The 69,210-nt window shown below is 44.1% G+C and overlaps 2 protein-coding genes across 6 annotated transcripts in view; both read right to left on the bottom strand.

Annotated features, from left to right (window-relative positions):
- Positions 1–802: 802 nt before the first annotated feature.
- LGALS8 (galectin 8) lies at positions 803–28,100 on the bottom strand. 5 transcript variants are annotated; one of them, XM_019549825.1, is made up of 10 exons: positions 27,848–28,097; positions 20,599–20,751; positions 18,723–18,811; positions 13,417–13,627; positions 12,032–12,151; positions 9,204–9,260; positions 9,091–9,117; positions 7,444–7,532; positions 2,077–2,239; positions 803–1,608 (listed from the first exon to the last, which is right to left on the bottom strand). In XM_019549825.1, exons 2-10 carry the CDS (start codon positions 20,638–20,640, stop codon positions 1,459–1,461), a joined length of 948 nt encoding a protein of 315 aa, XP_019405370.1. In that variant the 5' UTR covers positions 20,641–20,751; positions 27,848–28,097; the 3' UTR covers positions 803–1,458. The 5 variants fall into 5 exon arrangements, with proteins under 5 accessions (XP_019405370.1, XP_019405371.1, XP_019405368.1 ...); XM_019549826.1 differs by lacking the exon at positions 27,848–28,097 and adding an exon at positions 22,828–22,989 and having other exon boundaries at positions 20,611–20,751; XM_019549823.1 differs by lacking the exon at positions 27,848–28,097 and adding an exon at positions 22,828–22,989.
- A 17,535-nt stretch (positions 28,101–45,635) lies between these two features.
- The window catches only part of EDARADD (EDAR associated death domain), a 31,113-nt gene continuing 7,538 nt past the window's right edge, over positions 45,636–69,210 (bottom strand). Inside the window, exons 2-6 of the mRNA XM_019549829.1 lie at positions 67,510–67,568; positions 65,231–65,270; positions 61,261–61,349; positions 53,790–53,835; positions 45,636–48,480 (exon numbers count right to left, since the gene is read on the bottom strand). Coding sequence (XP_019405374.1) covers positions 48,104–48,480; positions 53,790–53,835; positions 61,261–61,349; positions 65,231–65,270; positions 67,510–67,568 — 611 coding nt within the window. The 3' untranslated portion in view covers positions 45,636–48,103. The remainder of the gene's footprint in view (positions 48,481–53,789; positions 53,836–61,260; positions 61,350–65,230; positions 65,271–67,509; positions 67,569–69,210) is intronic.

The raw sequence follows: 69,210 nt of genomic DNA on the forward strand, positions 1-69,210 counted from the left end.
AGATAGAAATGCTTCCCTTTTTTAGCTTTAAGGCTAATACGTTTCTAGGGAAATAAAACTGCCAATCAACAGCAACTTTCATTGTAAAAAGTTGTAAATACAGTAGACTTCCTCAGGGACAGTGGTTCCCAACTTTTTTCCCCCACCATGGTCTGACTGGAGCAGGAGGAGGGTGCACAGAGCCAGCTGCCTCCCTCTTGGGGCTCCCCTGCCGCCTGACTTTAATCCCAGAAGCTCAGCTGTGACACCCCAGAAGCTGCTTGCCCACGCAGACAGATGGGGCTCTAGGGGGCTCATGCCCTGTGGTTGGGAACCTCTACTCGGGGAAATACTAATAAAATTGCCCTCAAGCACTCAGCAAAGAAGATGGAGTAGAATATATACTAGCTGCTTGTTTCAGACAGTGCAAGGTAGTAGAGTACTCTCATGTTGAACCAGTGGCCAGGCTTTGCATATAATGTTCACAGGTGCATCCCTCTTAAAAACAGAAACCAGAAAGCATCCCTGAACAGTCTGATTCAGATAAGAACTCTTTGGGGCTCTACACAGTCCAAAAATTGACAAGATTTAGTAAAATCACTCTTCTACTGCCAACTGAACTAAGTGCGTCACTATCATGCAACCAGTCCAACTTCAATTACAGATCTGGCCCATAACACCTACTGCTTCCTCAACGGGTTTATCTTTAACTACCCTAGTAGAAGAAGTGGATATGATTAGTCAGGAAGTGGCTTTGCACCGCAGGACAGAACCAACAGTGGAAAAAGTCTCTCATTAGGCCAAGTGCTGCACGATGGCTTAGGACGTGCTTTTAGACTTCAGGCTGAAAAACACTATTATTGTTTAAACATATTATGGACCTGATTCATCAGTATATTAGTCTGTTTTTATATACAGTAACTCCAGTCATCTCATTATTGTTCGCTTAACATAAAAAACATAAAGCCAAGAGGTTCCACACGTTCCTGCTGAGCAGCAATACTCCCTTCTTTTTACAATTCCCTTATGACTTGATCCCTGGAGAAGCTGACACTCCATTTTTAGATTCGTGAATCATATTTCAGTCCAGCTGTAATCAAGACAATACTGATAATGAAGTTGAGACTATTCTATTAAGGAATGCTCTCTTTATTCTAGACTCTTGCTATGCAAGCTGTATTTCTTACATATGCTGTAAGGCAACTTCTTTATATTGCTAGGGTTTGGTAGTTAAATTCTTCATACAGCAGGAGCATTATGCCTACTGAAGCAGATAACATCAGTTTAATTTGTCAGTATACTGAAGACTAGGGAAGATCTAATTTAATAGGGCTCAGCACTCAGCCATTATGATAGGCATTATTACAAAACCCTGGAAAAAAAGAAGACAGCCTGGAAATTCAGCACCACGTCTGGACTAAAAAGAAAAAAAATCTTTGTTAAAATAGCATTATAAGGATTCTTCAACCTAATGGAAAACTACCAGCTCCTCACATCCAGTAACTTAATGTCTCCAGTGATCTCCAATAGGTTGATCATGTCCAGCTGTTTAAATCGATGCTTGTACTTTAAGACGTGCACCCCATTGATAGCAACCTTGAACTCATGAGTGTCACAGAAAATGATGAGCTGAAAGCAAGAACAGCAACAGTCAGGTTTGGAGTGAAATTTACAGGAATCTAATTTGAAATCAGATAAGCCTGCCTTTTGCTCTATGAAATACTACGTTTCATGAAAGGAACATTTAAAAACCAGGACTTCAAAAGGACTTAGTTTCAATTTTAAAAAAAATGCAGGGGGCAGCTCTCAGCAAACTGGATTGCATGAGACAACAGACACGCCTTTCCCTCTTTCCCTTTGCATGCTGGAAAGAGGATTATTAAAGTGTTTGATCGCAGCAGTAAATTACATCATTTGGATTTACTTTGAATCCTAAAAAGCAGCTATTACTTTTAGAAGTCAAAGAAAAGAAAGACTTAAAGAAAAATCACCTGTTCTGATGCTAGCTACCCAAGGTTAAAAGCCTACTAGCCAACTCTTTTTGTTAGTTATAATAGGCACGTTTGGTTTTTTCTACTCCCTCAAAAGTAGCCTTACCTCAAAATACATTCCTGGGCTGAAGGGGAAATGAGCCACCTCCTTTTCTTCTTCTCCCCAGCTATCATGAAGGTAAGAATTTCTCACAAAAACTTTGTTTTTCATGCGGGGATTCAGGTGCAGGGCAATATCAGAGTTGCTTGATTTTAGATTAATAGTAAAGCTGCAAAATATTTTAAAAGTTTAGTCACACCAACTAACTTGTCATGTTGATTGACTACTGCATTTTCAAGTAAATGTGCTATACTAGTGTCTGATAATCATTTTGGAGGCAGTGGTTAAAAGATGGAAACATTGACCTTGCCACATTTGTTTGGTATCACACATTACTTAATAGCTCTTTATTTTCACCTTCCAACTTCCTCAACTATTCTTTTTGATCGAAGGATCCAAAAGTGAACGTTCTTGTGAAGTCTGAGCAAGATGCAGTTAGGCATCTTTGTCTTATTATAAGTGACTTGTAAAGCATTTTTGCAATAACATACAAGTCATAGTTTCCCAGGTGTTCAGCTCTTACCAAGAACTTGCAGAAAAATGTGAGAAGGATTTATAAACTAGAACCCTGATTCTGCAAAGACCAGTCCCCATGCTTACAGTAGACACTAAGCTTAATTCCATCGAAGTCAATGCCACAACTAAGTATGCACATGAGTATTGGGATAATTGTGGCTTAAATGTAAGGTGACTTAAAAGAATCAGTTTTGCAGGCATGCAACTTCCACTATGTTTAGAAAGATTGTTATGGATGTGGCTTTCCACAACCTGGCATTCAAATCAGCAGACACAATGATTAGCTGGGTATGTGGCAAAACGACTGTTTGGCAATGTCTGCCAGATGTAAGGGTCAGCTCCCTAGGCCCATGCCTAAAGCATAAGACCTGCATTTCACTACACCCTGATAACAGGGTGAAAGGAGAAGATGTGTTTTGTAAGATAGGTTTAAATTACAAGCATGGCTTTCTCCAAATGGTTCTTGAGTTCTGTGGAGGGTCAGTGCAAGCCAAGTAGCAATACATGAAGGAGACTCTGGTCTAAAAAGGTGAATTTTTAAACTTGACATTGGGAAATGTTCGAAGGAAGAGAAGTCACCCAGGAGAAACCCGAACCTTATTTCCAGGATACAATTCCCCCTATCGGAGTCAGCACAGATTACATCTCTAGTCAGGATCATCCCTATGGCAAATACAGCACATGCTTATAAAATAACCAATAGCTAAAACATAGAAAATATTTGCTTATCTTCTAATGAAGTGCATCAGGTAGGAGAGAAGGAGAGTCAGCACATGAAGAACAGGTATAAACACTCCAGCCACAGACTGGGAGCTTAAAAGATAGCAAATACCGTATACTTTGCTGAAGTGAATAGCCTTACAACAGAAAAAAGCTATGCACTTACCCAATCAGTCAGTGCTCCCTAAGTGTCCAGCACTGTCAGTCCTAGTATTAGCCCCCAACATTTTCAAGGTTTTGAATAGCAGCTCTTTCATGGTTTGTTACTTTTCACTCTTTCTGGGTACAGTTATAGGGTATTAGTTCCAGACAGACAGCTATGATGGGTATGCAGTTAACCTGAATACAACTAGTTACAAAGTAGACAATGAGACTGAAATATGCTCTCCACTTAAGCAGTTTATGCATTAAGGTATCATATTGGGTCACATATAACCCCAAATTCCCCACCACCACCCCAAAACCAGCTGGGGAAAAAAACTGGGTGTACATTATATGCTAGTAAAAGGGCTCCCTGTGGGTCCAGAAATATGAAGAGTTGGACAAGAGGGTGTGTGGAGCTGTAGCAGCATTAATTGTGGCTCTGGGAGTCATAGCAATTAATGTCACCACCGTTCCCTCCTTGCCCCCACTACCACATTTCAGGACTTACGGGAAGCTCCCCTCCTGCCCAAACACACACTGGATTAAGGCCTCATGCAGGATTGGTCCATAGCCAAAGTGATGGGTGTGAGCTTGCACAAAGCCCAGGACCCAACATACTGGGTCTAACTCCATATGCTGATTTTTCTGGAGCCACATGCCAGATCGTACATGGTATCTGGTTCCAGAGCCAATGTGAGGCCCAAGACTCACTGCCTGGCCTCTGTGTTGGTGCACCAGATCTGGCCCTGCTACACAGCCCCAGCACACCAGATCAGGCCTTGACATGCACCCAGTGCGTAGCCCCCAGCCCTTAGTTACTTGCCTGTACTCCAAGGTAAATTGTGGGTTTATTTTCTTTCCTGGAGCCTCCCAAAAATAGGGATTGTGTTGTTATATGCGAGAAAATATGGTATACAGAAATAGGCAACAAATCTAGACTGGCATTTTGTTATGCAGGTAATATAATTATGCCCTTTTCTTGCATGCCTGTACACGGACTACACCGTAGTGAAGATTGTTATGTGGACTGGCACCAGTCAAGGTAAGCAGGATCAGGGAGTAAATGGTCAAGAGAGCACTGGTAAAAGGAATCAAAGAAAAGGAGAAACATGCAAGAGTAGGATAAGTGAGGAAGGCTGGCCTAGATGCTAGTGATGCAGACACCAGAACAGGAACAGGATGAATGTCAGAATACCAAAGATCTTATTTTGGCTTTCAGGAGAACAAACCACCCAACTCAAACCCAAACAGTAAAAACTATAAAAGGCAGTTAACAGAAGGAAAAAAAAAATACACAAAATAAACCAAAACCCTGAAAGACTCACAAAGGTTGGAGAATCTCAAGAACAAGTCAGAGAAAATCCCCGTGCAGGATGGTTTAACTATACCTGACCCTCGTGCGGGTTGGACCATAGTCATGATTTTGTGAGCTCCTTTTCAGCATTACATTTCTAGGAATTATCCCTCTTACTGAGGCAGGGGGTTAAAATAAAGGAGATGCAGAAAACCTAGCTAGTTGCACTACCCTTTCCCCCTCAAAAATGTTGTGGAGGGGAAAGGGTTGTTTTGGTTTAAGTCCTACAGACCAATGCCTGGCTATCTTCACTTTACATAAGCAGACAGTTATTTAGCCACGTTAGTCTGAAATCAGGAAGAAGGCAGGATAGTTTTGGACAAAAGTTTATGCATCTCTAATTTAGTTAGCCTGTAAGGTGCAAATTTACCCTGCCATCTGTCTACCTTCATTTTAAACATCTTGGGTTAGCTCCACTGAAAAGCAAAAGGAGGAAAGAGGCTACCACACAGGCAGTCCTCGACTTACAACATTTCTAAATTGACACCCTATTTCAACTTTGACATTAGTTTCGACTTTACAACGCTTGATCCAATGCGACACTATGCCAGTGAACAAGTTCACTGCATTGCTCATCTCCCTGGACAACATCTGTCCAAACTTCCTTGGACACTTTCTTGAAGAAAGCAGACAAGACTCCAGAAAAACCTGTAACCAAGACTCTTGAGAAGAATCCAGCCAAGATCCCTTCAAAAAGTCCAACCAAGAGCCTTTCAAAAAGTCCAGCGAAGTCACCTCAAATAAGTCCTCCCAAATCAGTGACTGCTATTTACAATATAAATACATTAATGTAGCTACATTACTCATCTATAATTGATCGAGTACAATATTCTGGGGTATTTTTAGTGAAAATAGGGTATTGGGCTTTGGTTCAGGAACCAATCCCCCATTTATAACAGTTTCTTATGAGAAAATTGGTTCCGAGTTACGTTTTGACTTACGACACAATTGGTTCCTGGAAACCGCATCTTAAGTCCAAGGACTGCATGCGTACAAAGATTGTATGCAAATGACCATCCTGACTAAGGGCAACCTATGGCTTCCACTCTGTCTGAGGTATTGGGAGAAGAGAGATGTTCTGATTAAGGGCAAAAGTTCACACAATTGTCTAAAGAACCTCAAGTATGCTCTGAGTCCCCAAGAAATTGAAGTTTGAAAATATTCCAAAGACAAGCAATTTAAAGTGTTCTGCTAATCTCCACCCAGCCTAACTAGTGTAGATCAGGAACTAGTGAAACAGCTCCCTATCTGCTAGGCTGATTAATGTTTCGTGACCAAAAGAAAAAAGATGCTACTTGTCTATTTATGCCTCTATCAAGTTAGTGTTTTATGTGGACTTGATATTAGATAAGAGTAAAATGTTTTAGTGTTGGTACTCATCAGGGATTTGAAACACTGCTATGTTTTCGGGTTGGCATTCTTGAAATGTTATTTTGCTGGATAGCTGTGATGAATGTTCTGACAGGAAGCATGGTACACACATTAAGAGTGGGTCTGAATGAAAACTGCACTTTCCACAATTTGTGTGATCAGTTGGTCATAACAGAGCTGTTTCTGCTGTGCTAAACACATACCTTACAGAGAATGTTGTGGCAAAGAGTTTTCCTACCTCATAAACTCTGACCATGTCATCCACTCTCGGCATCCCTACACTTGCTCCCCTTTCTTTAGGATCAAACTGCTTGCCTTCATGTTCAAGGCTCTCTACGACCCATCTTCACCTCATTTGCTGTCAAGTTGCTTACTCCCATGTCTGATCAAACCAGGATGCTATCCTCCATCACCCACATGTTAAATTTTTCAAACACACACCTTCAAGCTTTTTCTTACACTGCTCCTCATGCTGGGGAAGAGCTCTCTATAAACATCTGCAAAGCTGCCTCCTTCCTCCTCCTCCAAATCCCACCTTAAAATTCCACTTTGCTGCAATACTTATAAAACGTCCTCGCTGATGGTGTCACAGGTGTAACTGCTTTTCCTGCTAACCACACTGTCCACCTCATTGATTACTTTTGCTTCATACTGGGCACATCTACGTGAGATGCTACGTCACCACAGTGGTGAGCTATGGCGATGTAGTTCATCGCTACAGCAACATAGCGTCAGCTGACATGAGCTGTGATGCTCACTGCCACTGCACAGTAGGGTTGGAAATGACCCGTGCAATGCCAGGACTGCACAGTACTGGCTGTTGCTGCACAGCTGCGCACGCACAGGGGTGCCCCTTGTGTCTCATCATCTACTTGGACCATTCACAATGTGGGGTAAGGACAGTCTGCGCCATGTGCTACCTAGCACCATGGAGTCTGGGGTCCATGGCCAGGGCTCCAAGACGCTCCTTATTACAAATAATGAAGTATACAGATAATGCATAGGAGTTAGCAGATCTATGTTGTAAGCCTGAAAGATTTTATAGTCACTTTTCAGAGTAAAACTGTACTATAAAGGTGACTCAGAAGTAGCACTCCTTATAGCACCCCCTGATTATGACTGAAGATGTATCCCTTTTTTAAAAATACAATAGATAAGGAAGAATCAAACTATGAAAGAGCAGCTTGGACAACAATAGCAGCAGTGAGACAACATGGTTATAAGTAACTGTGTAATCTGCCTTCTTATAGGTGATGGCATTTACTAACCTGTTTGGATTTTTATTCACTTCTCCTTTGATGGTAACTGTGCATCCAGGACCAAGTGCAGAATTAAGCCTTGCAAGGTAAGGAACTGCCTGCAAAAACAACCGCTAGGGATTATGGACTGTGGTTTTAACTAATGCATTACAATTAAGTATAGTGTTGGCACTTGCGCTGATGTTGCTGTTGCTGCTGGAAATGGAAAAATACATCTAAAGAAGTCTTTTGAACTTAGCCACATTTAATAGATTATATTTTATCAGTAACCATTAGGATGCTATATTTATAGCTTAGGCATGCTCATTCCAGTATCCTGTTTATAGCTGAATAATTTGACTCAAAATCCAGAAAGTTGTTCTGGTAGTATACATATGGGGAGCAAATTTAAAAAAAAAACCTATTTGGGGCCCGGGGAGAGTGGAATTGGGGAATGATTTGTTCCTTAATCTTGTTTAGATCCTTTCACTCTGGTAACTCCAAACTTCTCATGCAAAGCTGGATTCAGCTTGACCCACTGTTCACAACGTACTATTTGATCCATTTACGAGAGACCAACATAGGACATTGCAGATATCAAATTCTTTGGGCTGACTTAGGTGTTCACCAAGCATGGTTATTCAGATACATGTGCATAAACCTATATGTATATGGCTATCCACAAAAGAGCTTCAGTTTCAGTCATACTTCAGAATAAATATTATCTAAATGTCTTATCCCACATTTTTTAAAAACAATTGCATAAAAATATACAGAATAACTTAATAGGTTCTCTTTCCTCCTGGCACCAGTATAAAATAGTATATTTATCTAGTAAGGAGAGATAATATTAGCAGGGTGCATCCACATTCAAAATGAAATTATAAGAGGTTTTGGCTTTCTGTAGAAGCAATTGTCACCAGGCACAGAAAGAACCACCAGTCTTTGGTATGCATTAGTCAAATGAAAAAGAATCTGCACTGTCTTGTTTTGGAGGGGAAGGAATGAATAGATGAGATTTTATTAACTGATTAGATGCTGAGAAATTGTTACACACTGAAACCAGAGCACCAAGAATACCCAAGGTGAAGAAGAATTAGACTACAGTGAAGAGTTAGCTATTAACTCTCTAGAAAGTTTGCTGCAAATTGTGCTTCTTTCCTCTTCCTCCTTAAAACGGCCTGGTTCATTCTCTGCACTTTTACAGGAAATTTCTAGGACTAGGCTATAGACTTAAATGCAAAAAGTTTCTAGAGTGTTATAGCTGAGTTTGACAGATATCATTAAAGAATCAAGATTATGGTCCTCAGCAAATCTGCCCATCTTGTACAGATGCAGTATTTTGCATTTCAGATTACAGGGTCTCTAATTCATGTTCAACAGATTAAATTTTATACATGCTAAAGTATTTTATCAGCTGAAGTACATAATGTTAGTTGGACATGAAATATGAACACGCTGACAATTCAGCGAGCTCTGCAAATTACCTAGAATCCAAATTTCCCTCCCATTAAGTGCTCTGTAAGGAATACACCTACTTAAACAGGGAAATGAAAGCTGACTACTATTTATGAGCAAAGATGAGCATGATCCAGATCTGTCATCTCATCTTTTTTTAATGATCCAGGTGTTTTCATTCTGACTTTTTATGTTTGCTCTGTACATAGAGATACTTACAAATTGTGAACCATCTGGCACTGCCCCCTACAAAAAAACCAAACACAACAAAATTAACTTAAAACAAATCAAAAAAGGTGAAGAGCACAGAACCACAAGATAACCATACGTACATTTTCTGTGTTTATCTTTGTTATTCCTAGAGACGATGGCTGAGAGCCTTGTAAAGACTGCAGAAAAAAGATATTTATAAATCACTGTTCACATATTAGTACTTTCACTCTAAAGTGAGTTTGCCAGAACTGTATTAGGCTCTGTGTACAAAGGATTGGAGTTCTAAATCCCGACATCAAAACTCCATAAAAAATCCATCAGAAGGCCAGCTAACTGAACCCCTATTGTGCTGTCTAATACACTTCCACTCTAGTTTAGACCCCTACATAGACCAGTCTTTCTGCATTGCTTTTGAGCAGCTTCTCATGCAGATCTTCACTGCACTATTGATGGGACTTGGAGGGCATCTTTTATGGATCAAGGATGACAATGATACAAGGCCCAGGCAGGCATAATCCTAACAAGCCTTTTGCAGTAGATCAGTGATTCTGAACCACAGTGCTGCAGCATCCTGGGGTGCCTGAGATCCTTTTAGGGGTGAACAAGGTACCGTGCAAGATTAGCACTGTTAGGTGTTCCAATGCCATCACGTGATTCACAAGATAAACCCAGAGATTTCAAATAGGAATCCAGTATCAAAAACATTTGACCTGTTTTGGTCTTCCTGAGCACTTTGCAATAGAACTGCTCAATTATTTTTCCTTAGTCAAAAAAAAAAAAAAAAGTGAAACCTAAGAGCTGACATTTTCCGACAGGTGCCTTGAGTCAAAAAAAGGTTAATAACCATGGCACTAGGTAATTTGCATGGTATGTAACTTGAACCCTGAATCAGGGTTTGGTCACATTGGCCTTGCCACTTCTAGCACCCTCTGGGTCATGGCAGGTCATATCTTCCACAAAGTACACCCCTGTTCTTTCCTCCTCAAAACAGAAGTGAAGGGAAATGGGTAGTGCAGAAAGTGAAACTAATTAGCAGCTAGCATTAAAACAGAGGTGAAAACTGATACTAGAGCAGAAAATCTGTATTTACACAATCCTTTCCCTCCATGATTAACCCACCTCCTTACGCATTTTTGCCTTAAGAAACAGAAACTAACATGTTAATCACTGAAGCCTACTTGCAGCATCAGTTTTCCAAACGTGAAACCTATTCTGCTTCAAGTCAACTTACAATCCTGACATACGGTGTCAGAGCCATATGAATACTAGGATATGTATCTACAAATATGCTGTACAAATAAGAGTTTGGTGGACACCTCTTTAGAATTCGGTCTCTACTGCGCCCAGGCCTGTGTCTACACTCTTCAACAGTCCTCACGACCTGATTATAGACCTGATTTGGCAGAAAACAAGGAATATTTAGGTTTTGGTTATTAGGCATAAAGCCAGGATGTTCTCACATGAAAACCAGCTAGGTAGTCCAAGGATTTTACTGGACAGACAGACAAAGGGGCATGCCAAGCAAGAAAGAAAGAAGAGACTAATTATATGCACAATAGCAACCCCTCTGGTTGTTCCTCCTCCCTGGTGGTGTTGCACTGACCGCCGCTGTCTGCAGAGGAGTAAAGGTTACGTTCCTTGCCACTGTGGCAAGCCTGATTCCCTCAGGCTGAGGCAGAAAAGGGAGAGGGAGGATGTTGCAGGGGTTCTGGCAAGCTGCTTCAGAGTGGGCTCATTTGACTTACCCCAGAAGAGAAGCTCGCCACTTTGAGCTGCACTTATGGTAAGGGGGGTGAAGAGAAGGCTGTCCCTGCCCCCCTTGTACCTGGAGAGTCTGTGGATTTTTCCTGTCTCTTCTATGAGATGAGAAGATCTTATCTCTGTACAGGAAAGAGATGAGCAGTTCCCTCCCGCTAGCTCACTTTCTTCAGCAGATCTAGCTGCTGACAGAAATGCAAGCTGTGCATCTAGCCTCTGAACATCACAGCCAAACCAAATGGCTGTTCAGAGCACCCAGAAAGCTGATTTTCACCACCTGGTTAGGGTCATGTAGAAAAAGCTTGGCACAAAGGGAACTCAAAGGCTGCCTTGGAGCATGTCCACCCTGCATAATGCATTGTTGCATTCAGTAATTCCAGGAACCAAATCATTGCAAACGCTTGTATTGTCCCATGTAGATATACCCTTTGCACACATGTTTGAAAGTAGAATGTTCTGGGAATGATTTTCCATGAACTTCAAAATGATCCAAACTGTAGAGAAAAGTTCCATTCTGTCCTCAAGGGATAAGTTACATTTGCTGTAGTCTACATCATGAAAGCTGTTTGCATTTCTCCCGTAAGTTTTGTGTGCTCCAACACAAAAGGATTCAAACACTGATATCAATCCACATGTGAACAACAGGCTGAAACACAACGCAGGTTTGCACTGTACAACCCTATTTCCCCAAGTTTTTCAGAACCACCAAAAAAAAAAAAAAAAATCCCTGCATGAATATTTTTTCTTCTATGTGACTAGAAAATGAAGTCATTGTTGTAGAAGTGTCAGGTGATGTTGCAGGGGTGTACTTGGTACCCGTGCTGGTCTGAGACAAAAAGATGTACAAAAAACTAGAACTCATGGTTCCAAAATGATACCTTTTATTAGACCAGCTGGAAAATGGCAAGAAAATTGTCCTTTTCTGCAAGCTTTCAAAACCAAAGTCCCTTTGTCAGGCTCTGGGAAAGGTGTAGATGGTACAAGATGGTAAAAAGTCCCCATAGGTAGGAAATAGATTTCATTTTTATGAAGTTTATTTTTATGAGTGTAGGATATGTTGCTATACTCTGGTACTAGAGCTTATATTATCATTTATGACTTCATTTTCATTATTAATGTCTTCTTCTACTTTACAAAATGCTATACTGAAGTAAAAGACAACAATAAACTAAGCAATTTAACAGCTTACCTTGTTGGAAACAAACTCTATAATTTCAATCTGCACTTTGCCATATATTCCAAGTGTGTCTATTTTCTCAAGGTCGATTCTGTGTTTGTACAGAAGCAAGTGTTTTCCATTTACAGCCACCTGAAAAGGCATCAAGACAGTTTTCTAATTTTTTTAATAATACACTTACACACACAGCCTCCCACCACATTCTCGACATACCACATGCCGCAAATGAAGGATACTTAAACCTACTTAGATCTACATACATTTAATTTCAGTCTGACAGAGCTAGACCAACACACATTTTCCTATTTGGCATCTTTCTTAAACAGAAGGAGAACACTGTCCAGCGCTCCTGTATGCAGGAAGTTTGGTGCAAGAGTACCCTTTCTTACAAACAGAGATGAATAAAGCAGCAGCTAGTATGGGCAGGAAGATATATGTATGTATGAAGAAGTATGTGTACTTACTCTCATAGATAAGGGACAAGTAACAAAAACTTAGGCCTTGGACCATGTACAGCATGATGAAGTGCCTCAACACTTTGTAGCACTACAGAAATTAAAATGCTTTAGGGCAGGGGTGGCCAACCTGCAGCTCTGGACTTCAAACTTCCGAGTTCAAACTGAGTAATGTGCTCGTTGAGAGCAGTTGCATCACGCAACATAACAGCTATGAAAGCTGGTCACCATGTGCTTGTGCAAAGATTCAAGGAGCTGCATATTAACTTCTGAAGAGCCGCAAGTGGCTCCGGAGCCACAGGTTGGCCACCCCTGATCTAGGGAGTGTATCCACATTCAGAGCCCCCTGCTTGGAGCACAACAAAGTCACCACAAACAGGTGCTCTCTAGCCAATAAGAGACTGCTCCTTTGCTCTCCCCACTCCCACACCCAATCACTATCACCCTATCAGCCTCCCATGGAGGGCAACATGTGGTCCCAATGGCACCAGGACATCCCTAGGAAAGCCATTGTTGCCCCAGTCCCCCAACTGAAGCAGCAGCCGGTTTCTCTGCCACTGCTGCTGAGGCTCCAGCTGTCCGTGAGGTCCCACCAGCAGCAGTGGCAGGATTCTTTGCTCCTGTTGCCACTGGGCCCCAACCTGTTGCTGCTGCCCCAACAGGAGCAGCATCCCTCTCTGCCATTACCAGAAGCAGCAGTAATCCTGTTGTGGTGTCAGAAAGGAGAGAGAGGGGGAGAGAAGATTGACTATGGATGCAGAGGGACTAGGAGACTTGCCTGTAATGCCACATTATGGGCAAAAATTATTTAGTGCCCATTCCGTGAGCCCGTTCTATGGTCTGTCTTTGTAAGTACAGCATAAGTAAGCATAGTCAGTACTCCCACACACTGTCATGCCCCCAAAAACAACCATGCTGCCAATGAATCTACCTGGAACTCACCTGGAATTTATCCTTCAAAACCATAAAGACAATCTTGAATGGCTTGCCTTTTTGAAAAGGCATTTCATAAGTGATCTCTTCTGAACCCCATTTTTCCCTCTGCAATGTATTACAGACAATACAGCCAGATCTTTTGAAACGGGGATTAAAGTGAAAGGCCACATCAGCACGAGGTTTTATACTACTGCCACATTGGAGGTCCACCTGGAACCTGGTTATAAGACAAAACACAATTGATTCAGTTCTTCCAGAACACGACCTCAGAGTTTCAAACATCTAAGTAAATTCTGACCTTAGTTTAAAGAGAGAGTTTTGCATTAAACCCTGATACACAGGGTGGGGGTATAACAAGAAACAGAAGTAAAAAGATTCGAATGTTTATGTACACAGAGGGCACCATATTTACTCGAATACAAGACAAGGTTTTTTTCTCTTAAGTAGCATGGGGAATCAAGCCCCTCATCTCATATTTGCATACAAGGATACCTCATTAAATACATTACTTATCATTAAAGTGTTACCAACAGTATCGTGTGCTCAGTAACAGATACCAACTATGAAGCTGATTAAATGCAGTCAAGACAGCATGACTATGAACACACGGCCCATATTGGCTAAACATGCTGATGTTTTTTAAGGGCCAAAAAAACCAAAAAACCAGAAGGGCAAGTATCCCCTCCACAGGGAACTGGCACCAGAGCTGAAGGTACTGCAATATGAGGCTGGCACCAGGAGGACCAGAGCCACTCCTGATACCCTCCCTTTGGTGCCAGAAATGCTGCATTTGATATGCTGATGGGAACTTCTACCACAAGGACAGTTTAGTCCAGTCCATCTGAATAAGATGCGTGGTAGTGCCCCTTGCGTGCAGTTTCCCTCAGCGCTGACTTTTTCCAAGTCACGTGAGCCACTACACTGCATACATTTCAACTTCCTCTTTACTCCTACAGCTGAGCTGTGCCTTTTTATCCCATTTCCAACAATTCCTGTTTCTTCATGAGCCTTAAATGCCTACCAAACATCACCAAATGAGGCCCCAAACAGTTCACCCAGAATCCCTCTGTCACCCCCTCTCTCAGCCTTGCACATATGATTAACGTGTTCCTGCCCTCCAAGTGGTGGAGCCAGACCAGACTGTCCCATATCAGCCAGCTCACGTAGGTTCCTCGCCAGAATGCAGGACCTCCATCTAACCCAGGAGGACCTGGTGCTGGCCACGGGTGATGACCTGGTGAGGGGGCTCGACCACCTGGGCGACAGCGATCATCGCCTGCTGGAATTCACCATCCAGTGCAAGGTGGCAAAGGCCTACAGTGAGGCAGCAGCCCTAGACTTCAGGAGGCCGGACTTCAATGAGCTAAGGAGAATAGTCTAGGAGGCTCTGAGGTCTCGGAGGGGAGGGGAGCCCGGTGTCCAAGAAGTGTGGTTGCTCCTTAAGGAGACGATCCTCCAAGTCCAAAAGGAGGTAACCCCAACACATATCAAAGGGGGCAGGAGGGCGCAATAGCCCCCATTGCTCACCAAAAGCATCCACGAATGTCTCCTGGCTAAAAGGGAGGCATACACCCAATGGAAGAGAGGGGCCATCACCAGAGAGGACTATACTGCAGTTGCTTGAGGATGCAGGGGGGCAGTCAGGAAGGCCAAGGCGGAGATGGAACTGGGACTAGCTTCCCAGATCAAGGACAACAAGAAATCCTTTTTTAAATACATAGGGGGCAAAAAGAAGGTTCGGGTAACGTGGGGCCCCTGCAAGGCACGCTAGGAAATTTGGTGGTCACACCAGATGACAAAGCTAAACTATTTAACGACTTCTTTGCCTCCATTTTCCTGAGCAGGGACGGGATCAGCTCCCCCCCCGGCCCCCCTCAGGCCCCACGGGAGGCGCACCTAGGCCAAGGGTCAGGGAGGAACTAGTTAGGGAACTTCTGGAGGGGCTGGGTGTATTTAAATCAGCTGGTCCGGATGATCTCCACCCTAGAGTACTGAGGGAAATCGGCTGAGGTCATTGCAGGACCCCTGGCACAGTTTTATGAGCGCTCGTGGTGCTCTGGTGTGGTGCCAGAGGACTGGAAGAGGGCCAGTGTGGTTCCCATCTTCAAAAAGGGGAGGAAGGAGGACCCGGGGAGGCCAGTTTGTCTTACCTCGATCCTGGGTAAGCTTTTTGAGAGAATTATTCTGGCACATGTCCACGAGGGGCCAGCAGGGGATATTATGCTTAGGGTCAACCAACATGGGTTCATTAGAGGCAGGTCCTGTATGACAAAGTCACCAAATCCTGAGATGCAGGGGTGGCACTGGACATAGTCTTTCTGGACTTTAGGAAGGCCTTTGACACTGTCTCTCCCCCGTTCTCATTAAGAAACTGGGGTACTGTGGTGTCGACACCTACACAGTCAAATGGGTTGCCAACTGGCTGGAGGGCCGTACCCAGAGAGTGATGGTGGATGGGTCCTATTCGACCTGAAGGGATGTGGGCAGTGGGGTTCCGCAGGGCTCGGTCCTTGGGCCCGCACTGTTCAACATCTTCATCAGCGACTTGGACAAGGGGGTAAAAAGCACCCTGTTCAAATTTGCTGACAACACTAAGATGTGGGGGGATGAGGGCATGCTAGAAGGGAGGAATAGGCTGCAATCGGACTTAGACAGGTTACAGGGGTGGGCGGACGAGAATAGGATGGGATTCAACACTGACAAGTGCAAGGCAATTCACCTGGGGAGGAAAAACCAGCAGCATACTTACAGGCTGGGGAACTCCCTTCTCATCAGTGCAGAGGCAGAAAAGGATCTTGGAGTCATCATTGACTCCAAGATGAACATGGGCCAGCAGTGTGGGGAGGCAGTCAGGAAGGCCAACCGCATCTTGTCCTGCATCCACAGATTCAACTCAAGCAGGTCCAAGGAGGTGATCCTCCCCCTCTATGTGACACTGGTCAGGCTGCAGCTGGAGTACTGCGTCCAGTTCTGGGGGCTGCACTTCAGGAGGGATGTGGACAGCATGGAGAGGGTCCAGAGGAGGGCCCTCATATGATCAGGGGGCAGCAGGGCAGGCCCTATGAGGAGAGGCTACAGGACCTGAACCTCTTCAGCCTCCACAAGAGAAGGCTGAGGGGGGATCTAGTGGCCTGTTACAAACTAGTCAGAGGGGACCAGCAGGCACTGGGGAAGTCACTGTTCCCCCGAGCACCGCCAGGAGTGACCAGGAATAACAGTCACAAGCTGGCAGAGGGTAGGTTTAGGTTAGATATCAGGAGGCGCTACTTCACGGTCAGGGCGGCTAGGGTCTGGAACCAACTTCCAAGCTGGCTGCTACCCTGGGGGTCTTTAAGAGGAGGCTGGATGAATACCTTGCCAGGGTTGTTTGACCCCAGTATTCTTTCCTGCCATGGCAGGCAGTCGGACTTGATGATCTGCTCAGGTCCCTTCCAACCCTGCCAACTCTGAAACTATGAAATTATATTTCATCTGCATATACATTTTTGGAGAATCCCAGGACCCATGACAAACACACCCAGTTCATCATGGCTGAAAGGCTAATTAGCACATGGATCCCTTGTGGGGGGAAAGGAAGCGAGGGAGCAGTATCTGGTGTACCCACACATATGGGCAGTGCTGAGCTATGGGGTCATCATGGCTTGAAATTCTGTTGACTCTGCTGGGGCCCAACCCAATGAGCTACATGATAAATCATAAGTTTTTTTTTTACTTGGCACTAATACCATGCATAGTTTGTAAGCTATAAAATCAGCTACAAAAGCACTGCTTGAAAGTGTGCAACTGGGCTAAAACTTGCAGCATTTTCAAACAGGTAAAACACATCAATTCTGGATGAACTAAGTCTATGAGTACCATATGCAAATTACAACCGGTATGTTTATTTCAAGGTCATTGTTTTCAAATTTGCCCCTCACTTCCCTTTTCCTGGCAGAGCAGGGTCTGAGAATAAGGAGAGAGATGGGGAAGAAGCTGCAGGGGGGCAGAGGGTAAGGAGGCTAACCTGATCCCCCAGGTTTATTTTCCCTGCCATAACAGTGAGAATGGGACAAATTTAACCTCCAATAATTAGATTCTATACCTGGAAAATTATAACCACATAAAATTATGGACAATTATAACTAATTTATAACTTTTTTTAGGATCTACCTATTAGAGGGGTCATCTTACATTCAGGAATGTCTTGTAGTTGAGTAAATATAGTACTAAGATACAGCTGGGTTTTTGGTTGTAGCCGTGTTGGTCTAAGGCAGGCAAGGATTTTTGGGTAGATGTGATATCTTTTATTAGACCAAGAAGTTGGAAAGAAGTTCTTTGCAAACTTTTGCACGCAGTCACCCTTCATCGGGCATAGGGAGTCTCTGCTTTGCTGTACTAAGATACAAAAAGTCAAAGTTTGTTTTGAGGGCAGAAGGAAGGAAAAGGGGGAAAACAATTGTGTCTTTGAAAGTCTCCCCCTTAATGAATTTATGAGCATCAGAAAAATGGTTAAAATCACCAGAGAATCTGAGCACCTCATATACACTTCAACCATCTTAACTACTGTCCTTCCTCCCCTCATCATAGGGGCTCTGGCTCATCTACCATTCCCCTCCATCTCTCAGACACATCCCTTTGTTGTATAGAAAATAGAATCCCAGGTCTTCTGCTTCCCAGCATTATACTAGATCAGACTTCCTCCTCATATTTGAGAACAGTTTCTTCAAGTAACACTTATTCAATATTATAATTTTACCATTAATGAGAAGGTTCTTGGATAGAAGCTACACATATCAAATGGGAAACAGATATGAAGAGCAAGAGGACAGAGCAAAGACTGGCTCATTCTATTTAAATCTCACTCAGAAACTTCAACTTACCCCTTAGCTTCCCATTAACTCTCTAGGCAACACCCCATGCTGCTAGTCTACAATGATCAAAAGGCACAAAAGTCAGTCTTTCTGCCTGCAATATTCTAATTTTTAAATTCAAATTAAAAAGGCACAGTGATGTTCTCCCTTTGAAAGATGATACAGGCTAAATGTTTCAAGACTGAAGGAACTTTGTTACTAAAACCTCGTTTCCAAAGATTTCAACCATTTTCAGTCAATCACACAAGTTGGGAGGTCTGTGCCCACTTAAAATAATGAGCCTCTCCATTGATTATAATAGATCATAAGCTCACAAAGCCCTGACTTTACCATAGAAAAATGAAGACACTTCCAAAGACTGTATGTTCCACAAGCGATGAAAAGCCATTTAAGGTTTGTTTAAAACCCCTCCTTCAAAGCTGATATTATGACTTCTTGAACAAAAAATAGCTTTGTCACTACCTGTCAGCATCATCAGGAATGCTTCCATGTATCACAATGAGCTCTCCAGGAAGAAGACTGCTAAGGATACTCCCAACATATGGAATGACCTATGAGAAGGTGGGCAAGATCAAAATGTTCAAAAATAAGGTTTTGGGACATTGAGGCTAAAGACAATAAAAACAAAATGAATGGAGCAAAGAATCCAGTTCTCACTCATGAGTACAGCAATAGTCAGCAGTTGAAGCAGTTCTAGGTCTCAGAATAGAAAATATGAACTTGAAAAGTTTTCATCGAAGCTGAAAAAACAGTTTTTATTGTAAGTTCTCAACTTTGCAAACCTCATTCTTGGAACAAGGGAGTTTAGGTAAATCCTTAAAAACTTCCTCAGTACAGGAGAAAAGGGAAAAAAAACATTTCTCCTTCGGATTATGAGAGGATAAAAGTTTCAAGGGAATATTTCCAGTGGTCAAGTAGTTAATCGACGTTGCAAGAAAGGGAAGGCAATAGATCACACCCTTTGCATAAGACATGTGCCAATAAATCACAATAGTGGCAGAAAGAAAGACAAACTGCCACCCATAAAAGACTGGAATTTGCAACTAAACTCTAGAATATCACCGAATGCGTATTAGCACAGCAGACTAGGGCTGCCATTGCAGGAGGCTTGCTCCATTATAAACTGCAGCATGCTCAGTAAAGTCTTTAGGGATTTCAGCTGCTGAAAGCTACCAGAAACCACAATCTTCAACAGGCTTAAACTAGGCCAGATTCTGTGTCCCCTCCTCCCCCTCAAAGGACAAAAATACATACACCTGACACACAGTCCACTTCTTGCCAGGTCTGATTCCCTGCTCTGGAACATGGGGGATGCCAAAACATTTCCAGTAAGAGGTTGCCAGACTTCACTTTGACAAAACTTCTTTTTCCCTTTACTGAATTCTCTGAAACGGCTGAACTACATAAGCTGAAGTTAAAACGGAAAGGACCTAAAGCAAACGTTCAGTTTTTAAAAACTTTTCCAAATTCTTATTTTTTCAATGTGAAATTGTAAGCAACTTAAAACAGAGCCTTGATAAAAGGTGTCTGATGCTCCTAATTTTAATAGGTGCTACCACCCACCCTAGTATACAACATAGACTCCCCACTGTGCCCTCTAAAGTTAAGGCCAACACTAGCTTCCCATTATATGCCCTCTTTTCAACTTCCTCCTAAGTTAAATAATTAACCAAGACAATCAAGTAAAACTAATTAATCAATATATCCAGTAAGACAGACAAGAGATATACAGCCATTCTACACGCCAAAAGGTACATCTCTAACCCCCAAACACAGCACTTGGCTAAGCACTCAACTTGCTTAAGGTTCACATTAGTACTGAAATGGGGCAATACAGCTACTCCTTGCTTAACATCGTAGTTATGTTCTTGAAAAATGGGATTTTAAGCAAATCCAGTTACATCACAGTAGTTACCTACTAGCAGGCAGCAGCCAACCAACATTATAACCGAACATAGCGCGACCTTAAACGAGTATGTTCTCTAATAGACCAGCAACATAATAACGAAACAATGTTAACTGGGATGAAGTTAAGTGAGGAGTACCTGTACCATCACAACCCAGCAAGGCATACCATACTGCAGATTTGAGAGTGCTTTTCCCTCTTTCTGAATGTGCTGGGAGAACACTGATCTCATTGACTCTCCATAACTCAGGAACTATTCTGTAAGCAGCAGAGGTTTTTCATCAGAGACATGAGCAATTTGGAGATTTCTCAATCTTCTCATTGCGTGAAGAACGCACCAAAAGGCTTTCCTGACATGACACTACAGTGTTTCTTGATGGACACCACTATCCATCTACTAAAGGAGAAGCTATTGAACCAATAGGGAGTTACCGGGTTATGGACTACATTCTCCAGCTTGTCCAAGGACGTCATCTTCCTTCCTCTAGTTCAGATCTGCTGAAGTCTGTCAGCTCCAAGACCAGCGATGACTTTTGAATATCTTTGAAGGCCTGGACAGTTTTGATGGCACTGAAGTAGGATTTTCTTTGGAAAACAACAGTTAGCATTTAATTAAAAAGCTTGTGTTAAAACAGTAGCTTTAAAAATATTAAGTCCTCAAGCTTCTTGCATGCTATTGAAAATTTCTTATGAGGGATGTCTTTGTTTATATGTTTGGGAGTTTAAAGGTATAAAAATTAAGGGCTCAGCGGTATTAACAACCCTTAGTAAGGGGCAGTGTGTGCAGCTACAAAGTTTTACCAGGAGCTTTAGGAACAGATTTACCTACTGAGTTGCAATATTGCCTAAACTGCCTGCTGTACATGGGAACGTGGACAATGCCCTCTCTGTTTGGCCCAGACTTCTCTGGTGTTTAGCCCTGCCCTTGCACAGGTGAGCAAGAGGGAAGTTCCTTCCTGTGTGACAGGGACAAAAAAATTGGTCCCAAATGAGAAAGACATCAGGGTAGATTTGCACCTTTATACTATAACTAAATAAGATAGAGAGCAAGCAAAATAAGACAGACAACTAATTTGTTTTCTTCTTTCCTCTCCCCCCTCCCCTCCCCACCAATTCCAGGGAGAAAAGTCTGAAGACTGTATTTCTTACTTGCTCTTGAGGGTTAAAAGATGGTTGCTCTCTCTTATGGGTTGTTTTACCTTTTGATGAGCAGTGATTGCAGCTACAAAGCAAAATCTGTTTTCTAGCAGTCTCCTTCAGTATATACAGTCTCCAGTATTAGCAAACAGCTGGTAGACTGTAATCCAGAGAATTACTGAAGTCAGCCACCAACAGAAATGAAACTACTGCTTCCTTGTTACAGCTACCCCTCTCCTTCACAATGGCATCCTGCAGTGACCAAAATTCAGTACCCAAATGAAAGAAAGCCAGACTGCTTGCACAATACCTTATGCAGACACACACAACTTCATGTATTAACAGGAATTATTTATTCCTATTAATAGGGTCAGCTGGTGCTTTTAATCCACCCAGTTCAAAAGGAGTTTATAGTAGGGCAAACTTCATTACCCTCAGTTTTCCCATCTCTAAAGATGCTGTTCATTCTGTACCTCATTGCCAATAGTACAGAGAAGGCCAAAAGAACCAGAAGGAAAACCTGGATCTTCCGACTGCCAGTCTGACAGCTATCAACTAGGCTATGCTGCCTCCCATGATCTGAGACTGCAATCTAGACTTCACTGAAAGAGGATGCTAGGACTCTGGGAAACAACACAGCTGGAGAACTCTTATGACATGGGTACAAAGTGCATAAACCCGGTGCAGTCAAAATCTCAGCAGGGCAGCCAGCAGGATGCAGGGGGGTGGTGCCACTGGCAAGGCACAGAGACAGCAGCAATGTAGACCTTTACAACTGGAGACAAAGAATGATTAAGAACCACGGGATCTTGCTTATGGCCTTCGGAGAGACATGACTAGCAATATTTGTAACACTAATCGCCCCAGCTAGCAGTGCTGCTGCTTTGCGATTACCAATTCTAACTGTAGGGCAACTCTGGGTTTTGCACGACAGCAAGGCACAGATTTCTGGGAAATGATGGCAGTAAAGTGCTATTGGAATCATCTAACTGCATAATAGTTCTTGCAGCAGACAAATAAACACAAGCGCCCTAGGCATTGCCATCACCTTCTAGGAAAGGTAGGGGCTGCTGTCAGTTTAAAACCAAGAAATGCTGGGTTTGTTAATATTAAAGTAGTCAAGTGAAACTTCTCCCTCCCCTCCTTTTTTGAAAACTAATCTCACTGAAGTTTGGCTTAGTGGGAGGGCGGGGGGTGGATATTTAATGTGAATATAATGTAGATACACAGTCTGCAACATAAGCACTTCAAGACTGTGCCAATCAGAACTAGAAAATACAAACCAATTCACTTAACATATCCTTTAATAGATCAGAGACATTTTTAAACACAGGGAAGGGCAGGATTTTAACCTTTCGGTGTCCTTGCACTCCTGTTCTTACTTCTTTTTATTACTTTCCTGGAACGAATCAACCTTGTTTTCGGCATCTAAAAACAGCTACCTCTATTATTCGTTTTTATTTCATTTTCTTTCTAAGGGGATGCTGTCCACCTAGCTATACTCTTGTTTTTCATTTAACTTACCTTTGTAACTAACAACCCCTTGACAGGTTCAAGCTGAAGTCTGACTGCAGATCAAGTATGCCTGTTCCCATTCCTGCCACCTGTGTTGGATTAATGCAGCCGGTCCCCCTGCTCATGCAGGGAAAATGGTTCCTCCATTTCCTGGTTTCTCTTTGCACTAACACAGTGACATCAGCAGGGATGCAGGGCTCAGACTGCCTCCACTAGCATTACCCTCCCCACCCCTTAAAGGAGCAGCTCCTGTTCAGCTCCCTCACTCGTGCCTCCTTTTATTTCTCACTGTTGCATGCCCATCTCTTTGTAGCTTACTGTTCAGCCCAGTCCTTAGATACAATTGAATTTTGTCCATCAAGACAACTGTGAGGTTTTAATCATGGCAACACGGTGATCCTGGGGAAAGTGGCACTTCCTTCACCTTGATACAAACTCTCCATGCCACTTGCAGGGCCAGACACAGGCATAGGCGAACCAGGTGGCCACCCAGGGCCCGGACAGAAAGGAGGCCCGACAATTAAACAACATGCAAAAAAAAATGCACTTGCTCTGGCAAAGCGAGGCCCAGTACTAAAACTTTGCCCAGGGCCACCAGAAGTCTAGGTACAGCACTGGCCACTTGGCCTCTAACTTGGCCTATCGCAGCTGCTTGCAGCGTGGTGATGGACGAGCTTCAGATCCATCCTACAACTGGTTCCTGGCTTTGTTGTTCCACAAAAATACAAGTCAGGGCTGTCATTTAGCATGACATTCACCATCGAGCAGAGACAGGTCCACTGCTACATGAAATTGCGATGAGGCCTGCTAAGTAAGCTCCTTCTCCTGGGATAAGAAAAAGACTCCAATATCAAAAGGAAGAGAGGTCCTAGGACGAGTGGCAGATTGCTCGCCCACAGAAGCCCCACCTCAGGGGTCCAAAATGCCCTCCCCTCACACACCCAATTCCAAACACCTCTGAATAGGCTCACAAAGCAAAAATTTGAGGTTGAACATTTCCTCCCCATGTTGAGTCCCCCCATCCTAGCATTTTGTTATTGTCTCCTTATTCCCTAGTCCCATCACACCTTTGCCAAGTGCCCGCTTTTCTGCTTACATGGACTTGGGGCCTCCTAGATGCTCCTACGTAGACAATAGCATAACGGAGGGGGCAAAGGGCAGAGCAGTGCCCCAGGTGTTGCGGGGTACAAAAGTAGCCACTGCCACTGGGGCAGCTGATTGTACTACCACAAACCACACAACACAGGCCAACGGTGTCCTAGGCATCAGCAGCTGGGCTGGGCATAGACCTGCCCCGCTACCCTTCTGCTAGAGTGGCCACCTTTTCACAATGCAAAAGCAGGACACATGCCCCTCACAAGCTGCCTGTAGCTCCATCCTGACCCCTGACTGGGCCTCGTGGCTGTGCATTCCCACACCAGCCCCAGGCCCAATGCACCACCCCAGCTGGGCAGCAACCCCAGCCCCAGCCACCAATCCTACACCTCAAACTACCTTCCCATCCCCCCTGCATCACCTATGCCACCCCCCACTATAGACTTACCTGCAGGCAGCTGGGAGAGCTGCTCTCCGCTGCTGCCTGGGCTGTATTGCTAGCCATATTCATGTGTGTGCATGCACACATGCTTGTGGCACCCCTGCATCCTGCTCCCCAAGTCCCAAGCAGCCCCTTGCAGGCTGGAACTCTGCCAGCTTCTGCAGTTTTCTCAGAGCAAACAGAAAACCCCAATCACTGAACATGGTACTGGGAATCCAGGACAAATGCTGTCACAGAGACATTCAGCCTGGGACTGGGACTTGATGTTTAAATTTAGGGACTGTCTTGCCCAATTAGAGATGGGCGGTCACCCTATGGTCTGCACACAGCTTGTCCCTTTGGGACTATTCACTCATCTTTGTTTCTCTAGTTAACCTGACCCACAATAGCGCAAGCAGCATGTTGTCTACACAAGACTATGTCCGGGGCACAAGCCGTACACCAACATACCTTTCTGAAATTCTGTTCTGTGCTTGCTCACCTTGCTTTGCCGGAGATGATACTTGTCAGCCCTGAGCACCGGCTGAGAACCTGACCTCCCCTACTGTTCAGTGAAGCCAGGGTTGTACAACTCTAAGCTGGACAACTCATGAGCCCAAACAGTTACCACCACACAGTTGCCATGGTCATGCAGTCAGGAGTGGGCACAGGAAATTAAGAGTCTCCTGAGTTTGTGGTATTGCCCTGACCTGAATGCCTGCATGATATTTTGGAGTGAATAGGAGACAATAATATGGTTTTATTAATAATACAGTAAAAATAAAAAGCACAGGGAGAAAACACCTATGCATTTATGCCTTCCCGGCTCCTCCCTGGAGAGCAACACATGCAGGTACAGTTTGCAACATTGAAGGATCCAGTCCTAGACTGGCCTTGGTAAGAACAGAAGATTGGGCATTTATTTAAGCCAGCAGTTCCCAGCCTCGGGTTGCAACCCAAATGAGGGTCCCGGTGGCAATGCTGGGATGCCACATACAAAGGATAAGCCATGCCACATGCCAGGAGCTCCCCCGCCCCTGCACCACCACTGCTACACTCTATTCTCAGCAGCAGGTCCCAGCAAAAAAGGGTTGGGAGCCACTGATCTAAGCATAATACCCTGCAGCCATGTTCTGCTAACATCAGTTCACTGGCTCCTAGCTCCTGGTGCCAGTCTCAGGAGTGGCATCTCCCTTTCCCTCATTTCTTTCCTACCAAGTTTTCTTTCTAAGCTTTGGTTCCATCTCAGATCAGTCTTCGTTTTATTTCTTATGGGTTCACCTGAATTGGACCAGTCTTCTTTGGGAATAGCAAGACCCCTCTCAGGGCTGTTGTTGTGCTCCTAGCATTACTGCTTTAACAGAGGCCTAGCATTCGTTCCCCTAATGTCGCATCCTCTAGAGCAGATTCAGGACAGGGCTCCTGCATAACACTGCTAATCCTCCAAGGGCACTTATACAAGTGCTCTGAGGTGGGGGTGGGGGAAAGGGGAGTGTTTTAATTAGAGCACCTCTCAGGAGCCGCTCCAATTAAAATGCCCACAGCATCTCACAGATTCAACATCCTGCATTTCAAAATGGCAGCAGGACCACTAACTAAAGCTCATTCAACGAATACACAAGATGCTGCAGCAAGCTGGAGCATTCTGATTTGCACCCCCCCACAGACTCAATTAATTAAAACACATCAGAGCACACGTAAAAGTGTCCAATACAGTGGGTTTCAACCTGTGGTCTGCAGGCTACATCTAAGGAGTCTGCAAAAGACGACTACGGTCAATCAAAAGTATCTGAACACCCACACTTACAAATTCAAAGGGGTCTACACCCCTATTTGAATTTTTTTAGGGGTCTGCAAATGAAAAAAGGTTGAAAACCACTGGTCTAATGAATAACATTTATTTGCATTTTTCAAGTTTGTAGTTCTTCCTGTCTCAGTATCAAAGAAACATCTTCCAACTGCACTATCTTCAGTAGATACTAATGCAAAGCTAATCAGCATGGAAATTTTAAAAAGCTTCCAGTTTACTGTCCAGTACTGGGTGGTGCACTTCAAGAGGGATGTGGCCAGCCTGGAGAGGGTTCAGAGGAGGGCCACCAGCTTGGTGAGAGGGCAGCAGGACAGGCCCTACGAGGAGAGACTGAGGGACCAGAACCTGTTCAGCCCCAGCCAGAGAGGAGGCTGAGGGGGGACCTGGTGGCTGCCTACAAACTCATCAGGGGCGATCAACAGCAAATAGGTAGAGCCCTTTTCTCCCCAGCACCTCCTGGGGTGATGAGGAACAACGGTAATAAGCTGATGGAGAATAGGTTTAGGTTAGAGATCAGGAGGCAACATTTTACAGTTAGGGTGGCCAAAATCTGGAACCAACTTCCCAGGGACATGGTCCTCGTCCCTACCTTGGGTAAATTCAAGAAGAGGTTGGATGATCACTTGTCTGGGGTCTTGAGGACCCAACATTCATTCTTGCCTGTGGCAGGGGGTCAGGCTAAATGATCTGTTCAGGTCCCTCCTGATCCTAGCTACTATGAAACTGTTGAACTAGCTCTATACTAGCAAGATCTTCTTTAGCTAAAGCAACAAAGTCCTATTGCTCTGGAGAAGGAGGATCAAAGCAGCCACACTCCCATTTCCTTCTACTTCTTTAAGGCTCACACAAGACTTTCAAATAAGTATGTCTTCTCTACACCTTTTGGCAGACTTCTGTAATGTTTCTCCTCCCCTATTCAGTGTTGTGTGCTGTAAATAACCTTACCCTATTTTTTCAGGCATAGCTTCATCCCCTGCTACCAAAAAAGGGGCTTGCTAAGTTATCACTCACAGCTAACTCTTGGCCTTGCCCTCTTCCCAATGCCCAGTCCCACAATAGTAACTCATCATATTCCTCATCCTTATCTGTCATTTACAAGCCAAATAGCAGAGTCCTAAGAAGTCTCTGTAATTAGCCATTTACTAAGGGCGACTAGAAAATGACTGCTTGGCTTATGGCTGCTCTGGAAGAGGCAAGCAGCAGTCTCTAGGAGAGACAAATACCCCAAAGAGTACATTAAACAGATCTACAGCACAGTTTTATCTCAAAGCTGTACAGTTAAGCAAGGAATTATAACAACCAGAACCTGTGCCTTGACTGCCCCATTTCACAAAATTGGAATAAGCCCAATGCTCCAAGACAAAAATGTTGCATAGTTAGTAACCATCACTAAGTCAATCCAATCCTTTATCCAGTAACTAAACAATATGCAATTCAAAACAGTATGGACCAATTACTGAAAACATACCGTGGTGAAACTATTTCCACCAGGAAACTACACTTGCTGCATAGAAGGCAACACAAAAGAAATTCAAAGTACATGAAAAGTGGAAATTGAAAAAAAAATCACGACATAGAAGCACCCTGAAGTGGTACATTCAAGAACCAGTCCCTGTCTTTAACCTGAAATCCTCCCAATTCATTTTGTCCTAGCCTAAGCAGGGATCTGTTCTAGTAGTAAAAATTACAACCTCTTTACTTACCATACTGCACCAGAAGTCAGCTTACAAAGGTTGCATACACACATTCAAATAATCTGGGAGAATTCTTCTGGTAGAAAAAAACTTATCTGGAGACCCCTGAACAGATATTCAAACCCTGAACCCTTGAAGAGTAGAGGAGTTTACAGCGTTGATGCTGCACAGCCAGGGGGATTTTGTGTACATATCTCAGCATGCTCTGAAGGCTTCCTTAGTCTGCCAGGAGACAAAATGGTAGCAGTACACAGGGCATCCCTGATTGGCTAACCTAGACTGCTCAAAGTGAGTCTGTTTCTCAGCAACACAATGTTGGATTGCAAAGGGGGTATGTTTTGCAACCTGCTTGGCTGCAGCAGCAGAGTGTACCAAGTGACACACTGTCCCCTGGGGGGAGCAAAGCATCTTGAGATGCTGGAGGTAGGGTGGCTACTGACACATCCCCAGGATATAGGACAACCCCTTGGTGAGGGGCGGGACCATTGGCCCCTTTGGCTAATCAGTGGTAAGTGGCAAGACCACCACCTCAGCCCATCAGCAGCAAGGGGTAGGGCCGCTGGGATTCTCTACCTCCCTCTGTCCCTGGCTAGTTCCAAACCCTGCTCTTCCTAGCTGAGCACTGCCCTACCTCTAGGCATAGTCAATAGACTCACAAGGACAAATGCTTGACATGTATTTCCACCAATGAACCGAAAAGCAGGACTTTTTGCAATCTGTTCCTCATTCAGAAATGCATAGGAGACAAAGGGTTTAAAAACAGGACAGTCCAGTATAAGACAGGACTAACGGCCACCCCAGCTCGAGGTCAATTCTGTGGCTCCTCTCAGAAGAAAATGCGTATAAACATTCACTGTCCCAGGAGAAACTTTCTTGGGAGTGATTTGACCCTGGTTGTTCCCAAGTTATTTTTGTCCTGGAGTGTCCATTTTTGCTCTGCGAGAAAAATCCTAAACATCTGTATACTTGTAGTTTCTCCTGAGAGTGCAGGAGAAACTGATTGTCTGTATGTGGCCAAAAAATGCATGTTCTTGAATATACTTTCTGCAGACAGATGTAGAAAGATGGCTGCTGATTAGGTAGTACTTATTTTACATTACTGAGGTAAGAGGCACAGAAAAGTTACTTTACTTTGAAAGTGAACCTTCTATTCTTAAAAGGTGACCAGCAGCAGACTGGGCATCCTTCCCAGCATCATACTGCTTTCTGCTATTTCGAACTCCTGAAGGGAGATTTTATTTCAGAAACTAGGGATGTCTTTGTCAGAACTCTATCCAGTTTGAGGAGTTAGAGAAGAAGTTGTGCATTTTGCCTACTCGTCTTCCCTGGGTTCATGTAGCTAAATAAGGTACTTCATTACATCTTCTGTACCTTATCAGCACTATACCTAGACTCCTGGTGGTCCCAGGCAAACTTTTAGTATCAGGTCCCCCTTCACCAGAGATGATGATGATAATAAATCATCATCATCATTTTAAATTTACCATTTTGGGCCTTCTTTCTGTCCAGCCCCGGGTGGCCTCTTGGTTCGCCCAGGCCTGTGTCTGGCCCTGCTTGTTATGGGATATAGTTGTTGCATTCCATGCTATTTACATGAAAAAAAAGAGAGCCGTGATGCTTGGCATAGTCACATTGCAAAGTTTGATGCATTTGGCTCCTTCCCATGAGAGATGTCATGTGTCTAATTTGTTACATTTGCAGAATAGAAGTGGTGAAGTGGCCATTGATTCATAAGGAGAAAGAATAAGACAAGCTTAGGGAGACAAAGTCTGGGTATGAAGATTTTAATTTGGAAATGTAGAACTGAGTAGATAAATTGTGGTTCATTTGGTGCAGACAGAAAAAAGAACTTTAACTTACTATAGTCTTTTTCGAGGTAAACAGTGACTAAAAAAATAAATTGCTCAAGTATGTAGTTTTTTCCACGGTCCTGTGAGTATTTTGACTAAGACGCCAATTATATTTTTGAAGCAACAGAAGCTGCAAAAAATACCTTTATCATGGTATAATTCACAGAACCTGAAACTAGATGTCAACTACGCATCCATTACAAAGCCATGTTGAGAATACTGATCTCCCCAGCAACAACAATAGAAATGCAAGAGGTGAAAGATGCAAAAAGCATACTCTGAAAAAAATGCTTTTTAATGGGGGTAGGAGAAATAAAGACTCAGACAAGATCATGGAGGCTTCAAACTTTTCCGCTCAGCTGAGCTGAAACAGCAAGTAAATTGTACTTCTTCCTCCCTGGCTGTTTGTATCTTTTCATTGAAAAAAAAACGTGGCTTAGATGACTACATTAAGCTAGGACTTCTGCTAATGCTTTCTTAAAATATGTAATTGTTCATAAAATTGGGATAGCTTGTAACCTTATGGTTTAAGATCCGTGTGCTTTCTTCCATTTAATTACTATAGTGTCATGTGGAGAGAGAGCTTCAGGTTCGAAGAGTGAGAAGTTGGATGGTCTAAGACCTCAGCACCTTTCAGCATTGGGGTGGTAATCTTTAGGGTTCCTTCATGCTGACAAGTCATGGCATATTCCTCAACCGACTCACTTATGAGAGCCTACCTTGACCCTCTCTTTCCATCTCCAGGAAGAGAGTTCTCTTCTGAACCATCAATCAGAAGTACCAATGACCAAAAGGCTACATTTTTCCAGAGCTGTGATGTTACTGCCTCTGCTGTGAGTCACTTCTTCCCAGCTTTTAAAGAGGCTGTTTTACAAAAATACTTCTAAAAAAGTAACTTAGCTGAAATTTAAAGATGAGCTTCTATTTATACTGCAAATTCCAGCAGTAAGACTTCTCTGTAAACCCTGACAGCCAAACTTTCCCCAGTCATTTCTGTAAAGTGTTTTCCCCAAAGCCTATGCCATTACTTATTAATGCTTACAGAAACAGTTTTTCCACATAAAGCAGAGTCTGTTCCAAGAACAAGCTCAAAACCACTGAAGATGAAAATGAAGAAATGTGGGTGCCTGTCGGGCAGATAGGAAGATATCCACCCACCTACGGGAAACACCTACAATAGACTCAGCCAGACCATCCAGCAAATTAAGCTTTACACAAGTAATAATTGCTTAACTTCTCTAATAAGCACATTCGGTCACATTTCAAACTGCAAATATAACTGTTGTCAAACATGTCAGAATAGAAATTAAGACTAGACTTAATCCACATTGGTATATGCTGTTAAAATGTACTGTCTGTGATTTAATTCTGTTAATTAACAAGAGTTTGAATGAGCAGAATCAGGAGTGCTCCATTTCTGGACAACACAGGTTTGCTCCAACATGCCCAGATATGTCTGCTCATGGCTACATATGGTCAAACACTGCCTCAAAGTTTAAAGCACCTATGGGCAAGTTTGTCAAATATTTTTACTGTGACTTATAAAACCTAGTAAATCGCTTTAACAGATTCTGACTACAGTACTGCCACAAATCATGAGACAAACTCTTAAAATTCGAGATTTGGTATGTAAATCATGAGATTATTTTTCAAGTGTGTGTGTGGGGGGTGCTGTTATTTGCAAAGGTGTGGGGGGCTGTGAGATCGGAAGAGCGGTTCAAGCCTGGGGCGGGTGGCACACCCTGGCAGGATGTGGGGTACTGTGTGTCAGGGCTGTGGCTTGGGAGTGAAGGGCAGACACACAGACAGGTCAGGTCACGGGTCATGCAACAGAGCCACAGGTGGCTCGTCCAGAGGTGTGGAGGAGGGGGGTGGTCAGCTCCCTGCCACTGTGCATACCCCTGGAGAGGCATGGGAGGCATATGCCCCCCTGCTTTGTGTGCAGGGCAGAGGTGGGCTGCCCGCTGCAGGCTGCACCCTGCTGCCTTTGCCCTGGGAGCTGTGCAATGTCATGTGTGCCTCCTGCTGCCTGCTGGATGGGCAGGGGACATGCCACGGCCAGTGTATGGCTCCAATGGCAAAGGCTGCAGAGCGCAGAGAGCCCTAGCCCACAGCAGACAGCTCGCCTCAGCCCCGCACACAAATCCAGGGGGCACATGCCCCCATACATCCCCTGGGGTGGGGCGCACACAGTAGTGGGGAGACATGCCCCACCCCCCCAGGCCTCTGGACAAGCCGCCCACAGCTGTCACACAACCTGCCCATCCCCAGTGCCCCATTCACCCCAGCCCCTACCCCACTCCCTCTCCCACCGTGGGGGCCTCGATCTCCCCCTGCCCCCCCACCCTCCACAGACTTACCAGCTGGACGCTCTCTAACATGCCAGAAGAAAAAATCCTGAGATTTGAGGGCTGTATCCTGAGATCGTGAGTTAGGGTCGATTTGACTTGGAAATAGCAAGTCTCACAATTTTTTCTCAAGAGTTGACATTATTGTGAATACAGCAGCCCTTCAGAGCCCTCAGTCTTCCCTCTTCCCCAGTGACTGACTGTGGTACAGTTTGTAATATTTCTGGGTTCAGTGTATTCTCATTGTAGCAGTGTTGCATGCCCCAGTTTCCCAGACTAGCTTGTAAACTGGGAAAGAATAGGTGAATGGTGCTTTGAAGCAGATCTAGGACAATCTGCCATCAAATCTCTCAGCTTCAAGGCCATCAAGAAAACGATCAGCCACACTAGAGCTCCACTGAATTCAGGCCCCAGCCCTTCCAGAGTCCCTTTGCTGTTTCTGGTGCAGAGGAGGGGCTTCAAAGAAGCCCAAGGCAAAGAAGCTGTTTTGAAAAGGGACAAGGAGTGGGGGCACAAGGAAGAGAGGTTAGAAAGAAGAGCCAGGGCTGAGATTCTGCCAAGGAGCTGGCCTAGGCACCATGGACTCTGCCTGTTGTATTGTTAACTAATAAATGCTGTATCATTGACTAAGAAATGCTGTTTCTGTTGAAGAGCTGCTTGGTTTGCTTCATGAGATTTCAGATGCATTCCATGAGCTAAGCCAGCAGGTAGCTCTCAAGGGGGCCACAGATTTCATAGACATTAGGTCTGGAAGGGACCTTGAAGATCATCAAGTCCAGCCCCCTGCCCCAGGGGAAGGAAGTCAGCTGGAGTCAAATGATCCCAGCAAGATAAGCATCCAAATATTTCTTAAAGAAGTCCAGAGTAGGTGCTTGCACCATCTCTGCAGGGAGTCAATTCCAGGCCTTGGGGGCTTGGACAATAACCAGAGCAGGTCAAGGACCAAAAGGTTTCATCTCAGAGTCCTTTATACCAGGGTTTGTCAGCTTATAGGCCTTGACCCAGATCTGGCACACAGAACCAGGGGGCTTCATGTGGACTGTGGCTAGGCAGCGGTGGGGGTGGGAGGGCTATGTGAGCATCATGCCTGCGATCTTTGTGCGCATCTTGGCCTTGTGGGGTGGGGAGGGGTTTGCATATGCTACGGCCGGGCAACAGAGAGAAGCAACAGTCACAGTGGGACCAGCAGCCAAGCTGGGTTGATCCAGCCCACAGCTCCAAAACCCTGACAACCACTGGTTTAGACCAGCACAAAGAAGAGGTATTTTCTTCTGATGACAACCCCAATGACAGTTTGAGAAAAACAGTCCTTCTTCAAAGGGTTACTGAAAGTGCACAAACATGTGTTCTGTTTTAATCAGGGTGACTGTTGGAACCCTGCTATTGCCAAACAGTTTTCTGATGTTGATGCCACAGCCACTAAAATTGCCATATGTTCTCACTTACAATACACACTTTTTCCCCAAAATCAGCTCCTGGAAGTTGAGGTATACATAAGTGAGGAAATATGGTAATACCAGTTTCTGTATTGTAAGCTTCTGTTTGGGTAAGTAGTGAAAGTAATGTTGTACCTCTACAGGTAACAGCACAATGATGAAGCTGGGCTCCCTAGCTGCTGCTACTCAGTTACTTACCAATGTTTTCAAGGAAAGGTCTTTTTGTTTCATTCTGCCTGAAATAAACAAAGGTGAGGATCTTATTCTGGGACATGTTGGATGTGAGAAAATACAGTACTGCAAGGGTGGATAAAAAAATCAGTTATTTAAAAAATATATATATGTATATATATCAGATCTTTTTTATTTAAATCAGATTTTTTTAAAGATACTTTAAAAATAAACCTATATAAAGATAGTTTTAATTTAAGATATGTTAAAGCTCAAAGATATCATTATGGAATATAGATTACAACTTCTAATTATATACTATTTGAGACAATATATTCATGTAACCTTTTTAAGACATGTTTTATAAATAGGTCACAACAGGCCATGGACTAGGGACCCAATCTTATGGGGTTCCCATAGGTCCCTCTATAGATTAGTAAAGATTAAAGAAAACCACTCTACCAAGTGGGACCCAGTGCTCAGTCTAGAAGATCCCATTAAGCATCTCTGTGATGCTTAGTTTCAGCTCTCATAGGGTGGATTTGTGTCTCCAGAGATACCATCCTTGTTAACAGCAGCATATGGAGATGAGAGATAACAAACCTGATTACCTACCCATCAACTCTCTTGTCTCTGCAAGTTTGTGTGCACAGAGTCAAGACCTTACATTTCTCTAGAAATGCAATGTTTCAAGAAGGTAAATGAATAAAGGATATCAAACAAGAATGCACTTTTTGTAGAAAATAATGATTAAATCAAGGCTTCCTAACAGGTGATTTAAATTATGATTTAAATCAAATCCACCTGGGGTACTGCACTTGTGAGTCATATGGCAAAGGTTCCCTTGTGCACTATTTATGAAGTGTCTATTGTGTGGTACTGTCATAGTCGATGATTAAATCTTTATATTGATTATGTATAAGTATAGCCAAGAATGAGCTGTAGTCTTCAAAGTAACAGTTAATCATTCAAATACTAATTAGCATGAGGAAAACTGCATCTCCCCCTCCCAAACTCATTGCTATACCACATACAAGAAAAAGATTACTGAACTGTAAAAGCAGCCTGTGGTGCAAGATGATGGTAAAATTAAGGACCTAATTTTGATCTCAGAACAGCTTTATGTTAGCAAATCTCCAATTCCTGATTTTCACCAAGTCAAGATGAGAAAAAGTCCTACAAGATAAACTAATTAAAAAGATGGGCAGTGTGAGGTAGTGATGGATCATTAACACTGTTATGCCACGAATTAATTGCACCAATTGCCAGAGCCCAAATCAAAAACACTACTTGGTTGCAAGTTTTTAGTGGGCTCTTCTAGCTCTTCCCTAGCAAGTTCATGTTTGACCACAGATTAATAAGAAAATTCAGTCTTCAAGTCATATTAAACTAAACCCTACAGACACTTTTTAAACAAGAAGACCTGCATGCAGATCCAATAAGGAGCTCAACAGATTGCATGAAACATGGGGCTTTTCCTTCTACCTCAGCTTAACAGCCTTTCAATTTTTTTTCCTTTAATCATATCCATTCCATTTGCTTTAAAGTATGTGGTGGGGGGGCAATCTATAACCCATGGAGCTGAGGGTCTGTGACAGTTGTATTGTACTGACAGTATTTCTAGGGCAGAGGGCTTCAACTGCATGGTGATCTGGCAACAGAAAGAAGCGGCTGCCGCAGCTGCACTGCAGAGGAATGGTGGCAGCAACAGCAGCAGGGGTGCAGGCTGGGTTGAAAAAGTGGTCTATGCTCAAAGCTAAGTTCCCTTCAAGTGGACCCCCATTGGACAAACATTGCTGGCCCCTGGATTTCTAGGTCAGGGTTTTTTGTTTTTAAAAAAGGGGAAACTTTTTTTTTTTTTTTTTTTTTTTAAGACTTGTTTTTTTGAACACCAGAAAAGACGAGATGAGACGAATCCTTTCTCATCAGCTCCCTATGCTTGGAGCACCCAAACATACTAGGCATCTGTGTTTGACCTGCAAGTTCCCTTAGCATCTACAGTTGTACCCTCTGTGCACACCCAAAACTGCTTGGTCTGAGTAAGGGAGATTAAGATCCAGAACTAGCTGATGGAGCTTGATCTGATAGGCACGTTCAGAGCCTGTCCACCATACCCCAAATGGATGGGGCCTTCAACACACACACACACACACTGCTGGACACTCTTTTTCTTAAATCTTGGGCTTTTCAAAAACAGAGGACAGGGAGGGGAGATTTTTTTAAATAAAGAATTGGTTAAAGCATACATCCATGAAGTAGGAGGCTTCAAGGCCTTGCCCAGCCTGAGAAGGTCCAAACCCAGCCTTCACTCTAATTACGCTGCTATAAAGTTAGGTTACATCAAGGCACCCTCCACATCATTTTGAAGCTGTGCCACTGTGGAGAAAAGCATACAAGACTCACAGGATGTAAAGGACAGTACAAGAGAGAGCCTGATTTTAGGCTTATAGGATCTGTGGCTGTTAGAGGGCCCTGGGTTCTGGTCCCCAACAAAGTTTTGTTTCATATAAAATGTGTGATAAGTCCTGCAAGCAAGAAGTGGACTCCCAGCTGACTGCCATTAACGCTAAGCCACAGAGTCATCTTCCTTTTGCATGCTCTCTGGTCCCATGACTTCTGCATTCTTGCCTGTCCAGTGACCCAGCTTCAATAGGAAAGGCATGGCAGTTAGTGCATCCCTCCTATGGGACATGGGATTGAAGCCCTGAAGCCGATAACAGAATTAAACCCATGTCCCTCCATTTCCTGCAAGAGTGCTCTGCCCACTAGATTATTACAAGGAGGAGGAAGGAAGTAGCCATGGTCAAAATGTGTCAAAGAAGCAGAGCTCATTTTTTATTTTATAAAGAAGAGTATACGACCCTAAACTCAGAATATTATTCGGGGCTCTGAATCCCAGTGGCTGAAGAGACCTCCACGCCCGCCTTAGGTATACAAGCTTCAAAAGGGCTGGGAAATTTCACACCCCGCCCCTGGTCTCCAGCACTGTCTATAGAAAGCATGGGTAGCCCAGCACAAAGATTTTTTAGATGGCCCTTCTGTGGTGCCTCGTTCCTCACGCATCTAGATGGAGAACCAGCATCAGAGAGTTTTGATTGTACTCTCTTGGCCAGGGGCCCAACTCCTTTATTTGATCATCCTACCGTCAATGTGTAGGTTATTTATTCTGAGCGTTATAGCAGTGGGATCTTATTCCAAGTGACTAAGATACTGCTCCTTTTTTAAAGATCTCTGAACTATAAAACTCTCTCAAAATGCACACCTCTCTTTTCCTACTGAAGCCATTGTATAATCTTATTCTTTGCTTTCCCTTTTTAACTAACCATAGGTGGTTAAGATCAGCCTTTTTTGTGTGTAGTAGCACCATTCAACCCCAACAGGATCCAGGCTGTCTTGTATCAAACCTATAACAAAAGACAATCACGCATCTTCCAGCCTAAGCAGACTAGTGGTGCCCAACTTTTTGGCCCCGTGGGCTAGATAAGCAGTGCCAACTTGGGCTACAGGGCCCCATCCCTCTACTCAAGGCTTAGATATTTGCCAGCAGGGGAGCCATGACAATGTTAATTGCCATGGTTCCCCTGCTGCCAAATATCCAGACAGCATGGGGAGCTATGTACCTCCTCCTGTCCTGGGTGACATGCCTCTGTGAGTCAGATTTGGCCTGCGGACTGGGGTTGAGCACTCCTGAAATTGATTGTAGACGGAAAATAGCAATATCCCCATTTCGCACAAAAAGACTGAGCAATCTGCTCCAGCTAATAAAATAAGTTTGTGGTGAAGTTAAATAAACTGTAACCCTAGGACCTACAGTCCAGTACCTTACAGACAAGAACATCCTTTCTTGCAATTATTTCATTCTATTTAATTTCCATTTGTTGTGGGAGTACGTAGGTACAAAAATATATATACTATTTAGGTAATTCATTCAAAAAAGGCTCTCAATTTTCCTACTGAAAAGACTGCATTTTACCAAAAGGTGTTATAGGTTGTCTGGTAATCAGTCCTGTGGGATAAGGTTTGAAAACATTTAAATAAGAGGGTTAGAGGATTGTTTTGCCATAATGGTCAAGGATTTTTTTCCTGATAACTTTTATTGAACTAACTCTACCGTTGGCCCAATAAAAGAAATCACCAAAAGAAAAAAAAAAAAAGAAAAAACAAAAATCCTTGCCTCTTTCAACAAGGAATTAAAGTTTTATCTCAATCACTCAGAAATCTATTTTGGATAGGCCATTCATGGGCTAATGAATAAACCCAGTAGTTTGGCTGGGCATGGACCAACTTTCCCAAGCCAACCAACATCAGGAGAATCGGGCATTATTCAGCATATTGGGCATTAATCAGCATGGCTGGCAAGAAAAATAATATGCCCCTTTCCTTCTGCCTGCCTTACTGGGTGCATAAACATGCATTTTTCATTCTGTATTATAACCCATGTGTGGTTTATATGAACTAATCTATCATGCCAAGCATCCCTCCTTCAAACCATGAGCAATTTTTTGCATCCAAATTGGAGAACAGATCATTTTTGTAGTTATGAAAAGCGTTTGATAGTTTTAATACCATATGAAGGATATACAGAACACTTGCCTATGACAATATGAATTCTATGGCTTTATTTCTGGGTTCCTTATGGAGAACATGAAGACAAAACCTTTGTTCCGTGTGGTTACAAACAAACAAGCTGTTTTTCCACATATGTCTATAGAGAAAGGACCAGTCACTCTACCTACAACTTTTATTTCCACATTTGTGGGTTTTCAAGTTAAGCCTCTCTCCTCCCCCTCCCTCCAATCTTACATAGTTTGTAGTCCTCCCATTGCCTTGCCTCTCAACTGAAGAATACTTGTAAAACCATCATCAGCTATTTAACAGGCTAGAATCCTAGGAAAAGGTTAAAAAGAAAGGTTTATTATTGTCCTGCTTGTTCTATTTTTACAGAATCTGCTCTACTTGTCAGACATTTGAGAGATTTGTAGGGCTCTCCTTCCCACCGGGTTTGAACAGCTCAATCAAGCTGTGCACATCCTCAGTGCTCCTCTGAAGTAGGAAATCCTCATTTCACCTTTGGGAAGCTAAGGCTTAGAGAAGTTAAGGACCAAATCTCTAAAGGCACAGTACACTTAGCACAGCATACCCCCTGCAAGGTGCACTGTGCTGACCTGCCCTTAGAGGGCTGGTGAGCAGGAGTATGGCTAGGAGCCAAGTTGGCTAGGTACCTGCCCAGGTTACCTTCTGTTAGGGGCAGGGCATGTGGTCCAAACTATGAGCAGCCAGGGTCCCACTGGGCCTGCCAGCTCCTGCCTACCTGCAATCTGGGTTCCCCATGCTCCCTGTCAGCCCAGATTAGGCCATCTCCTTACTTCTCCCCACCCCATCTCCAGGGCTACCCCCTGTCTCGGCCAGCCCTTATGCTCACTCCTGCCTCCCATAGCCCTTGACTTACCTGCACTGTGGGTACTGTCCCAAGGGAACATGTAGGAAAGGGGAACCCAGGATGGGAAGGACAGGGGGAGAGTCCTGAGGGGCAGGGGGACACACAAGGGAGCCTAGAATAGGAGGGAAGAAGAAATTCTTACCTTTAGGTGCTCCCCCAGCTGCCCCCACTGTCACTGTGGGGCAAGATAGAGCAGTTGGGAGCGGTGCCTCTCCTAGCTCTTCAGAGGGCCCTTGGTATACATTTCCCTTCTCCAGTGGGGAATTAACATGTTAAGTTAAGGTGTTACAGCATCCTTAGGCATGTAGCACAACTTAGGGAAGCACCTCATGAGTCCTAGTTTCTACAGCACCCTCTCCCTTATAGCTCACTATGGCAGTATTCACCCTGCCTCAGTTTCCCCTGCAGCTTCATTAGCCAGCACTTATCTGCAACAGGGTTTGGGGCTTGGCAACTTCCAGTAATCCTCTAGCTAACTCATGTGGAAATACCACTCCTTCCCCAGCACCTGAGTACCAAAATGAGTACTTGGCAGGCATCTTTAACGACTCTGGTATCAAGGCTCTGGCCAGTGCCGCTCTGCACCTGGCACCTACCCATTACTACTAGCTAGGTATAGCCTAGCCCTCTGACTGCAAGGAGGCCCTTCCAGGCAACTGTCCCCTTTCATAGCACAACCAGGCACAATTAACAAACTTAAGCAATTACCAACAAAACAAAAAGCTCCTCTCTTCCCCTACCAGGGCTTCCTTCTGTGCCATTGTCCCAGTGATGGCTGACATTATCTACCCTTTCATGCTGCAGTCTGCTTCTCCCCAAGCTGGATCCTTATTGGGAGTCTCTCTCTTTCAGCCACCTAACCAGAATTCAAAAATCTCCCTTCAGAATCAACCATTAAAAATAACCAACCAACTAAAAAACAAAATCCCAAACAACTTTTTCCAGTTCTTTAATCACTCAGCTCCTCCCCAGCTGAATCTGATACTTTATCTCAGCCACCTGACCCACCAAAAAATCAGGGCTAGCACAAACTGGGTCAGGCCTTTAAACAGGCCTACATTCATTGCTGTAGCTCTGCAGGCTTTTGTGAATAGAATATGGTACCAAGAGGGGTTTGTATATCTAGGACCTGTTCAGTTGCAATCAGTAGTATAACTAGGGTGGAACAAAGGGGGCACTTGCCCCTGGTGCTGAATATGAGGGGTAGTCAGGGTCCCTGGTGCCCAGAGCTTTTGCTGCAGCAGGGCCTTGCCCAGTATAGAAGCCAAGCAGCACAGTGCTGCACCAGGGAGTACACCTGGGTGGCAGGGGAGAGTAGAGCAAGCAAAATAACACAGCACCTCTCCACCACCTGCTGCCTTTGCAGCAGCTGGAGAAACTCTCTATTGCCACTGTGGAGGCAGCACTGCACCAAACAGCGTATCCTGGGGTAGGTTAAGGGTGAGTGGAAAGATCAGAAAAGCTCTCCTGCCCCCTCAGAGCCTTTGCAGAGGCAGGGGAAATCCTAGGCTGCCTCTTAGCTGAATAGTGCATCACAGCACCAAACTGTATATCTGGGGGTGGGGGCTGAGTGCCATAAACTTAATGGTGCTCCTCCCTCCCCAACCTCTCCAGTTTTCTGTGGTCAGCACACTCTCATTGGTGTACCTCCCCACACCCCAACAGATCAATGAGCTCACTACACCACTGGTTGCGAACATATATTTGATTCCTATATTTGTATCTGAAAACACCTCCAGACTGTATTTCAGCAGTGGACTAGATTAAACAGACTCTGTTTTATGCCTGCTTTTGGTCTTTCACATATTACTTTTTTATATAATTTCAAGGGCCCCATTTTTCACAGGTGAACTTGAAACTTTGTGGCATTACATGCTTGACATTTTGCATGGACATACTCTGGGAGGCACCTTTGGCAATGATCACTGTTGTGAAAAAGTCAAGAAGTAAAGAAAGACATGCACCGTTGTCTGGCCAAAACAAAGAAATGAGCATTGAGCACTGGTAGCTTCAAGAAGCCATTTCCCTCTGAAGTCTGGGAGCTAGCTGGCTGTGGCATAGGTGAAAGTGGCCACCGAAAGGCTGCTATCACTTAACACAGCAGGCGTTGAAAAACACTAAACTGAATGGATCCAAACACTTAAAACTTGAATGTTGTATTTAAGTAAATGAGTATGAGCTACTTACTCTTTCTTTTTTAATTATTTGAGGAATGATGGCATCCCAGAATAAATTACAAAAGCTAGGGGACTCATCTAATTTGTAACATGATCTCTTAACTTCTCAAAGGGTGTGTCCACACATGCAAGCTTGCAGTAGCTCAAATAGAGCAGTGCAAATTTGAGACGGGGCTTTTTGCCTCGGTGCACGTGCCCAGACATGCACTTTGGTGCGGGGCAAATTGTGCCACTTAAGGCAAAATAACCCTGCCTGGCTCCTCCCGGATCTGCAGCCAGGGGAAGCTAGAGCCAGGGGCCAGCACCTGTGCAGTCCCCAGCAGTATAAAAAGCTGCCCTGTCCTGGCCCCATCAGTACAAAAAGCTGCCCTGACAGGTAGTTCAGGGCTAGTCAGTCTCAGGAGCTTCTGGGGCCCAGCAAATTGGTACCTGGGGACACTACCCCTTGTGCCAGCTGGACTGCTGAAGCAGTCCTGAGAGTCCCCTACACCCACTACCCACTGCAGTAGTCTGGCAGTAGGGGCTGCTGCCTGGCTGTGACCTCCTGCACACCTGCCAGACCTGGATGGGGGCTGCACAGCTAGTAGAGCCATGCCCCTCTGGGCCAGCTGCCAGTGGGCTGTGAGTTAGTCTTTGTGTGGCTCTACTGCAATGTGTGCCCATGCCCAGCCATCTGGGTAGCTATCCCAGTGGGGTGGCCTGCTTTGAGCTGTCAAAGCATGTCCTCCTGGCCCCATTTGGCCAGGAGGTCAGCCACAGCCAGCTGAGTCCAAGGTGCCAGCTCTGAGCAGGCTCCTCTGACAGGGTCCTGCCACTGGCCTCCCTAGCAGGAATTCTGGTGGAAAAATGAAAAATCCCAGATAAAAAAATCCCAGTCATTCTGTAAAATACCCCAAAATCCATGTTCCTCCACAATTAAAACAAAAGACCACTATATATATAGAGAGAGAGAGAGAGAGTGAGAGATAGTGATCAGTTGAGCAATGTTTTATTGATATATCTACTGTGATAAAGCAATTTGGAAAGCTACCAGTGTCTCTATTATCATAATAAAATGAATTCTAAATACGTTTCATGAATTCATGAATACATGAATATATGTTTTGCTGCCCCCCACAAGGGGTATGGCTCCCCCTTGGGGTTACAGCCCCCCCACAGGGGCTACCACCCCTCTGCAGGGCCCATGTGCCCCACCCCCACTTGCTTCTTGTCAAGGTATTTAGCAGAATTTGCAGATTTGCTGGAATGCAACAGGGCTGTGCTGTGAGTGCTTCTGCTATGGCCTACGAATGTGTGACCTCTGGGCTGTCAACTATGTGCCTTAGTGCCTATGCCACCCCAACCCCAACCCCTACAAAAAGGACTGATCATTTCCAAAGTTAAATGATAGATGAGGAAATAATGAGATCCCAGTAGCTCACCTAGCACCTAAAATTTGGTGGGTATACGGGAGAAGGAGAAGGACATCATGGAATCAGATTTGAGACTTCTAGGTTTGTAAAATATCTAGACCAGGTTTAGAAACTGTCCCAGGAGAAGTAATACAGGACACTTACCTGCAGCTAGGGACGGAGCGCATGTGGAGTGGAGAGAGGAACCCACGCGGCTCGTCAGCCGCCTCTTTGTACAGCCACGGCTGGCCGGTGACGTCAGTGTCAGACACCAGCCGGTGAAAATAAAAATGGCAGCCACTGTTGCAGAGGGGGCAGATAGCCAGAAGACCAAGCTGCAGCTGATGGCGGCAGTGGAGTGTGCTCTGTGGACCGACACCGAGGAGACCAGCGAGCCGGAAGTAACATTGACTGGGGAGAGGAGCACCAAATCGAAGACCCCCGCTAAACAGTGAAGGAGCAACTGGCTGGCTGAGTGAGGGAAAGCAGAAGCAGCCCCTACAGCACAGCAGGATTCAGGTGGGAGTGCCAGGATGGTGGGGTGCGGAGAACGAAACGCCAAGGGGCAAAGACCTGGAGACAGCCCTGAAGGGGATTGCAATTGGGGTGGGGATCGCCGCTGGGGCCTGAGATGTTAAACGTTGGATTGGAGCTAGTCCGGGGAGCAACAAACAGAGCGTAGAGTCATTCCTCCCCTTTAAGAGTCCAGGGATGGGGAATAGGTGGCGAGTTGGTGGAGGTGCATTTGTTTCATTTCGGACTACCCCGAGCTAGGGGGACAGAGTCTATAGGGGTATGCCCTCGTGGTGGGGCCACAGGGAAGCCTTGGTAGGGGTGTCATGGGGCGAGGACCTACGAGCGGCTGTGATCTCTCCTAGCTCCCCCTACCATGCCAAGTGGGTGTCCATGCTCCCTCGTTCTCACCCGCCACGTCTTTGATGATAAATGTATTAAGGGAGGCTGCCTTTTGCTCCCTTGGACACGGTACCCCGATGTATCCCAGTTTGTGTCCCATCTTAGCGGACCCTGTGCATTAAAGCCTCAAGGGCTACGCGTGGCTCCTACCACCCTTAACGCTACGCTCCAAGCCTCTCAGATGTACCGGACGTTGTCTTGTCAAATCCCTTACAGCGCCTTCACGGCGCCCCCTTGCTTGCCTTACTATAGCCCGCGCCCTCGTGGGCCCCCTTTGGGCTCGTCTCAGTTGCCCCCACTGGGGCGTTTCTCCGTGCCCCCCGCGGATGCTGTCTGGCCTTTCTCATGGCCATGCCCACACCAGGGCTCCCTCTTACAATCCCGCCCGCACTGGGCTCCTCACAATCAGGGCGTAGGTGGCTGTAGCTGTGCCTGGCCCCCAGATTCCCCTCTCGGGTCTTAAGTGAGTGCCCTTCCCAGGCTTCTAGTTGGTGCGCTGTCCCTGGGGCTCCTAGTTCTGTGTGCCCTCCCTGGGGCTTAATGCAAGCACCCTCTGGGCTTCATGTCAGGGCCCACTCTGGTGCTCCTCACAATCCTGTGTGCCCTCCCTGGGGCTTCTATTCCTGTGCGCCCTCCCTGGGGCTTAACACAAGCACCCTCTGGGCTTCCCGCTGGTGCCCACTCTGGCGCTCCTCACAATTGGGGCTCAGGTGGTCGTAGCCGTGCCTGGCCCCTAAATCTCCTCCTTGGGTCTACAATTCCTATACAGCTCAGGCGGCCTCAGCCTTACCTGGCCTGCAATGCATTGTGCCCCTTCTCAGGGCTCTGGGGTCAGTGCACCCCTAGATGCGGTGCCCTCTCTGGCACCGGGATCCCCACACCACTGTGGAGCCCCTAATGAGGCCTCCTCCAACCCCTACAGCCTCACCCGGTCCTCCGGTATAACAACAAAGCAAAACCATAAGCCTCAAATCAAGAACTAAGCCACCTGGCTAAACATAAACTCTAAGCCCTCTGGCTACTCATCAATCAAATCCCCTACCCAGGCTTTCTCCTCCCAGTATCCTCAAGCCGAAGCTATTCAGACCATCAAGCTACCTACTCCAGCAGAGCTCCTTCTCCCTTCGATGTTAGCGGGGAACTGCCTGCTTGGCCCCAGCCTAAGCTGTTTATATAGTCCAGGCCCTGCCCCCTTTCAGTCAGGTGACCGAACTGTGGTTGCCCCGGCAACTGGCACCTGTACCATTTCCTAGGAGCAGGGCACTTCAGTGCACTGCGACAAGGGGCAATAGTGGGGAAGGTTCCCCACGGGACAGGATTAAGACGTGAAGCATCACAGGAGCTAGCTGAGCCTCCCGCTATTGGCTTTGGGACGCAGAGCGGTGGACGTGATCTGCGGGGAAGGCCCCAGATACCAGTGAGGTGGTCCACCGAAGGTGGCGTGAGGCCAGGGTGTAGGGGTGACGGAGCCCAGTGAGCAACCATCGGGCCTAGCCCGGGCCACCAAGGGACCTGCTAACTAATCCCGCCTACTGAGGAACACCAAGATGTGGCAGGCAAGAACAGGGTTGGCGATGCGGGAGAAAAGAACTACCCCGAAGACAAACCAACTTGGAAGGGGTGGGACATCCACCAAGCGACCAGAGTCGCCCGAGAGCGGCTAGTTGAACCCTGGCAGTCACAGAAACTAATTACTAATACAGGAAAAACTCAGCCTGTGGATAGTTCACACCTCACTAGTTCTCACGTAGAAAAGTCTGCAAATCTCCACCCTTATCATAATTATCTCATCTTTCATGAGAGAAAAGAAAAGGTGGTGCTTGAGAATCTTTCAGTGGCAATGAATGCTGATGAAAATACGACAATATGCTTTGCAAGCATAGGTAGCATAAGCTCCACACATTTGATCTAAGTATTTGCGTATAACACTACTTTGCTGATATTTTAGTGCTGCCCCAAGATTGCTGTGTTTGAATATATCAATACCATTTATTTATAAATGTATCATTTTTCTTTTTTTTTAAATAGCCTTTTTATTGGCCCAGGAAATGAAAACAACTACAGTGAAAACAACTACAAACAGTTAGCATTTATATTTCTTCTACTAACACAGTATACAATTATATTAAACAATGAGAGACAGATCAGACATTCAGACCAACATCTTGTAAACATGGATATACAAAGTACGAAAATATCTGACTTATCTAACCCAATTCATGCCATATCAAGAATAAAAATATTCAACAAGTCATATTACTTTGAATATACTAAAAATGAGCAACCATAAGTTTAATAAAATGTTTAAGACTAATGTCTTCCAACTGAGATGGCTAAAAGTTTAGTCTATATTTGGGCTCTCAAAAATACTTCACTCTTCAAATGTGATGAACTCTTAGAGCTCACATTGACTTCAGTGAGAGCTGAAAGGGCTCAAGAACATAAGATGGCTAGAAAATAATTTTTGATGACAATGAAGAAAACAGTTTACATTATCAGCAAAAAATTAAAAGGTGAAACATGAAGTACTGCAACAGTATTTCAAATTCAAACTATCTTGCATTTGTGCAAATAATGTTTGGCAAATAATCTTTTCAAACATTGTTAGACCATATCCTGTACTTTAACCCACTTTCCATCAAAAAGAAAGAAAGTTTCAACAGAAATTTTTCCACTGTCCCCACTCAAACCATCTAGAATTCAGGACCATTTTTTGTTTTGTAACACAACAATAGGAGCCAGAGGTCAAGCTCTCAACATTATTGTAGTCAAAGTGATAATGCTATCTTATATAGGCCATGGAACCAGTCCTTTGCTTTGAAAATATTGGCCTTTATCTCAAGCTGCTCACTAGACGTCCCCACTGATATAAAATATATACATGTAACAGAGGTCCCTTTTGATTTTGTTGAACTCAGAAACTCAATGCACAACCCCACTTTTGGCTTCACTCACCTTTGTCACTTAAGTTTTGTGGTCATTCCTAATTCATGAAACTAAATGGTGCATGCAGTCCATTCTAGTTTCATCCTGTCTCTTGGTGCTGTGTACACCATTGTTTTGGTATATACACTTATGTACATATTGTACTTACCCAAGTTGCTTTAGTTCATATAGAAAAGGCAGTGTCTAAAAATATCGTAATAGTATGACTAAAAAAGTAATTGACATCTCATTCTTGTAGCATTATAACATATGTATGCTTTATAAAAACCTGCTGTAACATTGATTTTCAAATTTCTTTTAAAATATGTTATACCATATTCTATACAGAGCTGTAGGAAAAAGACCAAATTCAGTTACGGTGATTATTTCTAAAATGCATGTAATATCTAATCAATGCATCTTTCAGCCACTTGGATTACAACCCCTGAGCCAACTGGTAAGTCCCAAACCCACATAAACCCTAGAATAGCCATCTGTTGGCTCTCACTGTTGATGAAATTCCATGAAGTGATGCATACATTTTGTACTGCTTCTCTGCCTAACAGTGAATTTATCTGTGTGAGACAGGAAATGGGTCAGCCCACAGAACTGTTTAGAAAACTTGAAGAAAAACCACAACCTTTGAGCAGGAAAGTCATAGTCAGTACTGAGGACACCCTGACTGATACTTTAACTATTCTCCCACACCCAAACTGAGAGACATTTGAGATACGCATCTCTAGAAAGGAACATTTCCTTCAAAACACTGGGAATTCACTTTTAATTCAAAGCACTTTTGTCATTGCTCGGGTCTCCCCAACACCTGCAGGTCCTGGAAATTCTGTAAGTTAAGTGTGTGATGTCTTCCATAACCAATGTATAAATCTAATGGTGCTGATCTAGACAGCAACATTTCATGAGATATATTTTTTTTGTAATGAAAAAAATAAGTTTGAATTCTCTGTTTGGCATTCAAACATTATATTAATCTCAATATGGAAAAGTAAACTGATCTGGAAAAGAAAAAAAGTGTTTCCTCTACCAAAAATAATTTACATCCTTCTAGAAGATGTTTCTACTCTTTCTGATAGGGACAGAAAAATGACCATATACATATTATGTAGAACCTGATATCAAAAATAGAAGAAGGGTCACAAGTGAGGTCATGAAACAACAGTTTAAGGATTTTAGCTGCTGATCACAGCTTTCCAAAAGAGTAGTTGCATACAACTGGCATCTTTCTCATCAGTGTCACTCCTTCAAAGGTTCTAAGTTTCAGAGTAAAAGAACTGACAAACATTCTTTTACTCTCATGCTCTCATCCTGCTTGAAAATCTATGAGCAACAGCAAAGAGACTGAAGATGTCTGCAGATTCAGGAACATACCTATGCATAACTCAGTTCACATCTGGAAGCTTATCTTTGCAACCATAAGGGCTATGGACATATGTACACAGAATGCAAGCTTTATGTGCTATATAAGGAATTGGTACAGATGTCCTTACAGGAAAACTTTCAATTTAGTTATGGTGACTAATCAAGTTAATTTTTCTCTGCTTTAGATCTCAAAGTCCAAAAACTAAACCAATATAAGATATCAATTTTCTTTGACCTAGAGGTCATTCTGATATGTTCTACTCCTTCTTTTTGGCCATTCGTTCTCAACCCATTCCAGAAGCACTTTTACAACATCATTTCTTTGATAAAATTTACACAGATCTATCAATTGCTCTATAGTTCTGTCGCTATTCCGTAGCAAAAACTCCAAGGTAGGACTCTGGTGCTTCTGTTCCAGGAAACACAATTCATCATAAGTCATCCCCCATTTACTTGCCATATTTCTCCAGTTTTTCACTGTTGGGTGACATGGATCCAATTTTATTCTCATTTTGTACAGTAAGTCCTCATCATTAAGCAAGTCACTGATTGTTGGAGCACCGAACAAACATAAGGAGCAGGTGCCATTTTCTTTGCAAGATTTCTTCAGCTCTGCAGTCATAAACAAAGAAGTCAAAATCAGTTCTATTTCTTGACATGGATGTAAATACTTTCGTTTTGCAGCAGGTAACATTTAATGCACAGTGCTGAAAATATTACTGTATTTTCTCAATTCTAAGATGAGGTGTCATCCCCATCCCTCTTCCCCCTTCCTCATATACCGCTGGGGAGAAAGGCCCTCATCTTGAAATAGAGTTTGATGGGGCGGGAGGGGACAGGTGGTTGCAATGGCTCAGACTCCAGCCCCTACCCGAGGGGTCCTACAGTCCTTTCCCCTCCTCCTTACTCTCTGATCTCCCTGAGGAAATGGAATTGAGGAGCTAATTTGAAAACACAGACCTTGAAATAAATATACCTGTAGTCATTTGCATATAGGTGCCTGCTCCCCTTTCTTCCCACGCCACTTCTGCATCCCCATATCTCCGACTCCCCTGCAGCCCCTGCTTCCCTTTCCTGCCTACTCTTGTTCCACAGCCCACAGTACTGCTATGGGGCTGGTTTGGACTGGGACTGTGCGCCATGCTCAGTGCCCCAGGCTACAGCGTGGAGGGAGTCTGCCAGCATAGAGCAAAGATAACAGAGGGGACAAGGGAGAGCAGAGGCTGGAGAGGAGGGAAAAAGGAGAGAGGAGCAAAGGCTGGAGGGGAGAGGCAGGCAGAGGCTGGGGACAAAGGGCAGGAGGAGGAGCCAGGAGGGTGGGGAAGGAGGGCTGGAGGTTGCAGGAAGAGCAGACAGGGGGGCAAGCACAAGCACAGGGTAAGCTGCTTGACCTCTCTATACTACCTGCCCCCCTGCAGAGGTGGGGGTGATGAATTAAAGACAACCCTTCAATAATCAGTTTTTATACATGGAAAATTATAACAAATTTATACATTTTCTGTGCATAGAATCTAATTATTAGAAGGCCATCTTAAATTCAGGGCCATCTTAGATTTGAGTAAATATGGTATGTTGCTTAGAATTAGTTCTGAAATAATAATGAGGATTTAAAATGTCTTCTCCTATTGAAATAATTATAAAATACATGGAATCTTCTTGTTTTCCAAAGAGCACTAATTTTGAAAAAAATTCAAACTCATTTAATTTAAACCCCAGCATGGCAGTTGGGCTGTCGAAAGCCTGGTAGTTTCCAAAAAGAAAACTATGATGCTTTCTCCTTAGCCCGGCTGGGCTGTGCATGCAAGTGACCTTTATTATCATTTCCTGTAGATGAATGTCAGGATGAGGCTGGCAGATAGACATTTGCAAGGTTAGCATTTCCAAATTGCTGCCTTTATAATGTGGCAGAATTAGGAAAATATTAGGACAGTGTTATTTAGATAGATTCTCTCTGCTAACGGACATACACCCCATGCAAATATTTACTGTGTTACCCAATTTGAAAGTGAAATATTTTATGTTCCATGTGGGGAATTTATTTCAAATGTATCATATTTGTTCAAATATAAGATGACCCCCCATATATTAGATTCTACATACAGGAAATTTATCAATTTGTTATAATTTTCCATTTTTAAAATCTAATTATTGGAGGCCTGCCTTAAATTTGTCCCCTTCCCACTGCTACAGCATGGAAAATAAATCTGGGGGGGTCAAGTAGTCCCCTTGCCCACTGTCTCTCCAGGCTTGTCTTCCTGCAGTCCTTTCCCCTCCTCCTTACTCTCTTATCTCCCTGAGGAAATGGAACTGCAAATTTGAAGACAGAGACCTTGAAATAAACATACCTATAGTCATTTGCATACAGGAAAATGATCACAGCTATCAATAGACTTAGTTCATCCAGAACTGATGCATTTTACCTTTTTTGAAACTGCTGCAAGTTTCAAATGCTATAAACGCAGCATCATTTTTGTAACCACTTATATATAGTACAAACCCTGCCTGATACTGGTTCAAAGCCAAAAGGCTTCTGATTTACCACATACTTCATAAGGCTGGGCCCCACCAGAGTCAATAGTGTTTCAAGCCAGGGTGGTACCACAGCCCAGCACTGTGAACTTGTGTGTGTACTTGAGATACACCGCCAAAAACAATCCACCATCCATAAGTAGGCCCTGCCCCCACTCATGACTGGAATAAGGCACAGGCAAACCCCACTTAACATGGTTCCGCTTACCGCAGTTTCGCTATAGCACTCATTAAACAATACCTACCTGGTTTCACTTAGCACTCAGCAGCTTCATTATAATGCTCAGCGCAGGAGGTAAGGAGAAACAGTAGCAGCAGCAGCAGTGGTAGCAGCATCGAGTGAAGCAGTAAGTGGCAGCTGGTGGGGCCCAGGGTGGGGTGGCAGGAGCCCAGGGTTTGCTCCGGGGGAAGCGGTGGCAAGAAGGGGCAGGTGGGGGGCCGGGCAGCGTAAGCATGGACCCTGGGCTGGTGGGGCCCAGGGTGGGGTGGCAGGAGCCCAGGATCTGCTCTGGCCCATGCCAGTGGGCAGGGAGGAGTGGCGGTGGCAGTGAGAAGGGGCGGCAGGTAGCATGAGCATGGGACCTGGGCCAGCAGGAGTGTGGGGCCCAAGGCCAGGGCCAGCAGGAGTGCAGGGCCTGGGCCGGTGTGTGCCAGTGCTCAAGGACACATGTGCAGTGTCCCCCACCCCGGCCCACAGTGGAGCCAAGCCTGTGGAAACCCCCCCCCTTCCCTGGGCTGCAGCCCATGACCCATTCTGCTCCAGTCACGCACTCACCAGCTGGAGCCCCGCTGTTCTCCATTAATCCCTGCCTTCTCGCTGTTAATCCCTGAGCCGGCAGGTCCCCGACTCAGGCCCTGCAGGCAGGGTGGCTGGGGCAGCACACAGGTGGGCCCCTGTGGGTGTGGGCCAGCAGGGGCCATCGCAGCCACAAAACAATGAAGCTGGAAGGATCTGACGCCTTCCCTGGAGCCTGTGCAGCGCCTTGCGGGGAGCGGTAGAGCCAGGGCCAGCAGGAGCACAGGATCCAATTATATTTATTTACATTAAACCCTATGGGAAAATGGGTTTCGCTTAATGCAGCTTCACTTAGTGCTCAGTTTTTCTGGAACCAATTAAGAGCGCTAAGCGGGGGTTGCCTGTAACCTTGTCATGAGTCATGAGTCTTGGTATCCTCCAAACATTTATATGCAAATGAGGCACAGGGCAACCTGGCTTGGTTCTATCTCATGGAGGGCAGGGCCACACTAATAATCATATGTGCCAGGCTAAAAGAGGGTGTTGCAGTGCACCTTCAGTGCCTGACACTAAGGGCAGGAGCTAGGGGGATGGCTTGGAGTCTCCTGGTCCTGGGCATGACCTGAAACTGGCCCTGCCAAGGATGGGCAGCCTGGTGGGGCTGTTCATGGCAGGACAGCCCCCCAAGAAATGCCAGGCCAGTTACCACCCCGGTGAAAGGCGGGTCAGGGCACCTTAATAACCCTAGCCGCACAACACTGTGGGTAAGGGGGCGAGGCATGGCTACGGCCACCTGAGCCCCAGGGAGTGTAAGACCCCAGGAAAGGAGCAGGACTAGGCATGGCTGCAACCACCTGAAACTGCAGCTGTGAAAGACCTCAGAGGCACCAGGGAGGGAATAGTTGTGTAGTCCCAGAGAGGAGACAGTCATGGACCCCTAGAGAGAGGGCAGTAGCGAAGGCCCTGACAGGGGTTGAGTACAGCTGAGGGTCAGTCTGAAGGGCAGCCCCAGGGGTTGTGCTGAGTAGGGCTGTGGGACGGCCAGAAGGGCAGTACATGCGCCAAACCCTGTAAGATGAAATTGTTCTGTGTGAGAAGCCCAGTGAGGGGCTAGGGCGGAGTTAGCCCTCTGTCCAATGAACTGGCTGGCCACTACTCAGGTGAGGGTTGCGGGAGAGGCTCAAAAGACTTCATGTTGCCAACCGAGGCATGACTCGGATAAGCCTGATGGCCTATGGGGGCACTCATGCAGGACAGAGTGCAGGGGGTACAGCATTGTGCGGCAGGAAAGAGACCCTGTGAGGGAGGGTGAAATGCAAGAGGCCCCAGTGAGAGGGGGGCGGTATGAGTGTGTGAGTGAATGACACCTGACGAAGGACTAAGTTGGCCCAGTTTTAGGCTGGGAGCATAGCGTCATACTGGATGCCATCTGCAAGGCATAGACCATGGCATAGGGCAGTATGGAGCCATAGATAATGCCTCCTGGCATTGGGGTATGTAATGGGCAGCCTCCCACATTTACCACCAAGTTGTTGTAATAGTAAAGTTGTGGCAGGAGAGAGTGGGCAGACTGTGCTATGTAGAGAGGTGGGTGGGCTGAACTGAGACTCGGCCCCCAGCTTGCCCCTTCACGGAGGGAAGCAACAGAGGGATTCTGGGTGTACTGTTTGGGGCCCCATTTGGTGATGTCTGCCAGGCATTTAAGGCTGGTGAAGAAACAGGAATCACTGGAAATAGAAAACAAAGGCTAAGCTCTTCTGTGGGAGTGAAGAGGAAGTAAAAATGTATGCAACGTAGTGGCTCACCATGACCTAAACAAGAGTAAGCATTGAGGGGATCAACATGCAATGGGCACTACTACATATCTTATTCTGATGGGTTTTACTAATCACAATGGGGGATTACTTACATACTTTTCCCTTAGCTGTCCTCAGCCTTTTGGCTAGGAGCAAATAAGATTAGGGGGCATCTGAACTCCAAAGCTTTCAGGCTTGGGACTTGCATGTAGGATATCCCCTCCATGAAAAATAAGGTTCCCATCAGCATGTTTGCCCAAGAAGGACCATTTCTTTTATAGTTATGCTCAGTGTTGGCTACATTTAATTAACTTTGTTGTTGGTTTGCATTTCTCAGCACATGCTGCTTTTGGTAGCAGCTTAATGATAGATGATGTATTTAGTGAGATTTTCCCTTGTATACTAATATAAAATGAGGGATTTTTTTCTCCCATGCTAATTGGAGGAGCAAGGGGGAACCTCATCTTGTATTCAAGTAAATTCAAGTTACTGAAGAAAATATATAGAAAAATACTTTATGAGAAAAGTAAATAGGACTGCATTTAGATACAGAGCTTGAAGAAGCTCAAAGAATTGACCTCTGAAATCAGGTAGTAAAATGTTCTTTCTCATTTGCCCGGGATTGCCATTTGAAGAGCTAAACATAAAAGTTCTCACAATATGGAAAACTGCCTCTACAGGCTTATAAGTAGCTCAGATGGATATGAATAAAATACACAAACCCAATAAAATTGGGTAGGCCTCACATATTTTGAACCTCAAATATTTCTTGGTAATGCTAAACATCAGACTAACAAGGACTTAACTGAAGACACTCTAAAAATAACTAAGTACATGAATCAATAAATCTAAGAACTTACCTGAAAGTGATTCTCCAGTATGGTTTTGACTGTCATCCTCTTCTGGCTACAGGCAGAAAGAATCCATGGATTAAAATAATGTATCCAAATAATCTAGAATAATTTTCCTAATCTAATCTGTTACTGGGTGAAAGTTTGTTTAGAAAAAGAATTGAATTATCTAAAAAGGTCAGATAGGGAACAGAAAAAGGAGATATATCAGTTTTATCTCTCAAAAAGGAGACACAAAAGTTGATGAATTGCAGCCTTTTTATGCAACATCTTTACATTATGACCCACCATGTAATAGAAAAGCAAGTGTTTTTAACTATCTTCTTTGCATCAGCAAATCATTTTTGTTCTCAACAGTTATTTAATATCAGTCCATCTGTGAATGAGAGCAGAAAAGAACAGTACCACATACATACTATTTTATACACACACAAGTTGAATGACAAGTTATTCTTACTGTAATAAGAATCGTATCTCTGGAATAGTGTGTCCTCTCTCACACCACACCCATCTTTGTGGTAAGGTGGTTTGTTTAGGTTTTTTAATGCAGTTTTACTGATTTTCATTCAGGATTGACTGCAGGACTCAATGTCTGAAAATGGTTAGCTGTAACAAGGTACTTTCTAGTTTCTTTATTTTTTTCATAAGATACCAACAGCTGTTCAACAATTCCAGCTGCTTGACTTCTGAAGGTTCCCTCACTACTTTCTGAGGAAAGCGTGGCCTATACCTTCAGTTGGTGTAATCTGGCATAAACTGGGCTGCTAATACCACAAAAAGGGACTGTTCCCTTGACTTTGAGCAGCACTTTTTAAAGGCCTTTTTTATATCTGGGAAACAGTTCTAGACAAGAGCTGAACCTCCATCCTTGGAGCTTTTCAAGACTCAGCTAGACAAAACTTTGGCTGCAATGATCTCAGTTGAGGACGGCCCTGCTTTGAGCAGGGGGGCGTGAACTAGATGGCCTCCTAAGGTCCCTTCCATCCCTGACTTCCTATGATTCTATACATTTTGCTGGCTCATTTCTAACCCTCCTTCCTTTTAAAGTTAACATGCACACACTTTCTTGTCTACTAACCAAACACGACTCAGTAGTCAGAGGATACAGCACATGATTCTGTAACAGCTAACAAACAAAAGGACAGTGCCTTGATTCTTGGACTGGGACAAACTGAAAAAGGGAAAGAAGCGAGAACATTGACCCTGGTTCTTCCTACCCTTCTTGGGCGAATGTAAAGCCAGGTGGAATATCTTTACTGAAGATTTAAAGATCAAAGTATGGGAGGCTGGGAAGTCCATTAGATAACTACAGTAAGACACAGATGACTTTGGTATAGTATCTTTTATCCAAAAGTATCACAGACAACATCTTGCAGGCCATCCCTGCAAATACAAGCAAGCTATGTAGGTTATATAATGCACTGTAACACAATACCCTAGACCTACTAGCACTTTCCATATTAGTAAATTTATTATAAACAGTATATGGTTAAGTTGAATAGATATGATAAGCACTCACATGCACAGTCTAAGTTAATCAGAGCATGAAGAAGGAGCATGCCCCCGCTCCCAGCACCCTTAAAGAGCCTTACGGACAGACAGATACAGAGGCAGATGGACTAAGCCCTTTATATAGAGAGAGATCCAATCAGAAATTTCCCACTAAATGCTTAAGTGGCCCTGATCACAAAAGCAAATACTTTTAGCCATTTCCTTCCATTACCTTGTGGACAATTATCCAAAAAGCAAAAACATCACAGAATATGGTACATGCCTAAATGAAATCCAACAACACGTGAACCCTCATGACAATAAGACAAAAAAGGAAAAGGCTGTTTTTTAAATGTTTCCCCTTCCTACTAGTTTCTTTTCAGTTCGATCTAGGTAGAATGCAAGTTTGTTATTCAGGAGCTTTTCACTCAAAACTGCTATGTAGGTATCCAAGTTCAATAAAGCGTATGTATAGATATATCAGCTATCATTCACACAGAAGCCTATCTCCATTTTCTCGGATAGTTCTTGAACAAAAGGAGGCATTTTGGAGGCCTATGGAAAAAATTCCCAAAGGGGAATTTGGAAGGAAGAAGAAAAGCTTGTCACGAAAAGTCTTTGGCTGTGTCCAGATGAGCAGGGCTATGCACCTACAGCAGCACATATAGTAGCAGCACAAATTCACAGCACTACTTTGTGCCATGCTGCATGCCCCTACATGTGTGTTTTGCTGTGGGGCCCTGTCTCCCACTTTGCGCAAACTGTCTGTGCCCAACTCCTCCTGGCTCCCAGTGTGCTGGAGCAGCTGGGGCACAAATGGAGGAGAGGAAATGCTCTGGCTGGCAGCCAAAGCATCTCCCTGGAAGACCAAGCCACCATTTGTTCTGGTACATGCTACTATAGCATGCACCATGTGTGGGGGCTTTTTCTTTTGCTACCAGGAAATCCCACTAGCAAATTTTGCTCCCATGCTGCAAATCTGCAGTGCGTGGTATGTTTTAACATTCCATGTGTGAGGTTTGGTGCCAGCACAAAGAGGTTTTGTGGCACCAAAAGCCACACATGCCGGCATGTGGGCACACAGCCTTTGGGTTCATGGGTGACTCTGAAAGGATCTAAGAAATGAATGTCTTTCCCTTGATTTATGCCTACTTAACATTAAATTTTAAATAATGCATATATTTACCAAAAAAACTCGAATGGGTTCTTTTTGTCTCATGATTTCTTATTTTTTATGGTGAATACAGGTCACTTTTTCAGACATTTCCCTGAAACCTGGGACTTCAACCAAACATTAAAAATCTCAGCACTTGAGACAAAATTGCAAAAGTTGCTTATGCTAGGATCACAAAATCAGAAGCATGAAAGAAAGTAAGAATCTATTTCTCTTGAACTCTGACCTGAATGCTAATTTTTTGTGTAATGAAAAAGACATCTTTTTGGTGAGCTGTATATATTTCAAAAGGCCACTAATTTGTAACATCTATCCCAAAATGTCTGTTTTACCAGTTCATTTATTTTAATTTTTATCAACTAAAGTGCAGTTAGATGTATTTAACATCATTTTATCTCAAAAGTAATTTAACTGTCTATAGCAGGGGTGGGCAATTATTGTGGCTGAAAGGCCACTTAACGAGTTTTGGTGAGCTGTTGAGGGCTGCAAGGGTAGCCCCACCCCCTGGCCGCCATCTTGGGACCGGAAGTCCTGTCCCCTAACCCCTAACCTTTGCCACCAGAGGTCCCTCCCCTTGCCCGGGAAGTACTCCATTTGGGAAAGGAGTTTGCCATTTTGGAACTGGAAAAAAACTAAATTATATAGTAAAAATCAAGCATCCATAATAATATATTTTAATTGCATTTTTAAAAAATATTTTTTTCCTGATTTGTGTGTGTGTGCATCATGTATATAGAGGTGATTGCATAATAGCTCAAAATGAAATCTTACTCATATATTGTGGCAGGTGTGGAGGGGTATGGGTGGGTGGATATGGGGCTTGTGAGGGACTGTGGGTGTGTGTGTATGTGGGGTGTGGGTAGTGAGCAGGGCTCCCCCCAGAGGCACACAGGTGTCTGTGTGCAGAAGGTGCATGTGGGGAGGGGTATGGGGTGTAGGGCTTGTGCAGGGACATGGGGGTGTGGGTTGGTGCGGTGTTTGTGGAGTGTGTGATTGTGTCTGGGGGAGGGTATGGTTGTGGGGTTTGTCAGTATGGTGGGGTGTGCAAAAAAGCCCCCAGTGTGTACACTCTTTAGCTGGTCAGCACCTGCCCCCCTCCCCAGAACAGCCTGGAGCCCATGCACCCTGAAGCGCCTCCCCTCCACCGCCAACAGTGTACAGCCACCACCCTGCCCTGCACGCACTCCAGACTGACACTGGCAGGAGTGGACCAGCTGGAACCCACACCACAGCCTGACCCAGCCCACACATGCTCCAGACTCGTTTGCTCATGCTAAACAGCAGCAGCACCGGCGGGGCAGAAACTGTTTCTCGGCATGGAGGGAAAAGTGGCTCCTCCCCCTTGCAGCTGCCCAGTGCTTCCTGCTACAGCCACCTGGAGCCTGTGCTGGGCTGCCCTGTGGGTCCTCTGTGCTGCCACCGCTGCCCCACAGGGCAGCCCAGAGGTGGTGGTGATGGCGGCGGAGCTGCAGAGCAGCCCAGGAGTGGGCTCCAGGCAGCTATAGCAGGAAGCACCAGGCAGTGGCGAGGCGGGGGTGGGGGGCACTTTTCCCCAACACTGAGCAACAGTTTCTGCCTGGCCGGCGCTGCTGCTGCCACTATATAGCATGAGCAGGCGAGTCTGGAGCAGGTGCGGGGTGGGCCGGGTCAGGGCTGTGACACAGGTCCATACTAGCACTGTGGGGTTGGGGCCAGTAGCAGCCAGAAGGAGCTGCTGCCGCCCCCTGGCTGCCTCGAAAGGCAGTTCAGCTGTAGAGCTGCCCCAGCCCTGCTGTGTGCCCAGGGGGTGGCAGGATGTGCCACAGTCAGACAGTGCCTGGGATAAGCGAGACCAAGGAAACCACCACAGGCCAAACAAAGCCCCTCCACAGGCCAGATGATGTATTTTGCCCACCCCGGTCTAGAGAATATTGTTAATTAGCCAAACAAAACTATAAATGTGTCCTGTGCTTGTGCAGAAGGCAACTAGAAACAAATGTACTCTCTAGGCAAGATGGAATTTTAATCCAAAAAAGGTCAAAAGTTTGCCCATGCCTGTATGGCCCAGCAGGTTGGGTAAAGGCACCTCAGTTCCTGCAGCCAATGGCAATCAAACATGCAGTTTGGCAAGTATCACATCCATCTGCCTTTGATCCTTCAGCCCAAATAACCAGATAACCATCTGCAACCAAGAGCTTAAGTCCAGAGCAAAGCCCAAACCACAGCCTGGTATAAACAGCAAAATACCTTAACCACTCTGCCACTGGGCCCCACAAGGGCTCTACAAATCTAAATATATCAAAACATAAGTATAATGAAGCACTATTACAAAACCCCCTTAAATATAAGCAGAGTTTCAGTATAGTAGCAGAGGCCTAATTTGACAACAGCCCCTTTCCTCTTCACAATAGAAATGACGACAGACCCACTCTGTTATCAAGGAAAGCTCTGTTGAACTGCCAGTCCGTGGGCTTACATGCAGTCCCTGAGGGGTTAAGCTGCAACTCCTGAGCTCTTAGTCCAGGCACTTCTCTTTTTTTCTTTTTTGCTGCTGTCACTAGAGTCCCCAGGCTCTCCCTTCTTCCTCCAGCTTCTACTGCCCATCCCCACCTTGCACATGATGTGGCAGGGTCCCCTGTTGCGTGGGGGCTCACAATATAGGGGTGAGGAGTTGACTCACATGGTGTGGCATGTGGCCTGCACTGTGTGTACCTGGGGTCCTGCAGCCCCAACACTCAGAAGTGGGACAGCCCTGATCTAAAGTGGCCATCCAGTAGATCTGTTCCTAGGGAAAGCATCTGTGACAAGATCTGGAGTAAGAAATTCCTGCTTAACCATCTCCCTCTAGTCTAGTACCATTTCTCTACTTTACCCTGTCCTCCTCTGCTCAGCCCAGGGCAAAAAAACCCTAAAAATTCAGCCTGTAACACTCATCTGATAGACAGCAACTGTGGAATACTCAGTGTCACCCATGTCCAGCACAGTAAAACATAACCTTTAGCAATATGTAGTTTCATCATGGGGAAATACCGTCCCACAGTCAAAGCATAATGGCTTAGTGTAAAACAGAAACCCTCTGTCTCCTCTACCCCAACTCCAATGCTACTGTGGTAGCTCCTGCCTTAGCTACATATCCCCTATAAGGCAGGTGAGAGGTGAAAGCTAGATGACTGATCTGTACAGTTGTGAATCCAGTAAATTGCTTTGTAATCTCATCTCTATTCCAGTATGGAAAACATTTTGGTAGAACCAGAAGAAGCCTGCACCTCCCAGGCAGCCTGCACCCCCTATGAGAGCTCTTGGCACTCTGCTTACTCAACCTCATCCGTTCTGCTTTTGGCTAGGTAAGATTGTGATGGGTGGGTAGTACACTTGGGTCTCTCTTATGCAAATTCATTTTGTGCAAAATCACTTACATGTGACAACCGTATCTATACCAAAAACTCACTTTGTTTGCTTCTTCGCATAAGATAGAATTTTTCTCACACAATGCGGCTACGCAGTAATGTGAATGAAACATTGTGGGAGGGTGACTGGGGCGGGTATACGACACCATCCTGCACTTGCCTCAGTCTCGCATTGTTCATAGTTCCTTGCACTCATATTGTGGTGCATCATTTGCCTTTATTATTGAATTTAGTGAAATGTTGTCTAAGCAATCTTCTAGTGCATCTCCTAACTCTGTCCTGAGCCAGCCATGAAGTGAAAAAGGAGGCTGGTACGTATTCCTATTAATTACATGGAATAATGGATTCACTTTATGCAAATTCACTTCATGCAAGTTTTTCTTGGAACGCAACCCTTGCATAAAGAGAGTTTCAAATGTACTTGCTCCTGTAAGAACAATTCAATTCTGGATATAACTGAATCATATTAACAGATTTCATCCAACTATAACTGATATCACTAAATTCACACAGGATGAAACTCAAGTCATATCAGCAGTAGTCAGCACATCAATTATACATCAACTCTACTCTACCTAAATCATAAGGACTTATGGAGCACATCAACCTTTTGTTTGCCTTTGCACAAACGTACATTTCAACCAATTCTTAAACAGATTCAGGAATAAATTCAGGAAAATTTGGTTGGGAATACAATAACTCCATGCTGTCTAAAAATTGCTGTGATAAACGTGTTTTCCTATGCTCCTATGCTACTTTAATATCCTTACTGAATTCATAACAATCTAGTTTAATATGAATTAAGGATTTCTCAAACACATACAAACAGTCCTCGACTTACAACATTTCGAGTTACGTTTCACACTTGCAATGTTTATAAATTGACATCCTGTTTCAACTTTATGATGTCAGTTTTGACTTTACAACGCTTGATCCGATGCAACGCCACGCCAGCAAACAAGTTCACTGCATCGCTCATCTCCCTGGAGAACATCTGTCCAAACTTCCTTGGACACTTTCTTTAAGAAAGCAGACAAGACTCCAGAAAAACCTGCAGCCAAGACTCCTGAGAAGACTCCAGCCAAGAACCCTTCAAGAAGTCCAACCAAGAGCCTTTCAAAAAGTCCAGCAAAGTCACCTCAAAGAAGTCCTTCGAAATCAATATGATTGCTATTTACAATATAAATACATTAATGTAGCTATATTACTCATCTATAATTGATTGAGTACAAAATTCTGGGCTATTTTTGGTGAAAATAGGGTATTGGGCCTTGGCTCAGGAACCAATCCCCCATCTATAACATTGTTTCTTATGAGAAAATTGGTTCCAAGTTACAATCGTTCAACTTAAGATGCAGTTTTCAGGAACCAATTGTGTCCTAAGTCTGAGGACTGCCTGTAATTCGAATATGAACTGTATAATCCTTACCTGTTGTATCAGGCCAGAATCTGATGTAAGACTCCTGATGTTTACAGATGCTATTTCCAATGTAACTTGATCTGTTAGGTACTCCTCATCTAAGACAAAGAGAGTCTGAAATGTTGATCTTTCATCCAAATCAAAACTTAAATAACAAGATGCGAGGGTATGGTTGTGGGGTTTGTGGGACAGGGTCTGTGGGTATGGTGGGGTGTGCAAAAAAGTCCCCAGTGTACACACTACAAAGCTGGTCAGCACCCATCCCTTGCCCCGGAACAGCCTATTTAAATAAGTAGGTCCAGATACTCTTCACCCAAGGGTGCTGAGGGAATTGGCAGGGGTCATAGCAGGGCCCCCGGCATGGCTTTATGAGCACTCATGGGGCTCTGGCCAGTACCAGAGGATTGGAAAAGGGCCAATGTGGTCCCCATTTACAAGAAGGGGAAAAAGGAGAACCCCGGCAATTATAGGCTGGTCAGTCTTACCTCAGTCCTTGGGAAGGCCTTTGATAAAATTATCAGGGAGCACATCTGCAAGGGCCCAGCAGAAAAGGTAATGCTCAGGGGCAAGCAACATGGGTTCATTGAGGGCAGGTCCTGCCTGACTAACCTAGTTTCTTTTTGTGATCAGGACACACAGTTCCTGGACAAGGGTGTCAGGGGATGTCATCTTCCTGGACTTTAGGAAGGCCTTTGACACAATTTCCCACCACATTCTCGTAAAAAAATCTTAGTGACTGCAGCAATGATGCCTACACAGTGAGATGAGTGGCAAACTGGCTAGATGGTTGCACCCAGAGAGTGGTGGTAGATGGGTTGACCTGGAAGGGTGTGGGCAGTGGAGTTCCCCAGGGCTTGGTCCTGGGGCCTGTACTGTCCAACATATTTATCAGTTATCTGGATGTGGGTGTGGAATGCACACTGCCCAAGTTTGCTGACAACACCAAGTTGTGGGGTGAGATGGGCATGCTGGAGGGGAGGGGCAGAATCCAACTAGATCTAGACAGGTTACAGAGGTGGGCGGATGAGAATAGGATGGAATTCAATGCAGACAAGTGCAGGGTGCTGCATCTAGGGAGAAAGAACCAGTAACACACGTATAGGCTGGGGAACACCCTTCTTGTCAACACAGTGGCAGAAAGGGATCTTGGAGTCATTGCTGACTTCAGAATGAACATGAGCCACCAATGCGAGGAAGCGGTCAGTAAAGTTAACCACACCTTGTCGTGCATCTATAGATGCATCACAAGCAGGTCCAGGGAGGTGATCCTTCCCCTCTATGCGGCACTGGTCAGGCTGCAGCTGGAGTACTGCGTCCAGTTCTGGGAGCCGCACTTCAAGAGGGATGTGGACAACATGGAGAGGATCCAGAGAAGGGCCACTCGCATGATCGGGGGCAGGGGGCAGGCCCTACGAAGAGAGGCTGAAGGGCCTGAATCTATTCAGCCTCCACAAGAGAAGGCTGAGAGGGGATCTGGTGGCCATTTACAAACTCACCAGGGGGGACCACTGAGAATTGAGGGAGGCTCTGTTGCCCCTGGCACCACCCAGGGTTACTAGGAATAATGGCCACAAACTGTTAGAGAAGGTTCAGGCTGGACATCAGGAGACATTACTTTACAGTTAGGGCTGCCAGGCTCTGGAATGGGCTCCCAAGTGAGGTGGTACTCTCTCCTGCCTTGGGGGTCTTGGAGGCTGGACAGATATTTGGCTGAGGGTGATATGACCGTGGCACCCATTCCTGCCCGGGGCAGGGGATCGGACCGGATGATCTGTTTAGGTCCCTTCCGACCCCAAGCACTATGAAACTATAAGATTCCCCAATACCAGACTCTGCAAATATGTATCTAACCATGTTTAATCCCTTACAATAACTGGTCATTTGCATGACTCGGAAATACAAAATAGATTTAAACTGCTAATGGCTGAGGTAATCATTTGACTACAGACAGAAATCAATCCTTCAGCATTCAGATATTTTTACAATATTCGTTCTGTACTGCAGAAAAAGGTACTCTGCACTAGAGGCTTTAAGATATGTCAATTTTTTTAAAGGGGGAACGACTAATCCCATATTCTATATAAAGGCAAAATGTAAACAAAGACAAATAGAATTCTACTATGTACTAAAATATCAGGCCCACATACTCTGTGAAGTAAACCTATCAGTTAGCTAGCAGTTTTAGTCATATTTAAAAGTCTGGGGTTTTTTGTTTTATTTTTTTTTAATCGTGTTTGATAGTTATAACAATTCATGTTCTTGAGCAGACAGAGGAAAATATCTAAGGAACAATCTAAGACTGATGTCATAGTTTCAAAACCCACAGCAATGGAAAGCATATATAGAAAACCAACTTCAAGGGAAAAAATGATATTTTAGAACTTAACACAGAGAGGTGTTTCCCATCACTTCCTATTCTGAAACAGGAAATGCTAAGCTATATTCATACTTCTGTATCATTATACTGATCAGGATGAAATAGAAACTAAAATGAAAAATAAACCAATTCAATTTCCTTTTCACAGAAAGTACTACAATTTACACGTTTTCAATTTTCCTTTTAATTAATCTTTTTAAATATGTAGCGTAGGATTTTACGCAACACTGAGATTATATATTTGGAAATCTAATTTCCTTTTGAAAGGAAGATGCAAGGGCATAATGCCTTTAAAGTAAGAAAAATGGGGCTTAAGCTTTCTTTAGTTTTGGTAATCTCACCTAAGACAATGACTACCTGATTGGCTTTGGAGCCACATGGCCAAGCTAAACTAACCAAAGAGTATATACTATATACCATGCCATATACACCCTGAGGTGAAAATGTTTTAATTGGAGTGGTAAACCTCCTTAGGGTTTACAAAACTTAGATACATACTTGCTTTAAACAATTATGCTGCATGAGTTGCCTTATTTACAACTGCAGTAAAGCATATCAGTGCATACAGGAACAAATTGGTTGGATAACATTTTCTGCAAAGAGCAGCAGCTGATAAACTGAAAAGCCACTTCTGGCTAGGAGCCAAGGTCTGAGTATCATTGTTGTAAGAAGAACTAATCCCAAAAAAATGAGTAATCTGCCAGCACTAAACATAGTTTATTTGGGAATCCAAAGTATTCACAGCCCGCTACTCCATTCTTGTCTGTGGAAATCCATGATACTCTTGGCTCCTTGAAGTCTCCAAAAAGTACTCAGTCCTCTTCTGGAAACAAGCCACTGTTAGCTTGTCGAACTGTTTTCAACTATCCGTCTCCAACAATAATTGGCTTTTCTAGCTTCATATCTTGTTTCCCTGGATAGCAATGTGGGCCTGATAGGCATTGAAGAATTCAGAATTCAGCACCTGTGATATTCCTGGTGAATTTCTGACAAGCTGCAGGCAGACTGGGAACCCAGGGCAAAGCCATGTCTAAAATAACATTTTATTTCCCCGTAATTTGGACCCTTATAACATGTGGTCCTTGCAGTGGCAGGACACCAACCGTGCCTTCGTTCCCCTGCTGTACCTGTGGCAAGTTAAGGGCTGTTTCTGATGTTTCCCTCACAGCTGTATGTGAGGGCTGTTCCCCAGGCTCTCCCTTCTTGTCTATGTTAGACAAGCACCTGTCTAAAATGGTATAGACAGAAGTGATTCTGCTTTGAGCAGGGGGGTGGACTAGGTGACCTCCTGGGGTCTCTTCCAGCCCTACTTTGCTATGATTCTAAGATTTGTCTTTTAGCTTGTACCATTGCAGCTTCCTTCAAAGTGAGAAACAAGATCTTTCATTCATAGTAGAAGCAGCTTTTAGACCAAAGATGAACTCAGATGGCAAACACTGGAAAAGAATATAACTGACTGGCTTAAAAATAAATTCATTCTAATACAAAAGTACAGGAGAAAAAAGATTATTCCAGTGCATTAAAAGACACCTGGGATTTTACCAAATGCAAGTACAGTGATGTACCAGGTTTATAACAACAGATAGAGTTTGCTGTACTTACCTTTAGGTAGTGCAGTATCTTGAACAGGATACTTTTCTGTCTGTCCAAAAAAGGGCACACAAATATTTATTATTTTCATTATGCCTATCTTGAATGAAAAATACACTGGAAACTTTATCACTAACTGTGTATGTTCTTAAATCTTCCTAGTTCATTTTCTGTAATATAGTAATGAATTTATTAGATAGAAGCCAAACAGATACTAGCCCAGGCAGTTGACGCTTCACAATCCTGTGTTTATGTGATGTGTTGCTTTGCTTCAGTTTCTGCAGTGTGGTTTAATAGACTAAGCATAGAATGGGAAGATAAGAAATTCTACATTTTAATATTGTCTGTCACTAGCCTCTATTTCCCTGGGTTGGACTTCAGTCTTGTCAGACTACACCATGAGTAATTACACTGACTTTATAGGTGTATCAGCAGGGATATATTTGGTCCCTCTATTAATGTTGTTTCACTGAAAAAAAACAATCAAAGTTGTGCTTACTTAAAAAACAGAACTAAAACCTGATTACAATGCAACACTAAGCTACAGTTTGCCAGTTTAAGGACCTGTCTGCTGATTTACAGCACAAAGATGCATTCAGTTTTCAATGCTGTACTTTACTATTATATGTAGCCACCTGCCTCCTGAAATATGACCTCTAAGAGTGTTTCCCAACCTTTTCCAACCCAACCCAAAATTTTCTGCGGCACACCTGTTAAGACATTCCCCATCCTCATACCTATTGTAGCTCATTGCCACAGCAAAATTCCATGGCGTATCTGTTCATTTCTGACGGCACACTTTTGTGATGCGGCACACTTGTTAGGAAACAGTGCTCTAATAGACATTACTGTGTCCACTATCTACTATAAGAATCCTTCCTCATTTTTTTAAAGAAACCCTTACTTACCATAATTAAAGCCCTCCTAATTTGGAAATACATACATTTCTCACAGACATATATACACATGTACTTAAAAGTAGCCTACATTTATCTCAAGAAGAGAGTAACTCCTTTCCACTTTTCTTGAAAGTTTCCTTAGTATGATCATTTTTGTTAATGTAACCAGGCATAAGCCACAAAAATGGTCATAAATATCTAAATCCTAAATCAAGGTCTACTACGATGAAACTCTGTTGTCTCATAGCTGCAATGGGCTTCCACATAGGCTCAGAGCTGCCATGGACCCCAGTGTGGAACCTCCATCCATGTATCTGTGGGTCCCAATACAGGAACAGGGGTTAACTTACTAAACTACCTTCCCAAAAATCCACAGGTTAAGATCAACATTTATATCCCCATTCAAGTTTCTGCTGACCTTACACTAAAACATTCAGATTAAAAAGACAAAACCCAGGGAAAGTAATAGCTTATGCACTTGTTATCCATATGCCACATGAAGAAACTCATATCTTGTAAATAAGATAAGGTACTTTTATAAACAATCATATCACTATATTAAACAGAAATCTTCTCTGTGCTGCCTAGTATAACAATAATGTTATCATCAGCCTCTTATCTATTGTTGCCCAGCGTACACATACGACACTCAAGTTCAAAAAGTTCTCTAAAGATTACAAGACTTTTAATATTCTTTTACCCGATATACTCCTTGTCCCAGCATAAGACTTGTTTGTCTGAATAACTTAAGAAACGCCGAAAAAGAAAAGCCTGAGGTGAAGGGTGGCTGCCTCCTTGTCAGCAAAACTGAATAAATGTTGTTTACTCTTTTCCCTCAGTTCACCGTGCATGGCAGACCCTTCTGTCTTCTGCCTTTCTAACTCCTTATCTCCTCATCAGACGCTGTATTTAACGGAAAGACTGAGACAACATGCAAGCAATACCTAAGTTTCCCATTTGATGATCTTGTGGCTCACACCAATACCAGAGAAGAGTCATAGTTCAGATCTTGTTCTTCTGAATTATTATTTTTATAAACATTTGGAACACAGTAGCACATAGAGAGCCCAAACCAAAATTAAGTATGCCAGGCACTATATAAGCGTGTAATAAGAAAGAGTTCCCAAAGTGATTACAATTTAAATGTTGATTTCACCCACAGACATCTGTTAATCTAAACATATTATAGAATGTACTCATTCATATTTCTATAGACAGCAGAAAGGATGTCACCTAGATAAAGTTTAATTGGGTTCCATAATAAAGGTTACCAAAACCACTGCACGTGTACCTAATTTAAAGATTTTAAGCCCACGTCAGTGTTACCTAGCTGAAAAGCTACACACAAAACATTAAAATGCATATTATTATACCACAATCAAATGCACTTACCATTTCTAAGGAAAAAGTGCTTGGATCTGTATCTTCAACTGGCTCTTTTTCAGCATGATCTACCAGAAATAAGCAAGCATTTCCTTGTTATCATCTTCCAAATCTTTTGTCTGGGCACTCATATATTTTTTTCATTTTCCAATCAAGAGACGAGTTTCTCTGTACAGCAGTTATGTAAAACTTCATTTGGTATAGGAAAATGCAACAAAGTATGAAATAGTTTCATTAAATACAGTTACACAGGTAATAACAATAGACTCAAATTAATATTTTATTTTTAATTAATAAAGAATTCGGCAATAAACTAACCCAAATAACAGCTGGAAGCAAAGAGAAGCAACCAAACAAAAAATCCTCTTTCAGAATGTCAGTAATTAGTTACTTATTAGCAGTCTTCTCTATACAGTAAGGTACTCTTGTCCTAGGAAAAAAATATAACTCAGGACAACCAACATTATATAGATTATAACTCAAAACCTAATGGAAAAGCATGTTTGGAGTAAAGGTTGAGATACTTTATACATTATTTATATATGTCATAACATTTGTATATGTTCACTGGTGCCTCTGCCAAAGGATACCAGTTTGGGCATCTATTCTATTAAAGGATGTCTATTCAGACCCTAGAAAAAAAACAAAGACCAACAGACTCTCTCTATGCGTGAGGAAGGGCGGCTGTGCCTGAAAGCTTGCAAAGAACAATTTTCCAACTATTCCGTTGGTCTAATAAAAGATATCACATTTATGCAAAAAACACTATCTGCCAAAGGACACCAAAACACTTATTTCTAAGAATCTCACTGACAAGTCATTAAGTATTACCCTGCTTTTACCGACTGCTAAATTGCAGCATAATGGTTGATTCTTGACCAAGGCTATGCAATGCATTAGTGGCAGAGCCAAAAACAGAAACCAAGATTTAACATCCAGTCTCTCCTTTCAATTACTACATGCCTCTCCAGAGAGAAGGATCTTCTGTGGGTGAGAAGCACCTCAGCATAAATTATGAATAGTATTTGAACCAACATCGCAGGATTTGGGCAAGTAAGAGGTTTGCCCTTCATTATTCTCATCCTTGCCCCAAAAGATTCAGGGTCCACTTTCCAATCAGTAAATGCCAGATGTTATTCCATAAGTTTGCCAAAGATGCTAAGTGAGGTAAATATTACCTGCTCTCTCTCCTTTCTCTAACCAGTGTCTCAGTTCACAGCTCATCTAACTGGGGAAATGGAAAACAAAGATCATCATATGAAAACTGAGCCTTGACATAAGAATGGGCTGCATGGATACTAGCCCACTGCTGCAACCTGACCATGGGGGAGAAGAGTACTAAAATTGCCTTTTTTTAGCCTATTTTTGATTGAAATCAATAAAAGTGACTTTATGACACTGGAAGTGAGAGATTCCAATCATTTCACTGTGACATTATATGGCAAAGTATACCAGGTTTCATAGATGTCATAGACATTTGGGCTGGAAGGGACCTTGGAAGATCATCGAGTCCATCCCCCCACCCAAGGAGCAGGAAGTCACCTGGGGTCATAGGATCCCAGCAAGATAAATATCCAATTTTCTCCTGAAGGTGTTCAATGTAGGTGCTTGAACCACCTCCAATGGCAGGCTATTTCAGACCTTGGGGGCTTGGACAGTAAAGAAATTCTTCCTTATGTCCAGCCTGAAATGGCCTTGCAGGAGTTTGTG

Source organism: Crocodylus porosus, unplaced genomic scaffold (genome assembly GCF_001723895.1).
Source record: "Crocodylus porosus isolate Cpor-Errol unplaced genomic scaffold, CroPor_comp1, whole genome shotgun sequence".
In the NCBI taxonomy this organism is placed as follows: domain Eukaryota; kingdom Metazoa; phylum Chordata; order Crocodylia; family Crocodylidae; genus Crocodylus; species Crocodylus porosus.

Excerpts from the sequence above, each read along its gene's own strand:
- LGALS8 (XM_019549825.1), bottom strand. The coding sequence starts at position 20,640 with ATGACGTCCTTGGACAAGCTGGAGAATGTAGTCCATAACCCG. Across the intron at positions 12,152-13,416 it reads TTTTGAAGGATAAATTCCAG|GTGGCTGTAAATGGAAAACA; the intron begins GTGAGTTCCAGG and ends ATGCCTTTTCAG. Across the intron at positions 9,118-9,203 it reads CAAAGATAAACACAGAAAAT|GGGGCAGTGCCAGATGGTTC; the intron begins GTACGTATGGTT and ends GTTTTTTTGTAG.